Source organism: Hylobates moloch, unplaced genomic scaffold (assembly GCF_009828535.3).
Source record: "Hylobates moloch isolate HMO894 unplaced genomic scaffold, HMol_V3 SCAFFOLD_21, whole genome shotgun sequence".
Classification (NCBI taxonomy): Eukaryota; Metazoa; Chordata; class Mammalia; order Primates; family Hylobatidae; genus Hylobates; species Hylobates moloch.
The window spans coordinates 30934649-31006256 of record NW_026652296.1 but is presented as its reverse complement, the minus strand read 5'-3'; the positions used below and the strand labels follow the sequence as shown (position 1 = coordinate 31006256).

The 71608-nt window shown below is 44.2% G+C and overlaps 2 protein-coding genes across 2 annotated transcripts; both read left to right on the top strand.

Annotated features, from left to right (window-relative positions):
* The first annotated feature begins 22068 nt into the window (after window positions 1-22068).
* On the top strand, window positions 22069-38848 carry SIRPB2 (signal regulatory protein beta 2). Its single transcript, XM_032142705.2, has 5 exons — window positions 22069-22214; window positions 33350-33715; window positions 34811-35152; window positions 36035-36100; window positions 37103-38848. The coding sequence occupies exons 1-5, from the start codon at window positions 22130-22132 to the stop codon at window positions 37270-37272; spliced, it is 1029 nt and encodes a 342-aa protein (XP_031998596.1). The 5' UTR covers window positions 22069-22129; the 3' UTR covers window positions 37273-38848.
* Window positions 38849-46404: 7556 nt separating this feature from the next.
* NSFL1C (NSFL1 cofactor) lies at window positions 46405-69811 on the top strand. The gene is made up of 9 exons (XM_032142147.2): window positions 46405-46578; window positions 48860-48957; window positions 55028-55102; window positions 58171-58336; window positions 58998-59090; window positions 60149-60258; window positions 60660-60797; window positions 67485-67649; window positions 69408-69811. Exons 1-9 carry the CDS (start codon window positions 46474-46476, stop codon window positions 69568-69570), a joined length of 1113 nt encoding a protein of 370 aa, XP_031998038.1. The 5' UTR covers window positions 46405-46473; the 3' UTR covers window positions 69571-69811.
* Window positions 69812-71608: the final 1797 nt, after the last annotated feature.

Here is a 71608-nt window from a genome sequence, read left to right as displayed (position 1 = left end):
TTGTAGAAATGTGTCTTTGTAGGATTCTTTAGGCTTTTTCTTCAATTGTAAATATCTTATAACTGTGGGTCGTGACCAGCAAGGAATGTGCCTTGTTAGTTCCAAGACAGAGTTGAACTTACAGTAGCATTAGTCTGGCTCTCCTAGGCTCCTGCTTCCCTGACATTTCCACATAGGCTAGTAATATCTTGGTGGCTGTGTCCCAAAGGTGTGTCCCAAGAAAGAGCTAGGTAGAAGCAATACCAACTCTAATGACCTAGCCACAGAAGTCACACAGTGTTGTCCCTGCTACATCCTATTCATCAAAGCAGTCGCAAAGTCCAGGGGAGCAGAAATAGACTCCTCCTCTAATGCAGAGTAGCAAAGTTCTGGAAGAGCATGTGGGGTAAGCTGCCATAATTTTTGGAAAATGCAATCTGCCACATAGAGTTAACTCTTATTCGTCTTTCATATTCCCACTCAAAGATTTCCACACACAGGTTACTTCCTCTGGAGACCCTTTCCTAACCTGCCCTCCTGCAGACCAGGTCAATTACCCCTACTGTAGGCTCTTGGAACTCCTGTAGGAGTCATGTGACTGCTTTGTTTCCTTCCTGTCCTCCTCACCAGAGCAGGAGCTCCATAAGGCAAGGAACATGCCTGTCTTGGTCAATGCTGTATTCCAAGAACCCTGCACACTGCCTAGGAAGGTGTAGACACCCCTTGAGCATGCTTTGCATAAAGGAAGAAACTAACGAAGGCAGTGCTATTGTTTCAGTTGTGCCCACAATGAATATCTCAGCACACCACGTCCCAGGACTCCAGGCTGCCATTCTCACGTGCCATATGCAAAGATTTCACCCCAAAGGCACACAAATCGCCTGGTTAAAGAGAAATGAATACTTCAAGACCTGTGAGGCACTTGGCCCCACCAAGAACCCAGATGGCACATTCACCCAAAACAATCATATCCAGGTCAATACTTCAGAGTGGAAGGATAAAAAACAGTTCACCTGCCAAGTGTGGCAGAATAACTGGGCTCTGGTCCAGGCCAGCAGGCAGCTGAGCAGGCCCAAAGAAGAGCAAGTGAGTCTGGGAGAGTAGGACCGGAATAACCAAGCAGGTGAAGGCTCAGACCTAGAGACAGACAGGCCAGGTTCAAATGCAGGCTTTGCTGCTCTCACCATGTGTGACCTTGGAAAAGTCACTTCACCACTGCCTGAATCATCTATAAAATGGGACAGCAATTATGGCATTTTAGAGCATTATGTCTCCAGTACCAAATTACAGTAAGTGCTGCTTTCATCAGCTGAATCCTGACCACCCATTCATTTTACCAGATACTCCTTTGAATAACTAAGCTAATATGAAATATCTTTCCCCAGTTCCCACCCATCCTCCAAAAGCCATTCAGATTTAACAATTACTGAGTACCTATTAGGTACTTTGTTTGGGTGCTCCCATTTGATACAAAAATGTTCTGAAATGCATGTTATAATCCCCACTTTACAGATGAAAGAAATTGAGGCTTATATAGGTGAGGTGACTCTCCCCAAGACCAGTGTATAGTCTTGGGACCTGAGTCAGGGGTGGGGCTGAGCCTGCTTGAGGGTCTAGCAGAAACAGGATCCAGCCTCATCCTGACATTGTTCTGTCACCAGGTACCCCTGTGTGCAACTCCCTCCTGCTCTTTTGCTGGAACTTTCTGCCATCTATGTCTTTAGGACGAGCCTTTCTTCCAGGTAAGGGGGGACCCCAGATGGGATTAGGCTCCCAAGGGTGGGACTCCAGCTGACAGGGGCACTGTGAGAAGAAGGCTGTGGGGCCCTCCCATTTCTCTTGTACCTTGAATGGTTGTTGATCCAGAGGGTCCCTGAGAATTGCACCGATATCCCCTTGACCTTCCTGTGTCTCTCATTCAGCCTGAGGATGTACAAAAAGGCAGGTTCCCTGGTCAGGGCAGGAGAGGGGGCACTTAGGGACAGAACAGAGAGAGCTGGTATGAAGACAACACCCTTGAGGTAGACTCTAAGGAGAGGTGTGAGAAAATCATGGGCTGTGCCTCAGCCCCTCCTTCCTCTACAGGTCACAGACTCCGCAAAGGCAGTCCTCCACAGTGACATAGGACCCTCAGTCCTTCCTGTCTTATTCAGGAGGACTGGCCTCAGAGGATGACCTGCCGTGATGCCTGTAGCTGCTCCTCCAGCTTCTCTTGCCTCATCAGCCTTCTGAGACCTTAACAGCACTGGCCATCCCTCCCTGTCTCCTGCAGCTGCCAGAGGAAGGGAGCACCTAGACTGGAAAGGTCAACAGTGAGAGGCAGATTCTCATGCCCTACCCAGGAATGAATTTTCTGTGGAAACTCTGACCTCAGAGTCCATGACGCTGACCAGGAAACCCAGCAGAGGCAGGATAGGCTCCAACCCTGAGGAAAATAGATACCTGCATTTCTGATGGCTCCTTCCTGGCTCATCAAGGAAAGCCCATTGCTCTGCCATGAAACCTCTACAGCCCCATCATTAAAATTGAGTTAAATGAAACACTTATGGCCAATAAACATATGAAGAAATGGCCAACCTCATTAGTAATCAGGAAAAGCCGCAGCAAAACCACACTGAGATGTCATTTTGTCCCTGTTCAAATAGCAAAAGTAAAGAAGCCACTGGATCTTTTTTGCATTGCTAGTGGGCACATAAATGGACACAGCTGTTTTGGGAAACAGATTGGAAAATTTTGTTGTGTTAAACACTCACATACCCTATAACCTGGCACTTCCACTCTCGGGTTACACCCAAAAGAAACTTGCACATGTGCACCAGGAGATATGTACAAATATGTACATGAAGACATTGTTTAAAATTAGCAAAACCTGAGAACAATCCAAATGCCCATCTACAGTACGATGTGTGATAAACTTAGTACAGTCACAGAATGGGATATTCTATAGAAAGCAAAACTAATTAACTATAGGCACACACAGTAACATGGATAAATTTTAGTAATACAATATTGATGGGGGTAAATATGTCCCAGAGATTTCATGAAAAATGATAATCTTTTAATAAAGCTGAAAACAGCTAACATTAGTTTTTAGGAATACATAGAAATATAATGAAACCCATTTTTTTAAAAGGAACAATGAACACAGGATTACAAAGAGCAGTGACCTTGGATGTAGGGGGGCAGAAGGATGAGAATTTGGGGTACCTAAAGGTAGGTGGAAATTATCATGAAGGTTCTAGCTTCCATGATGGATGGTGGCTTCACAAATGTTTATATTAAGATTTTTTTAAATGGACAGATTAACAATATAAAATTGATATAGGTATGCAGGTAGATAGATAGATACATGATTGATTGGAAGGGAGAGAGGGAGTGAGGGAGGATGGATGGATGGATGGATGGATGGATGGATGGATGGATGAATGGATGGACAGATGGATGGATAGATGGATGGATGGGTAGACAGATGGGTGGACAAAATACCAAAGGGCAGCTATATAGATGAAGGGGTAGGTAAACAAATTAATAAAAAGGGCCATGCATTGTCAATAATTATAGTATCATGCAGCATGAATTATGATAGGTACAATTCTGTGTACTTAAGATTCAAAGGAAAAAAATAAATGGAGGGACATTATCTAGAGAACCCCAAGTTCCCTTCCTATTGTGACATTCTACAGTTCCATATAAGGAAGAAAAACAGTTACTGGGTGCCACCATGGGCCTGGGACTTCATGTGCAGTTGTATCTCATTTCATCCCCATACCAGTCTTACAAGGTGGGCACCATGCTCCATTTTGCAGATGAGGGGACCTGCCCAATGTCACTTAGATAACAAGTGGTAGAACCAAGAAATTCAGATTCAAACCCATCTCTTGTCACTGCTTTCCAAGGAGCCACATTGCCCAGCATTCTAGACACAGATGGGTGATCTTCACCCATCCTCAATCTATTGCTTCCTGGCCTGTCAGGCCAACTGTTCTACAGTAAAGCCCACTTGATGCCTATGGGTGGTGAGGGGAAGGGAAGAACACACGTGTGCCCTTTCCCAGGTTTGAAATGTGGCCCTGGAGTAGATCAAGCGTTCATCATAAGCACCAAAATTGCCCTGTGAAGACGGGAAGATGATGTAGTCCAGAAAAGCCTTTTATAGAAAAGGCTTTTTGTAAAAGGCTAAGTACGCCCAGAGGAGAAAAACATCCTACTCTATTTTTATTATCTAGTTTTATTGTGACTTTGAACCTTTGTAGTCACAGAAACAGAGATATTCCCCCTCAGATATGCATCTCCTTTTCAAAATTTTCTACTGACAATAGAGATGCTTCAGCTTCAATATTCCCATTCCTGGGCTCCAGTGTTGAGGACCTTGAGGATGTCTTGGCCTTCTTCAATGATGAGGGTAACAAGAATTATAATTTACCTCCCCCTTGAAGCAGGGTCAGGACTAGGATGAGGCAAAGTTCCTAGGAAACAAAAAGTAAGATACTCATTCTGAGGCCTGAGCAAGGGCAGTGTCAGCATGTATAACACCTTGTGATATGGTTTGGCTGTATGCCCACCCAAATCTCATCTTGAATTGTAGTTGCCATAATCCCCATGTATCATGGGAGGGACCTGGTGGGAGGTGATTGAATTGAATCATGGTTGTAGTTACCTCCATGCTATTCTCATGATAGTGAGTGAGTTCTCACGAGATCTGGTGGTTTTATAAGGGGTTCCCCCATCTTCACTCTGCACTTCTCCTTGCTGCTGTCATGTGAAGAAGGACATGTTTGCTTTCTCTTCTGCCATGACTGTAAGTTTCCTGAGGCCTTCCCAGCCATGCTGCACTGTAAGTCAATTAAACCTCTTTCCTTATAAATTACACAGTCTCGGGTTGTCTTTATTAGCAGCATAAGAATGGACTAATACATCTTGCCTCTACATTTTGTGCCCTAGGTGCCCTAAGTTTCCAAGTCTCATTAATCCTGCCCCCTCCTGTTCATCTGCATGGTCACCCAGACCCTTGTCAATACTTACCTGGGTCACTCCAACAGCCTCCTTCCAGGTCTTGCTCTGGAGCCTCCCATTCTTCCATTACATCAAAATGGTCTTTTAAAACATTTTCTTGGGGTTTCAGTGACTCACACATGTTACCCCAACACTTTGGGGATCCAAGGTGGGAAGACCACTTGAGAACAACAATTCAAGACCTGGGTATATATTGCGTGGGCAACGTAATGAGACTTGGTCTCTACAAAAAAAAAAAAAATTAAAATTAGCTGGGTGTGGTAACACACACCTGTTAAGTACTCAGGAGGCTGAAGTGTGAGAATCGCTTGAGCCCAAGAGGAAGAGGCTACAGTGGGCTGTGATGGTGCCATTGTACTCCAGCCTGGGGGACAGAGCAAGACCCTGTCTCAAAAATGTGTGTGTGTATGTGTGTGTGTGATATATATATATAACATTTTCCCAAAAACTTTAGCTAGTTCCTCATTTCCCAAATCACACTTCAAAAAGGACATAGAGGATATCCCCAAATCATACTTCAAGAAGGACATAGAGGATGTCCCAGGTGTTGCATACCTTGAAGCCAGAGGAAAAATGAAGCTGCCAGAAAAGTCACAGCTTGAACATAAATATTGCCTATCCTTTTAAGGAAACCACCCCTATCCTAAGCAAGCCCAGCCCAGAGTTTCCAGATGAATATTTGTTCATTGCAAAGAAGTCCATGCCTTTGTTTATTCCACACATATTCCTGAGCACACACTATATTTCAAGCACTGTGTGGACACTGAGCAAACATTAGTAACCATTGGTAAAAGTGGTCCTCACCCTTTTGGTGAGGGTACAGTCTGATGAGGACAGATAGAAAGGAAAGAAAGGTGGGAGTGATACAGGGGAGGGAGGGAGGGAGAAAGGAAGAAAGAATTTCAAATGTGATGTGTGCTCTGAAGAAAATAAAAGAGTGCACAAAATAATGGGGATTGCTATGATAGAGATCTTCACAGAGTTAATAATTAAGTGCTGCTGTCTAGACAGAATGGTAAGCTAGTAGCCTTTCTGAAATGGGAACATTTGAGCTGATATCTGGAAGTTTCAAAGAGCCTGGGAAATACCTTCCTGTTGAAGGGAACCTATTATGCCAAACTTTAAGGTATGAAGGAGCATGGAATGTTCAGGAAGTGGTAGGGAACCAGTGGAGCTGCAGAGTGTGAGCAATGGGACATGGGACAATGCTGGAGGTATGGGCAGGAAACAGATTACACAGGGATACTGGTCACAGTGGAGACTTTGGGATTTTATTTAAACAATGGGACGGCATTGCAGAGGTAGAGACTCTCAGATGTCTCACTTCCCAGATTGCAAATTACACCAAGCAAAGTACAAGATTTACATTTTAAGAAATCACCATGACTTCTGTGGAGCAAGTAGACAAGGGGAAAGCAAATAATCAGAAAATTCAGAAGTGAGGTTATTGCAGTAAATCCAGAGTCAATGGGGTAATCTGAGCTAGGTGGTGCCAGCAGAGATGGAGAGAAATTGACTAATGGGAGGTGAGCCTAAAATTGGAAGTGACAGGACTTGTTTGGGGACTGAATGTGAAAGGCAATGGAGAGGGAGGATTGGAGATGGCTTCATGACAAGGTTGAGCAATGGATGAGATGAGGAAGACAGGTGGAGGGATGGGTTTGGTGGTGGAATGGAACTGAATTAACAGTTCCATTTTAAACATGTTAAATATAATGTTGGTTCGTCATCAAAGTGGAGCTGTTAAGTAGGCACACGGACAGATGCATCTGAAGTTCAGGAGAGGGGTCAGAGCTGGAGAGTTATTTTTGGAGTCATTTGGTCTGTTGCCAGGGCAGCCAATCAGCAGAGCTAAAATATCCAGATTTTCCTTTTCTATCCCTCTGGTCTCCCAAAAGCCCTTTGATACAATGCAGTCTCCATGCTCCAGTGCAAAACAAGTATTAATACTTACGCAGGCATGGACTGGAAGAGAAAGCAGAAAGACAGAATGCTTTCATTTGTCAAGATGGCATGATTATAGATATATTTTTCCTTTCTATTTTCGTATCTACTGAGAGTTGTTGGCATATTTCTTCAACAAATCACTTTAAAAATAATAAAATATGGTCTGAACTAGTGGTAAAAAGGATCTGATATCTGCAGGGGCTGGAAATGCCCCCTTGTTCCCTGTCACCCTGGTCTGTCTCGGTGATCTTCAGTAGCCTCAATGGAAACTGGGAGAAGGTCCTGCAAAGAGAGTAACAGAGACAGAAAGCATTCAAGGTGAGCAATGAGACATCTAAGAGCCACTGCACCTTTAGCATCATAGCCAATCTGAGCTAGTAAAGCTTTTGGCACCACTTTGTACAATCTCTTCTCCCTAGTACTAGTTCACAAATGTGCAAGTTGTGTCCTAAAGGTATTAGGTGATATGATCAAAATAAAATAACACAACTCTCAAGCCACAATTCCAGGTGTGCAAAAGTATTACTTTTTAAAACTTTTCCATAATCTTTTTTAAATTTTATTATTATTATACTTTAAGTTTTAGGGTACATGTGCACAACGTGCAGGTTTGTTACATAATTTATATTTTAAATACCCTACCCATGAGCTTAATCGTGGTCAATTTAGGATCTCTTCCATCAAAACGGGGTCCCCCAGCCTCCACATCCCCAGTGGTGTCTAAGGTGCCTTGGTGACATCAGTCCATGCAGGTATCTGCTAAGATGTCTGCCCCATGTGAAGCTCTTGGCAGTAGATCCACACAAAGGCTTCTAGCAATAACTTATTTCTGATCCCAGAGCTTCTCCACACCATTGGATTTCAGCTCCACCCATAATCTTCTTAAGCACACCGGAAAATGTGGCTACTCTGGCACCCCCAGAAGATTCTGCAATATGGTCTCAGGTCCTCTCCCACTAAGTTGAGCATAGATCCCGTTCTGCTTTTCTGCTGCCAGGCCAGGCTGGGAGCTGGAACTCCAGGAACCATGTCACCAGGAAGGAAGACACAAGTCCTCGTAACTCCCCAGTTCCTCCAAATTCGACCTGGGGTTTGCAGGATCAGGTTGTAGGACCCTTGTCAGGGGCCCACCACTGTTGGTTTTCTCAAGCACTCCTCCCCTCTCCCACAAACTGGGCAATGCCCCCTCAGGTAATCAAGATGGAGGTTGGGTCAGGGGTAAGTGGTGAGGAAGGGGCTGGCTCTGCAGAGCCCGTATTTTTCCAAACGTTTGCATCTTCCATCTGGATCTCAGCTTTTGAAACTTAAAGGTGCATTTGCTCTCTGTTTCTGTGGTTACAGCCTCCCATGAGGCAGATGCATCACATTTTTCTGCTGCCTAATTTGGCCACTGTCAAACATACGATACTGAAGGAACGGCATTGGTGAAAACTGCACTGCCGGAGCTCTGCAGTGACACCAGCAGGCATGTTTTATAACGATGCGTCAGAAGCCTCTACACGCTAAAGTTGAGTGAATCTCAACTCTGTGAATATACTCGAATCTTCAAACTATACATTTTATATGCATGAGTTATACCTCAGCAAAGCTAGAAAAGAAAAAAAAGATGTTTGCATTAACCACGCAAAACACACCAATTCCCTGTGTGCCTTATCCCTATAAATTTCTAATACTCTTCCATTAGTAAAATGTTGGAAAGAGAAAAGAATGAGTTTCATGAAAACCATTCAGAACCCTTATTTTTTTCCCAGAGTCCCTGATGGAAGTGATCTCAGGCTTGGCAAGAAAAAGCAAAAAAGTCAGATAGAAGGAAAGTTCAGACTTATTTATTATTTATTTACCTGGTTCTCAGAACCTAAAGCTCAAAATCCCCAAACTGTAGTTTCTGTGATGCTTTAATAAAGGTGATATTGGACTCATCCATATACAAAAGGTTTTCGTTTGTTTATTTGTGTGTTTGTCTATTTTACCATATTCATTCTCTGTGCACAGAGATAGTGAGCTACTCGAATTTTTTCCCCAGAAGCCTCCAGACAACTCCCCTTCACATCTCAACATGTGTCCCAGCCTCAGGGGACTGGCTGCCGTAACTAGCTTGGACCAATGATGATTCATCTCCTGGGGCTGGGGAAGGGCCTAGGTTTCCCTGAAACCATTGCTGGTGGAATAGCTATTCTGTTAGCAAGGCAGGAGGGACATTTGGCTGTGCTGAGGCCCAAACAAGGGTATCTTCCACAATGGATGGTGAATTCAGTGAGCTATGGAAAACTGCACCCTCCTAGGATGCAAAGCCCTAGACATTTCCAGGCCTGTGAGGTGCTGAATTCATGCCAGAGAAGATTTTGGCTTCAAGAACCAGAGCTTTGGGAGCTTCATCAAATATCCCCAAGGAAGAGCTTGTCGTAGAGAGACTGCAGCAGGTAGTAGAACCAGCCAACTTCAAATGGGACTTTGTCCAGTTAGGCCTGGACAAAGAGCAATGGCCATAGTGACCCATAAAGACTGAGAACCAGAATTCATCCCCTTTGTCTTGGAAGGCAACAGCCCCGGTGCCCTGATCCAATCCAAGAGTGGAGTGGGGAGCTATGGAAAATAGATGCTATTCACTTTCTCTCCAACCGTGGTAGGGGCACATGCTCAAACTGGATTTCATAGGATTGAGAAAAAAAATCTTAACATTACATGTTTATTACAAAGGAAAAAAGAATACAGTGGAAATGCCTGGAAGACATCATAATCAAAGTGAACATGACTAGTAATGGGACCGATTGTGTGCCTTCTGATTGGAAGCAATGAGAACACAGCATCACTTCCAGATATTCCTGCCAAAGGTGCCAAAACCTGACTCTCATCATGAGGAAGTGTTAGAAAAATACAAAATGAGGGGCATTCTACAGAATAACTGGCCTATACTTTTAAAAAGTGTCACAATCATGAAGTAAAGGAAAGGAGATTTTTTTTCTATATTAAAGAAAACTAGAGAGATATGGCAACTAAATGTAACTGGATACTTTCTCTATAAAAACATGTTATTGAAACAATTGGCAAAACTTGTAGGGAATCTAAAGATAAGATGGTAATAATGTACCTGTGTTAATTTCCTGATTTTGATGGTCTGGTGGTCATACAGGAAAATGTTCTTATTTGTAGGAAATATGCACTGAGATATTCAGGGGTGTCTTAGTCTGTTTGGGCTGCTATAACAAAATGCCATTAGCTGGGTAATTTATAAACAACAAAAGCTCTTTTCTCACATTTCTGGAGGCTAGGAAGTCCAGGATCAAGGCACCAGCAGGTTCACTGTCTGGTGAGGGTTTGCCCTCTCTTCCAAGATGCCACCTTGCTCCCTGTCCTCACATGGCATAGGGGAAAAACGCTGTGTCCTCACATGACCAAAGATGGCTAAGGAGCTCTCTTGAGCCTTTTTTCTAAGGGTACTAATCCCATTCATGAGGGTGGAGTCCTCATGACTTAATCACTTCCCAAAGGCCCTACCTCTTACTACCATCACATTGGATATTAGGTGCTAACGTATGGATTTGGGGAGATACAAACATTCAAGCCATAACAAGGGATGATAAGGCAATAGGCCAGCAATTTATTCACAGATGTTTCTGAAAAGAAGTTCTTTATCCCACACTTGTAACTTTTCTATCAGATGGAGATTGTTTCAAAAAAATTTTAATTAAGTAACATTCAGGTATCATGGAGCAATTCATATCTGTTGCAGAACAGACAGCTAACATACACTGAAAGCTTGCTGTGTGCCAGACTGTTCTGAGTACTTTCCATGTTATAAACTGCTTTACTCTCATAACAACCAGATGAGGTATAACCTATACTTACCTTAATTTTGCAAATGAGAAAAAATGAGACACAAAATCTTATTGACTTGTCCAAAGTTGCACAGCTCCGAAGTGCCTGGCTAGGGTTTGAACCCAGGCAGTCTGGTTCAAACTCCCTTGTTCCTAACTACCACATACTCTCTTCTGATACTTTTGTCCAGTCCAATGGCCTTATATACCATTGAAATATAGCTCAAGGACTCAAATTTGTTTCTCCATCTGGGACTTCCCCAATGAATTTCATGTCCATCTGTCTACCCAACAACTCCATTTGTCTGCCCAATAATATCTCAAAGGTTACATCCCCAAATCTGGCCTCCTGCTTATCCCCCAAAACTCTGCTCCACCCACAGACTCCCCCATTTTGGCTGATAAGAACTCCATCTCTCCAGCTGATAGAGCCAAAAACCTAGGAGGTATGCTTGATTCCTCTCCTCTCTTATCCCACACCCTTTATGTCAGGAAATTACGTTAGCTTTAAAACATATTCAGAATCTGACTAATTCTCACTATCCCCATTGCCAAAATTCACCCTTCATCCTCTCATTCTTGGATTGCTGCAATTAGCCCCTCACTGGTCTCCCTATAGCCAGCATAGGAATCCTTTCAAACAAAGGCCAGATCATGTCCCTCCTCTTCTCAAAACCTTGCTATAGCTGCTCATCTTGCTGCAAGTAAAAGCCGAAGTTCTTACCTTGGCCCCCACAGCCCCTCACCACCTGCTTACGCCAACCCCCTTTCCCTGCTATATATTTCTTTCCGTAGGCCTTATCACTTTCTAAGATGCTATATCATTTACTTATTTACTTTATTTATTATTGTGTATTGCCTGCCTCCCCAATTGGGATGTATACTTCAGTTAATAAGGACAATGAGTTTTGTCTGTCTTATTCACTGATGTATCCTAAGCACCAAGAATAGTTCTGGTACATAGTGCATGCTCAATATTTGTTGAATGAATGAACGACTACACCCTACAATCTCTCATACTGGGGTGAGAGAAGAAATGAAGAGGATGAATAGAGAGCAGGAGACAGAGGGGGAGAAAGAAGAGAGAGCCCCAAGGTCTAGGGCTGCAGAGAACATTCCTTAGTCCTGCCAGCTCTAATAGCTGGTCCCATGATCTGTGGCTAGAAGTTACCACAATATTTATGAAAATCATTCTTTGGGAAGGTAGCAATTAATACTGGATGGTAAGGAGGAGTTCGTGTGCTTGTTCTGGCCTCAAACCCAGGGCTGATCAATGTCTATCATTTCCCCGGCTCCTGAAAGATGCGTTCTCTGATGTGGGGCATTGTTATGTGTCATTACCCGGTTCCAGGGAGGGAAGGTGAAGAAAGAGCTGCCCTTTGCTTCACCTCTTCTGAGTAATAGGGTTGAAATTCTCTATCTTCTCTCTGGCTCCAAGCACTCTCCTGCCCTGCCCCTCCCTTCTTAGGATAAATCCAGTTATCAGAGCCTGAGGCCCCAGGAACCATGACTGGCCACATCCAGTCCACCCACATCAGTGGCCCCTGGCCACCTTTACTGCTGACCCTGCTCATGGGACCCTCCTGTGTGTAAGATAAAGCACACAGAACAAGGTGCTGGGAGGCTGAACCCAAAGGCTACTAACATGGCAGACCAAAACAAGAGGGAGAAAGGAAAAGCCTATACAAAATAACAACAACCTTCCCCAGTTTCTATCCAAGTCAAGTTTACCCAACCCTGTTGAACAGTCTCCCTTTGTGCTCCTGTCCCTGTAGCCAGTTTATTGAACATGCTGGACTCAGTAGGGTTCAAGCAGAAAGCTGCTTCATTCTTCTTCACCACTGCCCTTTCAAATCTGCCAAATTATTCCTCCTAAGAGGCAGTAATTGTACCTATTATTCAGGTAATAAAAATTGCAATCTCTCATTCAACATGAGTGATGGTGGGCTTCTTAGCCATTTTCCACCTTGCTCTTCCATTCTTCTTTTCTCTCACTGCCACCTCTGGAGCAGAGGAAAGGGGAAACTAAGGACTAAGGCTGGGGTGATTTATGACTTGCCCACATTCTTGCCACCTCATCAGGCCAAGGGCAGGATTTAAACCCAGATCCACCTGATCAGAAGCAGAGGTCTTTCTGCTCCACCACAGCTATAACACACTTATCTCTCTTTCCCTCTCTATAACACACACTTGCCATAACACACTTATCTCTCTCCCTGTCTCTCTCTCTCTCTCACACACACACACACACACACACACACACACACACACAGTGTGGGGAAGGCATTTAGGTCCTTCCTAGCTAGACATTCTGCTGCCAAAATAATGATGCCTGAATATTTGGTGAGAACAAAAGCGCTGCATACACAGACATGTCAAAAGGAAGCCTAAAAATATTTAACAGACACAAAAAAATAGTTGGAATCCAGGTGTTCAGGGTGCTTTAGGGAAGTGTTGCTTCCCAGGATGATGGGAGACTACCAGATCAATGCTCACGAAACAGCACAACTCAAATCAATTACATCACATAGAAAATTGGACAGAAGAGGACTTGCTTCCTTACTGATAAGAGACCTAAGACTGAGGCTGACATTGACCAGGGGATACAACCATGGTGACTGAAAGAAATCCAACTCCAAGAGGAGCCAGGCTACATAGGACCTGGGGTGGAAGATAGATCCAAGGAGCAAGACGGAGGAGGGATCTAGGTCCAATTTCTAAGTCCTGGACAAGGGAAATCTGTGTCACTGTGTTGTACACTGGAAACTGCTCAGCTACGTTGAGTAGTGAAGTAAAAAATGAAGTATTAGCTTAATGAAAGTACCCAGCGTGTCTCTGAGAAAGTGCACTATTTTATTGGGGAAAAAAACTACTTTGGTAAATATTATAAAGTGCTCAGTATCAGTAATAATCATGCAAATTGGGAAGACACCCCAACTCCTGACTTCTCTTTGGGAGGGGAAAGGAGTGGAACATTGATCCAATGTTTTGACTTTTTGGGGTGCTGCCCAAGGACTAGTTTCCATCATGCCTGAATTTAAATGCTGATGGCTTGGTCTAGCACCAAAATATGCAGTATCACAGATAAATAATAGGTGGAGCTATTGGTTTGGTCTAGCATCAGTCTGCAGTATCACAGACAGAAACTAGGTGGAACTTCAGTACCGTGGCTTACTGCAGCACAGGCCAGCCCACAGCATCATAGGCAGACACTAGAGGGAGCACTTGAATAGAAAAACGTCTTCAGTTAGGCGATTGTGCAGGTAAGCCCCAAAAGGGTGCATTCCCCAGAGAAGGCTTGACGGGTCTCCAGATTCTCTAGCCAGGCTGATTGGAGAAAGTCCTCCCTGTAGAAAACCAGACCACAAAGACTGCGAGGGGTAGCTGAGTTTTCAAATGCCAAAGTACCAAGAGAAGATAAGAAGACATATAAAGGAACAGGAAAATATGGCCTATTCAAAGAAACATATTACATCTCTAGAAACTGATTCCAAAGAAATATACGAATTATCTGACCAAAAAAATGCAAAATAATAGTCATAAGAATGTTCAATGAGTTAAAAGAGAGTACAGACAGACAACTAAATGAAATCAGGAAGACAATGGATGAACAAAAGGAAAGTATCAAAAAAAAGACAGAAAACTATGAAGAAGAACCACACAGAAATTCTGAAACTGCAGAATACAATAACTAAAATTAAAAATCCACTAGAGGGGCTTAGCAACAGATGTTACCAAGCAGAAGAAAGAATCAGCAAATTCAAAGACAGGACTTTTGAAATTACTAAGACAGAGGAGAAACAAAGAACTAAGAAAAGCAAAAGGAGCATAAGAAACTTATGGGACACTACGTAGAACATTATGGAACAACCTACACACTATGAGAATCTAAGAGAGATAAGAAAAAGAGAAGGCACCACAGAGCCTATTCAAAAAAAATAATGGCTGGAAATTTTTCTAATCTGAGGGAAAAAGTAGACATAAAAATTCAAAAAGCTCAACAAACTCCAACTAGGACGAATCTAAAAGCATTTACACCAAGACACAATTAAACTGTCAAAAATAAAAAACAGGCTGAAGTGGGAGGATCACTTGAGCCCAGGAATTTGTGGTTACAGCAAGATGTGATCACGCCACTGCACTCCAGCCTGGGTGACAGAGAGAAACTTTGTTTCAAAAAAAAAAAGACAAAGAGAGAATCTTGAAAGCAGCAAGAGAAAAGCAACCTGTCACATAGAAAGGAGTTGCTATTAAATCATCAACTAAAGTCTCAACAGAACCCTGGTAGGCTAGAAGGAGTGGGATGTGATGAGAGAAAAAATAGCTGCCAACAAAGAATACTACATAGGACTAAACTGCCTTCAAAATGAAGGAGAAATGAAGACTTTCTTGGATAAACAAAGCTGAGGGAATTCATCACCATTAGACCTGCCCTGAAAGAAATGCTGAAAGGAATCCTTCAAGTTGAAGTGAAAAGATGATGAACAGCAACACAAAGCCATGCAAAAGTATAAATCTACCAGATAAACGTAAACATAGAGACAAATATAAAATCTGGAAGTATTGTAACATAGGTGTATAAATCACTTTTGAATTTGGTATAGAATTTTAAAAGCAAAAGCATATGAAGTAACTAAAAGTCTATGTTGATGAATACACAATATAAAAAGAGATAATTTGTTTTATTACAGTAACATAAGGGGGCAGAGATGTAAAGAAGTAGAGTTTTTATATGCGATTTAAGTTAAGTTGTTATCGGTTTAAAATATCTTGCTATAACTTTAAGTCTCTTTGTGTAGTTGCAATGGCGACGACAAATAAAATATGTGTAGAATACCAATGCTCTTCAACTTATGATGGGGTAACATACCAATAAACCCATCAGAAGTCAAAAATATTGTAAGTCAAAATTGCATTTAATGCCAGCAACACAGCATACTGTCCCTGACTTACATTCAACTTACAAATTTTCAACTCTATAATTATGCAAAAGTAATATACATTCAGTAGAAACCATAACCCCATTGTAAGTCATAGGAACTTTTTATCTTATGCTGGGTTTGCATTCAGGTACTGTCTGTATACACAAGCAGAATTGAAAAGAGAATCAAAATATGTCAGTACAAAAACATAAACACAAAAGAAGTCAGCAAAGGAGAAAAGGAGCAAAAACCACTGGACAAGACATATTAAAATATATTTAATATCTTGTCCACATATATGGACAATTAACAAAATGAAAATAGTAAGTCCTTCCATGTCAGTAATTACTTTAAAGGCAAATAAATACCTCAATTAAAAGAGATAAATGAGAAAACATAAAAACAGCAGAGCAAGATGATAGAATAGAAGGCCTCACCAATCATCTCCCCCCTAGCTCCAGGAAGGACACTAATTTAACAACTATCTACCCACGAATAAAAGAGCCCTCACAAGAAATAAAAATCAAATGAGCAGTTACAATACCTGGTTTTACTTCATATCACTGAAAGAGGCACTGAAGAGGTAGAAAAAAAATAGTCTTGAATGGCCAACACCACCCCTCTCCTAACCCCTGACAGTGGCAGCATGGTGTGGAGAGCATTTCTGTGCACTGGGGAAAGGGAGATCACAGCAGTTGTGAAGCATTGAACTCAGTGCTGCCCTATTATAAAAGGATACAAAATAGGACCAAACTCAGCTGACACCCACCCACAGAGGGAGCATTTAAACAGCCTTAGGCAGAGGGGAATTGCTAATCCAATCTCAGTGATCTGAACTGCAGTTCCTGCAAGCCTTACCACTGTGGGCTAAAGTACTCTGGGGCTCTAAATAGCTGAAAGGCAGTCTAGGCTCCAAGAGCTGCAACTCCTAGGCAAGTTCTAGTGCTGAACTGGGCCCAGAGACGGTGGACTGGGGGAACATGCAACCTACTGAGACACCAGCGAGGGCAGCTAAGAGGGTGCTGGCATCACCCTTCCCCTAACCCCAGGCTGCACAGCTCATGAAAGAGACCTCTTCCCTCCACTTGAGGAGAGGAGAGGGAAGAAAGAGGAGGACTTTGTCTTGCATCTTGGATGTTGGGAATAATGCTCAAAATCCTAAGGAAACTGAACACTCACACAAGGATTCTTAGCAAAGCAATTTTACTTCTGCACAGAGGGGTGCTTCTCCTTGGCCAGTCGCCATGAGAGCACACTTGAACAAACGGTCACAAGAGCCTTTATTCCTGACTCAAGTCCTGCCCCTGTACCCTTTCCCCATTGGCAATGGTCGGGCAGTACAATCTAAATTAATCCTGGTTGGCTAAACATTTGAACTTTTTTTCAGATGAGGAGGGTATGTAAGGAAGAGAGGCGAAAGGGGAAGGGGTGTCTGCAATGAGCTAGAGAGCAAGTCTTCTTTCCAAATAAGGAAAGGAATGTGAGCTGGTACTGATAACGCCTGGTACTGTGTCGTGTCTGAGCATGTAAGAAAGGAAGAAAGGAAGAAAAAAGAGAAAAGTGAAAAAGGGATGGGGGTACTATGAATTAAAGAATAAAGGATTAATCAGGCTATTTGAAGAGAAACCTCATCGTATCCCACATGGATATCAGCTCAACCACAGCAGGATAGGGCACCGTGAGGCCCCTTTTCAGGTCCTAGCTCCAGGATGATATTTCTTGACACACTCTGGGCCACAAGGGAACCCACTGCCTTGAAGGGAAGAACCCAGTCCTGGCAGCATTCATCACCTGCTAACTAAAGAGACATTGTGCCCCGAATAACCAGCAGCAATACCCAGGTACTATGTTGAGAGACTTGGGTGAGACTTTCTGGCTTCAGGTGAGACTCAGCACATTCCCAGTTGTGGTGGCTACGAGGCAAGGCTCCTTCCACTTGAGAAAAACAGAGGGAAAAAATATGAGGGACTTTGTCTTGCACGTTAGGTACCAGCACAGCCACAGTGGGGTAGAGCACTAAGTGGTTTTTTGGGGTCCCCAATTCCAGGACTTCACTGGTGAATAGCATTTCTAGACCTGTCCTGGGCTAGAGGGAAGCCCACTGCCCTGAAGGGTGAGTTCCAGGCCTGGCAGCATTCACCACAAGCTGACTGAAGAGCTCTTGGGCCTTAAAGGAACATTGGTGGTAGTCTGGCAATACTCCCTATAGGCTTGTGGTGGTGTTGGTCATGGGGCGAGACTCCTCTGCATTTGGAAAAGAGAAAAGAGTGGGAAGAACTGGATCTTGTACTTTGAGTGCCAGCTCAGCCACAGTACAATAGAACACCAGATAGATTTCTAAGGTTTTTGACTCTAGTTCTTGGCTCCCAGATGGCACTTCTGGACATGCCCAGAGCCTGAGGGGAACTTGCCATCCTTAAAGAAAGAACACAGGTCTGGCTGGCTTTGCCACCTTCTGATTATAGAGCCCCAAGGCATTGAGTGAACATAGGCCACAGCTAGGGAGTGGTTACAGCAGGCCTTGGGACTCAGTACTGTTCCGGCTTCAAGTCTGACCCAGCACAGTCCTAGTGGTGGTGGACACAGGCTGCTGTGTCACTCCACTCCCAGCTCCTGGAAAAACCTAAAGACTCCAAGAACAAGCAAAACCAATCTATTGTGATAGAAATCAGAGGTAGTTGCCTCTGAGGCCAGAGATTGAATGCAGTGAAACAAGAAGGAACTTTCTACCTCTTGGGTTGGTTATTATACAGATGTATATGGATGCAAAAGTCTAACAATTCACTGAACTGCACATTTAAATGTTTGTGCCTTTTTCTGTATGTAAGTCAGACCTCAGTAAAAATTTAAAACAAAAACACCAAAAAGCAAGCCATGGGATTTGACATGAAATAGGAAAAGGGAGCAAGAAAGGCAAACCAAGCCACAAGGCAGGACCAATTGCCAATAGCAGAAAATCAAGTTCAAGGACCTTAGAGGCTTTAGTATTGAGACACAAAATGCTTCCTCCTAAATGAAAAGAAGGTAAGAAATGAGGCTGGATGACTTTCATGTTAGGTCATAAAAAGCCATGCTTTGTTCTCATGGGACTTGTGGCATTTGGTGCTTACAGACCATTGGAAATCCTCACTGCTTTATCTCCCAGGTTCACTGGTAGCTCTTGGAAAATCAGGAATCTGAGAGACTCACAGAAACGGCCACTAATGATGCCAGCTGCTTGTGCTTTAGAGGTGATTTATAGAAGACAGGCAGCACTGCAAAACCTCATATTTGCATAAATTAAATCCACCAATTCTCACATATCTGCCCCCTCTTCATGGCTAGAGAAGCAAGCATGCCTCTCCATTTACCTTCCAAATCTAAGCAAGAACCTCTCCTTGGTAGAACCTCTAGAATAACGATGGTAAGGAGTTACAGAAAATGTAGTTCTCAGGCTTCTAGAACCTCCAAAAAAAGAGGAGAGCGGAGATACAGGCTGATTGCAAAGACACCAGTGTTGCTCTTTTTAAGATTGCTATTTACTTGATTCCTGCTAAGGTTGAACGCTTTCCCTGTGCTTGCTTAGTATGTTTTCCATTTAATGGTAAACAATGAAAAAACTGTTGTTTTAACAAAGTTCCATTTTTGTAGTGGAAGGAAAAAAAGCTTTATGGGTAGACTTGTGTTCTATATATACCTCGGGTGCTCTTGTTGAGGATAACTTAACTCAGACTAGTAATAGACACTATAGTTCGTGTGATACCCAAGCACACTGACCAGGAGGAATGCCACTGTTCCTAGTTACTGAGCAATTACTGCAAGCCAGTGCTTCATGTGCAACCGCATTTCATGTGTTTTATAGATGATGTGACAGATATAACATTTTTAACTATTTCCTTTTGCATTTTTCCACCTCCCAGTAGTTTAATTCCTTCCCTGGAAGCTCTTTTTTCCTATTCTAAAGCTGGAGTGTGAGACTTGCTGTCTTGAGGAAGGGGCAGGAGGGATTCCATCTAGAACAAAGAAGGCCAGCTGTTAGGAAGAGGACTGAGATTAGGAAAGTCCCTACCAGAAGGAAAAGAATGGGAACTCCTCCCCTTACGACTTGGTGAGGTAGTAAGAAAAAGAGGGAGAAGACGGGGGTTGAGAGGCTAGAGTCCTGCCAACCCCACAGTCCTGAGGTCCAAATGCTGGGGTGGGGCGGGAATGGAGTTTAGGGGTTCCTACAGCATAAGGGATCATGGCCTGTCTTCCCAAGGTGTTCATAGTCCATGACATCACAAAGAAACCATATTCAACCTGGCTTCTGAGCATTAGATCAGAAACAGTAGAGGAATGGAATGTCTTCAAAAACTGGTGACTGTGGTTAACCCTAAGGAAAGTAATGTCTGGGAGCCCTATAAATGAGGCACTGAGACCTCTAAATTTTGTACTCTGTAGATCCCCGTGGCAGATAAATCACAGAAATGTCCACAATTCTATACCCCCTCTTTGTATCCACACCTTTTGCCATTAGGCTTTGCAATTCCTCCTAACAAGAGGCAAAGTCTATTTTCCATTCCTCAAATCTTGTCTGGTCTTGTAACTTGCTCTGGCCAAAAGAATATGGCAGAAGTTTCCTTGTACCTTGCACTGTCTCTCAAACTGCCCCCTTCATGTGAACAAGACTAAGTTAGTGTCCTGGAGGATGAGAGACCACATAGAGGACAGCTGAGGTACCTGGGTTAACAGTCAACCGCAGTAACAAAGCCACCTAGCCAACCTGAAGCTGACCTCAAGTGCATGAACATTCCCAGCCAAAATCCGCTGAGATGAGAAGACCCAACCACCAAACTGAGCCCAGACTGAATTGTCAACCCACAAAATCGTAAATTAACTAAACAGTTAGTTTTTAAGCTTCTAAATTTTGGGGTGGTTTGTTACGCAGCAATAGCTAACCAATACAATGCCTTGCCTATTAAAATAAATAAAATTATTTGTAAGTAAAACTTTAGAAAAAAACAAATAGCTGAGAAAGAAATCTGCATAGATGAGCAGGTGATTCAGAAGTTCCCGTCTAAGAATGACATGGAGGTACTGAGGGTCTGGTGGAATCATCTAGGCTTGTGGCCCTTTCAAAGAAGTTTCACTATATAGGTCTCATTGACAGGAGAACAAGTAGAGGGAGTAATGGAATTGAGCAGGGATATCAATGCAAGGCCTCAAAAGTCTAGAAAAGACCAGTCACAGACCCAATGCAAAGTCCTTGGGGACCAGGCCAGACTAAACTTCTCGTAGTAGACACCAGACCCCTGGGACTCATGGGGCATACTCAGATCCAAGGCCTGCCACCCTGTTGCTGGAGAATCTTCAGCTTCCTCTGCACCCAGAACCTTCTGAAGCATGAGGGAGGAAGTGAAATAATGAAAGGCTGAGTTGTTCTTTTATTTTTCCCTGAGTTAACTAAAAGACTGAGTTAACCTAAAAGACAATGGTGAAAGCCTATGGAGTGCTTACTCTATCCCACACATGCTGCCATATTTTTATTCCTGTTTTACAGATGAGGAAACTGAGGCACAAAGTGGTCAAATGATTGTCCTAAGGTCACACAGCCAGACTAGGTAAAGCCAAGATTTGAACCCAGACAGTGTGGCTAAAGAGACTGCTTGGATTGCATGAATTGGCAAGGTTAAGCTTTTCCTTCTTGATAGCCAGCACCAGGAGGCTCCTGAGGAAGTTCAGATCACTTACAGGAAACAAAGATGCCACAAACGCAAATGTTTGCACAATCTGAGTATGTTTCACTTGGACCCCAGGAAACAGAGGCTGAGAGAGTTACACATGATTATACTTTTAGGAATTAGGCCTGTACCCTCCCTGCAGGGCTAAAAGGAGGCCCCCAGGGGGCTTGCTTTATAATAAATCCTTCTTCTTAAGCAATGTCACCTCCTCTATTTTCTGCACATCATGAATAATAATGGTTAATAGGTTTAGCATTTACATTGTTCTGTGCCCTTACACACATTATTTCTCATAATCTCACCAAAACTTTTCTGAGGAGGGGATTGCTGTTGTTCCTATGCTGCAAATGAAGAAACAAAAGGCTCAGAAATGGCAAGTGACTTTGAAATCTTGCACAGCCAAGAAGAGGGAGATCCAATGTTTGCTCCAAAGTCCACCTGATTCTGGAGTGCATCCTATGACCTCAGTGCCCACCTCCCTCCCGGGCACCTAGGATGGAGCCTATGGCAAGGGGTCATCAAGGTGTTAGCACAGTGACTATAGGAATCATAGCCCAGACACAAAAGCAGGAAACCCTTTGACCAGGCTCCTTCCTATTGCACCAACAGCCTTGTGTTGCTGCAATGAAAACACTTCCCCAAACAGCTGTGGCCAAGAGACGCAGAAACTGCCTTGTCCACGGGCCACACCTCAGACTCCAACTCTCACAAGAGAGCAGAGGAGCCCCAAATCTTGGGGACCTCAGAAGATGCCATGTGCTCCACGATGTCCGCCCCCACCTGCCTGGCCCGCTTGCCTCCCTGCTTCCTGCTGCTGGCACTGGTCCTTGTCCCCTCAGGTAAGTGGGATCTAGGACAGAACAGGGTCCACCCCCGGCTGGTCAGTTCCTAGAGGGGCACTAAGTGCTCTGGCATGCCTGGAGAGGCTTGACCCCATGAAGATAGAGTAAAGAGGGGTACACTGAAAATTTGCCTGACTCCGGCAGAGAGCACACCCAGTGTCCCAAGAAGCAGCGTAGTGAAGTGATAAGCTCCCAGGCTCTGCGCTCACACCCACTGGCTTCTAGCTCAATTGCTCCTATGCCCACGTCAGATGCTGCAGCTCTTTTAGCCCCAGGAGCCTCTTCTACAAAACAGGAACGCTCATGGGACCTTTCTCTAGGGCTACTGTGAGTATTAAATAGAAAAGTGGTGAGGCTCAGCCCTGGGCCAGCTGCATAGTTTATGAGACCCATTGCAAAATGAAAACTGGGGTCTTTTGTTCAAAAAGTATTGAGCAACACAGCAGAGCATTAAACCAAGCATGGGATCCTTCTAAGCACAGGGCCCTGTGCAACTATATAGATGGCACAGCCATGAACCAGCCCTGGCTCAGCTTAAGACTCAGTAGGCTCAAACCTCACCACTAACCAGTTTAAGTTATTTCTTTCTGACCCTCAGTTTTTCCAACTGTAAAATGGAGCTAAAAATAGGACCCACCTTGTGACTTTCTTAGGAGAATTTAACAAGACAATACCCATAAGTGCCTGGCATAACAAAGATTTGATAACTGTTGGTGATTATTATTATCATTCCCATGTTTCCTCTAACTCAGGGGCAGGCCGGGTTAGCTCCAGAGTCTTGAGACCCCTGAATATATAGCTCAGCCTCTGAGTCCAGAACTCTCTGATCTACCAGGCAGGAATACTTGGCTCTCAGTGGACTCATTCCATCTTCTGCCCATCTGGGCCTCTGCTCCAGGCTCTACTGAGATTTAGATTCTGTCCGTGACATCTTTGGTCCTCCGTGGTGGCCATCCCCAGGAGAGAAACTGGCAGAACCCAGGTGTGGGGTCGGACCTAGGTGCTCCCTTACTCATTGGCCATATGACTCAAGACACCACTTCATTTCTCTGAGCTGATTTCCTCAATTCTAAGATGTGAATCATAATTCCTAGGTCTCATTCCACAAGTACTTTTGAGTGTCTGCTATGTTTTAGGCACCAGACTAGGAAATCAGAAATCTAAACTACCCAGAATAAAAAATATTCCCAATGACTGTTGCAATAGAATAGATGGAAAATAAGAGAAGTTGCTTAAACCAGTCAGTTGGAAGGTTTGATTCCAGCTGTGTCTCAAGCTGAGTCAGGGCTGGTTCATGGGTGTGCCCTCTATATAGTGGCACAGAGCCCCCTGCTTAGAAGGGCCCCATGCTTGGTTTAATGCTCTGCTGTGTTGCTCAATAGTTTTTGAACAAGGGACCTGCATTCCCATTTTGCACTTGGCCTCACAAATTACATAGCTGGCCCAGGATTGAACCTCACCACTTTTCTATTTAATACTCACAGCAGCCCCAGAGAAAGGTTCTATGAGTGCCCCTATTTTGTAGTAGAGGAGACTGGGGCTAACACATTTTCTATAAGGCTTTTAAAGGGAGCCCCATGCAGGAACCATGAAAGGCAGAGGATGCAGATGGAAAATAGATGAGAAGGTCCAGCTCCACTGACAAGGCAGAGGCAAACCTCCTAGGACACCTCCTAAAGCCCAAGTGACAATACGAAAGGGAACTCAGAAGGGGAGAGGGAGGGAAGGGGTGTGGGCACCAGGACTGAGTCCAGGCTCCAGCTTCTTCTCTGGTGTTCACTTCCCCAGACTCACCCCTAGCTGAGATAAGACTTTCTGAGGCCTTCCTTCTTCCTGTCCTCCATTGCTTCTTTCTCCTCACACATGCAGGCTTCATCTTTACAAATAATTTATTTTTAACAGCTCTATTGAAGTGTAATTGACATACATTAAACCGTACATATGTAAAGTACACAATTAGATAAGTTTTGTTTGTGAGTGCTGGGTGTATTTCACACTTGTGAAATCATCACCAAAATCAGCATCATGAACGTATCCAGCACCCAAAAGTTTCGTTGTGATTCGTCCTTGCCACTCCTTCTTGTCTCCAAAACAACCATGGATCTGTATTCTGTCACTACAGTTTGCATTTTTTAGAATTTTATATAACAAGGATCACACAGTTGTACTCCTTTTTGGTTGGCTTCTTTTACTCAGCATAATTATTTTGAGATTCGTTCATGTTGTTGCATATGTCAATAGTTCATTTCTTCTCATGTCTATCCATTGTATGGATAAACCCTTTCCCATTCACCTGTAGACAGACATTTGGGTTGTTCGCACTTTAGGGCTATTGTAAATAAAGCATCTGTGAATATTCATGTACAAGTCTTTGTGTGTATATATACTTTCATTTCTCTTAGGGAAATATCTGAGGATAAAATGGATCATATGGTTGCCGTACATTTAACTTTTTCAGACACTGCCAAACTGTTTTTCAAAGGAGTTGTACCATTTTACATTCTCATCAGCAATGTAGGAGGTTGGCAGTTCCTACACCTCCTCACCAACACTTATTATGGTCAATCTTTTTCATTTTAGTCATTCTAATGGGTACATAGTAATATCTTACTGTGATTTATTTTTTTGAGACAGGGTCTCACTCTGTTGCCCAGGCTGGAGTGCAATGGCTTGATCTCAGCTCACTGCAACCTCCATCTCCCTGGCTCAAGCGATCCTCCCACCTTAGCCTACCAAATGACTGTGACTACAAGCACACATCACTACACCCAGCTAATTTTTGTGGTTGTCTGATTGGTTGGTTAGTTTTTTTGTTTTGGTAGAGACAAAGTTTCACCATATTGCCCAGGCTGGTCTTGAACTCCTGGGATCCAGTGATCCACCTGCCTCAGCCTCCCGAAGTCCTAGGATTACCAAACTCTCACTATGATTTTAACTCCCTAATATGTAATGATGCTGAACATTTTTTACATCATGCATCCTTTTTGGTGAAGTGTCTATTCGACTCTCATTTTTAAGTGTGTTTCTTATTATTGAGTTTTGAGAGTTCATTATATATTATGGATACAAATATTTTGCCAGATATATGCTTTGCAAAGATTTTTCTCCTACTCTGTGACTTGTCTTTTTTTTCTTTTACAAGTGTTTTCTGAACAGCAGGAGTTCTTAATTTTTATGAAGTCCAATTCATCAATTTGTCTTTAATGGATCATGATTTTGGTGTCACATCCAAGAAATCTTTGCCTTACCCAAAGTTACAAAGTTTTTTTCCATGTTTGCAGCTGGAAGTTGTATAGTTTAACATTTTATGTTTAGTTATATGATCTATTTTGAGTTAATTTTTATATAGTTTGAGGTATAAACCAAAGTTCATTTGTTTGCACATGTATTTCCAATGGTTCTTGCACCATTGTTGAAAAAACTCCCCATTCTCCATTGAATTGTCTTTGCACCTTTGTCAAATATCAAATAATTATAGTTAGGAGCCATGGCATGCACCTGTACTCCTAGCTACTCAGGAGGATTGCTTGAGACTAGCAGTTTGAGGCTGCAGTGTGCTATGACGATCACACCCAAAATAGCACTGTACTCCAGCCTGGAAAACATAGCGAGACCTCATCTCTTTTTAAAAAATCAGTTGCCTCTATTTGCATGGACTATTTCTAGACTCTCTATTCAGTTCCACTGATATGTTTATCTATCTTTGTGCCATACCATATTGTCTTGATTACTGTAACATTATCTAAGTCTTGAAAGCAGGTGGTATTAGTTTGCTAACTTTATTCTTTTTCAAGTTGTTTTGGCTCTTCTATAAATTTTAGATTTCATTTATCAATTCTAAAGTGAAGCCTGCTAGGATTTGAATGGGAATGGCATTGAGTTTATATATCAACTTGAGAAGAATTGACATCTAAGCAATACTGAATCTTCTAACATGCGAATAGTGTGTACCTCTGTCTTTATTTAGGCTTGATTTTTTTTATCTTAGCAATGTCTTGTAAGTTTTTAGTTTGCAGTTCCTTTACATTTTTGGCTAAATATTTTCTATTTTTATAATATTGGTGACTGAAAATTTTTAAATTCCAATTTCAAGTGGTTTATTGCTAGTAGATAGTAATACATATAATTTTGTACATTGATCTTTATCGTCAACCTTGCTAAACTCATTTATTAGGTCTAGTAGCCTTTTTAAGAAATTTTCATTTAAATTTTAATTATGTCATCTGCACATAGTTTTCTTTTTTCTTCCAACTCCAGATGTCTTTTATTTCCTACTACCTTTTTGCGTGGTTAGTACCGATCCTACAATATTGAATAGAAATAGTAAAAATAGGCATCCTTGTCTAGTTCCTGATCCGCAGGGAAAACATTCATTTTTGCACCACTAAGGTTGATAGAGTTGTTGTAGGGTTTTCACAGGTGCCGCTTATCAACTTGAAAAACCTTCCTTGTCTTCCTAGTTTGCTGAGAGTTATTATTAGTAATGCATGTTCAATTTTGAAAACTGCTTTTTCTGCATCCGTTGAGATGATTATATGCGTGCATGTATATGCGTGTGTGTGTGTGTGTTAGTTTAGTAATATGGTAAATTACATTGATGGATTTTTGTATGTTAAACCAACTTTATATTCCAGGGACAAGCTCAACTTGATTATAATGTATTATACTTTCTAAATATTGCTGATTGCTGAATTTGGTTTACTAAAATTTTGTTTAAAATTTTTTATCTATGTTCATGAGAGATATTGGTTTTCTTTTCTCGTAAGGAAAAGGCTTCGGTTTCAAGATAACACTGGGACTCATAGAATAATTAGAAAAGTATGCTCCTTTTTTCAATTTTCTAAAAGTATTTGTGTAAAATTGGTATTATTTCTTTCTCAAAGATATGGAAAATTTGGCTGGGCATGGTGACTCATGCCTGTAATCCCAGCACTTTGGGAGGCTGAGGCAGGCGGATCACTTGAGGCCAGGAGTTCAAGACCAGCCTGGCTAACATGACGAAACTCTGCCTCTACCAAAAATATAAAAATTAGCCGGGCATGGTGGTGCATGCCTGTAATCTCAGCTACTCAGGAGGCTGAGGCAGGAGAATCTCTTGAACCTGGGAGGCAGAGGTTGGAGTGAGCCAAGATCTCGCCACCGTATTCCAGCCTGGGTGACAGAGTGAGGCCCTGTCTCAAAAAAAAAAAAGAAAAGAAAAAAGATATGGAAAATTCACGAATGAAACTTTCTAGGATTGGAGCTTTACTTCTGGGAAGATTTTTAATAACATATTGAACTTTTTAATAGATAATAGGGCTAACCAGGTTATCTTTTTCTTCTTGACAAAGCTTTGGCAGTCTATGTTTTTCAAGGAATTTGTTCATGTCACTTAATTTGTCAAATATATATAACTTGAAGTTTTCCATAATATTCTTTTAGTATTCTATTAATAAGAGTAAAATCTGTAGTAGTATCACCAGTCTTATTCCTTATTTTAATAATTTAGGTTCTTTCTGTGTGTGTCCCCTCTGTTCAATCTGACTAGAGATTTATCAGTTTTAGTGATCTTCTCAAAGATTTTCTTCTTCTCATTGATTTTTTCTGTGTGTGTGTGTGTGTGTGTGTGTGTGTTGTGTGTGTGTGTGTTCTACTGTACTAAGTTTCATTTAGAGCTCGATGATTTCCTTTCTTTCACTACTTTGGGTTTCGTTTATTGGCCTTTTTTTCTAGTTTCTTAAGGTGGAAAGTGGGTAATTTATTTGAGTTCTTTCTTCTTTCCAAATGTAGGCATGTAATACTACAAATTTCCCCTTGCTTTAACGGGATCCCGCAAATTTTTATATTATGTTTTCATTTTCATTCAGTTCAAAATATTTTCTAATTTCTCTTTTTTTAATCCATACATAACATTTGTACATATTTATGGAGTTCATGTAATACTTTGTTACATGCATAGGATATGTAATAAATGAGTCAAGGTATTTAGGATATCCATTACCTCATGTATTTTTCGTTTATCTGTGTTAGGAACATTTTAAGTCCTCTCTTCAAGCTATTTTGAAATGTACAAAATGTTGTTAACCACAGTTACCATACTCTGATATCAAATGGCAGGATCTTATTCCTTCTATCTAACTGTATGTTTGTACCCATTAACAAATTTCTCTCATCCCCTCTCCCTACACTCACTTTTCCCCACGTCTGGTATCATTATACCCTCTACTTTCATGAGATCAATTTTTTTAGCTCCCACATATGAGTGAAAACATGTGATGTTTGTCTTTCTGCACCTGGCTTATTTCACTTAACATAATGAACTCCACCTTCATTCATGTTGCTACAAATGACAGAATTTCATTTGTTTTTATAGCCAAATAATATTCCAAACATACTGGCCATCCAGTAGTGGTATTGCTGGGTGATATGGCAGTTCTATTTTTAGTTTTTTGAGAAATCTCCATACTGTTTTTCATAGTGACTCTACTAATTTACATTCCCACCAACAATGTATAAAGTTTCCTTTTCTTTGCTACCTTGCCAGCATATATTTCTGGTGGTTTGTTTATTTTTTTTATTGTTGCCTTTTTAATAGTCACTCCAACTGGGGTAAGATGATATCTCATTGTGGTTTTGATTTGCATTTCCCTGATGATTAGTGATGTTGAGCATTTTTTCATGTGCCTGTTGGCCATTTGTATGTCTGCTTTTGAAAAATGTTGATTCATGTCCCTTGCCCACTTTTTAAAGAGTTTTTTTAACTGTTGAGTTGTTTGAGTGTCCTGTATATTTTGGATATTAGATTAGTCCCATCAGGTGAGTACTTTGCAAATATTTTCTCTCATTCAAGAGTTTGTCTCTTTACTCTGTTGATAGTTTCTTTTATTATGAAGAAGCTTTTTAGTTTAATATAGTCCCATTTGTCTATTTTTGTCTTAGTTGCCTGACCCTTTTGAGGTCTTAGTCATAAAATCTTTACCTATACCAGTGTCCTGGAGTGCCTTCCCTGTTTTCTTCTAGTAGTTTTTATAGTTTTAGGTCCTACAGTTAGATCTTTAATTCATCTTTAGTTGATTTTGGTATACGGTGAGAAAGAGCAGTCTACTTTTATTCTTCTGTATGTGGATATCCAGTTTTTCCAGCACCATTTACTGAATGTATATTCTTGATACCTTTGCCAAAAATCAATTGGCTGTAAATACGTGGATTTATTTCTGTGTTTTCTATTCTATACCATTGGTCTATGTATTCTATGCCATTTGTCTATTATACCAATACACATCCCAATCAAGAAGAAATTTACAAAATCCCAGAAAAAGAACACAAAATATTGATACTAGGTAAGCTCAGTAAGATACAAGATAATTCTGAAAAACAATACAAAGAAATCAGAAAACACTCCAAGACATTGCTCTAGGCAAATGTTTTGTGGCTAAGACTTCGAAAGACAGACAACAAAGGCAAAGAAAAGACAAATGGGACTATATTAAACCAAAAAGCTTTTGCACTGCAGAAAAATAATCAAAAGAGTGAAGAGATGACCTCCTGAATGAGAGATAATATTCACAAAGTACTCATTTTACAAGGGACTAATATCTGGAATATACAAGGAACTCAAACAATTCAACAGTTAAAAAAACTCTTTAAAAAGTGGGCAAGGGACATGAATCAACATTTCCCAAAGAAGATATACAAATGGCCTAGAAGTATCTGAAAAAAATGCTCAACATCACTCATCAGGGAAATGTAAATAAAAATCATAATGAGATATCGTCTTATCCCAGTTAGAATGGCTATTGTTAAAAAGACAGAAAAAAAGGCCAGGTGCTGTGGCTCGTGCCTGTAATCCTAGCACTTTGGGAGGCTGAGGCGGGCGGATCACCTGAGGTCAGGGGTTCGAGACCAGCCTGACCAACATGGTGAAACCTTGTCCCTACTAAAAATACAAAAATTAGCCGAGTGTAGTGGCACATGCCTGTAATCCCAGCTACTCAGGAGGCTGAGGCAGGAGAATCACTTGACCCCAGGAGGCAGAGGTTGCAGTGAGCCGAGATGGTGCCGCTGCACTCCAGCCTGGGTGACAGAGCAAGGCTCCCTCTCAAAAAAAAAAAGAAAAAAAAAAGATGAGGATGAGGAGAAAAGGGAACTCTTATACCCTATTGGTGGGAATGTAAATTAGTACAGCCACTATGGAAAACAGTATGGAGATTTCTCAAAAATCTAAAAATAGAACTGCCATATGATCCAGCAATCCTAGAATGGGTATTTATCTACAGGAAAAAAAATCAATATATCAAAGGAGTGCATGCATTTCTACATTTATTGCAGCAATATTCACAATTGCAAATGTATGGAAGCAATCTAAGCGTCAATCAATGGATGAATTGATAAAAATATATATATACATATATATGGTGTCCCCAAGCACACCCACAATGGAATACTATTCAACCATAAAAAAATAGTAATAATGAAATCATGTAGTCATTCACAGCAACACGGATGAAACTGGAGATTATTATGCTAAGTGAAGTAAGCCCTACTCAGGAGGCTGAGGCGGGAGAACTGCTTGAACCTGGTAGGCGGAGGTTGCAGTGAGCTGAGATCGTGCCATCGCACTCCAGAAAAAGAAGGAGGGAGGGAAGGAAGGAAGGAAAGAAGGAAGGAAGGAAGGAAGGAAGGAAGGAAGGAAGGAAGGAAGGAAGGAAGGAAGGAAGGAAGGAAGGAGCCAGACACAGAAAGACAACTATGCAGGTGCTAAAAATGATCTCACGGAAGTAGAGAGTGTCATGACAGATATCAAAGACTAGGAAAGGTGATGGGTCTCAGGGAGAGGGATTAAGAGTGAGGTTGGTGAATGGATACAAACACACAGTTAGATAAAAGGAATAAATTCTAAAGTTTGATAGCAGAGTAGGGTGACTATAATTCATGACAATGTATTATGTTTTTCAGAACAACTAGAAAAGAGGACCTGAAATGTACCCAACACATAGAAATAATAAATGCTCAAGTGGTGGATACCAAAAAAAAAAAAGAAACTTACAGTAATAAACTCACGTTTCTCCACTCCCAGTCTTTATTCTATTGATGTCATAACTTCTACTTATACATGTGTTAGAAGCCTCACAATAGAATGTCATTTTTTTAAAATCAGTTTGGGGCCTTGCTTTTAAGATTTGTTGGGTGGACCAGAACACTTCTTTCTGGGCTGCATCTCTCTTCTGTGGAGTTTCCCCAGTGCCCTGACAATCATGGGTTTTACCAGTTTGGCTGGTGGGAACAGGCACCATTCTTAGCCCTGTGCTGAGTGATGGGCACAGTTCTGTACGTGTGTGTGAGGAAATTCCCTGAGGCCAGGGAAAAAAACAGGAAGGATTAGTGGTAACAGATCTGACTGGCTCAAACAATGTTTGAAAGTGGATGTTGCTGAATTTCTTGGAACTAAGGACATCAAGGACAAAAGCAATCCCTAGGATTCAACATGTGGTTATTACTTGGTCACAATTGTGAGAAAGTTATTCTTGGTGGTTAACAGCACATGCCTAGCTGAAGATAGGTAGAAATAGAATTTAGAATTCCTTAAGTCTTTCCTAGACCCTCTTAGAAGGGAATGTTTGCTTCACCTTCTTACTCTCCTTGCCCCATTCACAACTGAGAAACACCATGACATACTGCAAACAAATGTGTGGAGTGAGACTGAGCTATTCACAAAGACTGATGGGAATATAGACAAAAAGGAAACTCGGGGTACAAAGCTGCTGACCTTGAGTTGAGCAGAATCTTAAGTCACCTGATCTGAGTTCAAATCCTGGACACAGTATCTACTGAATGCATGGTTCACCTCATGTTTCTTTACCACCGTGAGCATTCGTTTTCTTTCTCATCTCAAAAATGGAGATTATAGGCTGGGCATGGTGGCTCACACCTGTAATCCCAGCACTTTGGGAAGCCAAGGGGAAGGAATCACTTGAGCACAGGAGTTTGAGACCAGCCTGGGCACCATAGTGAGACCCCATCACTACAAAAAAAATTTAAAAATAAATAAATAATAAATGGAGAAGTTTTTAAAATTGAGAATGTAACAGCATCTACCTCACAGAATTCTTAGAAGGAGTACATATGATGATGTTTGTAACCAAGAACATCCATGGGAGGCCTCAGCCCTCTTTCTCTGTATCCACTTTGAGGATAAACTCAACAGTTCAACCTATCTTCAAAATAGACTCACTTCACAACACATTAACATGAACTGCAGTCTGCTGATAATTCACATGAGGCAGAAACGGTATTTACACTGAACCCCGCAACACACAAACCTATGTCTCTGAAGGGTGGCGTTTGAAGATTAATAGCCAGAGCTCCAGAAACAGGCTGAGAGGGCTTGAATCAAGCCTGTCACTCTCTTGCTGAGTGATGTATGAGTGGGCCAGAGCTTCCATAACAAAGTAGCATGGCCTGAGTGGCTTGAACAATATAAATGTAATTTCTCACAATTCTGGAGGCTGGAAACTGAGATCAAGATGTCTGTTTCTGGTTTGTCTGAGGCCTCTCTCCTCAGCCTGTAGATGGCCGCCTTCTCCCTGTATCTTCACATGGTCTTCCCCCTGCATGTGTGTGTCTAAATTTCCTCTCCTTATAAGGACACTAGTTGGATGAGATTAAGGCCCAACCCCAATGTCCTCATTTTAACTGAATTACCTCCTTAAAGACCCTATCTCCAAATAAGTCACATTCTGAGGTACTGGAGGTTAGGACATCAACATGTGCATTTGGGAGACACAATCCTAGCCGATGATCCTGGGACAGCTGCCTAACCTTTCTGGACCCTCAGTTTCCTCTGTCAAAAATGGGAATAATGCCATTTACCTTACAGGAGCATTGTGAAGAATAAGTGACATAATGCATGCAGGGCCCAGCACATGGTGAGCACTTCAGTGTTATTTATTATTTGTAGGTTTGCCATTGCATAGCTCAGTTCTCTCTCTGCAGCCAGCCATCTCATCCCCTCTTTCCCTTCCCTCTCTAATGACACTCCTGTCTTGTCCTGGGCCATTGTTCTTGGCCAGATAATGGTTTGGTTGTTTTAAGCTTGTCATTTAGGGCTCCAAGTCCTTCCTGCCCAATGCAAGGTCTTTCTTCCTCTCTTGTAGATGCCTCTGGGCAGAGCAGCAGGAATGACTGGCAGGTGCTACAGCCCGAGGGCCCCATGCTGGTGGCAGAAGGTGAGACACTTTTACTGAGGTGTATGGCGGTAGGCTCCTGCACTGATGGTATGATAAAATGGGTCAAGGTGAGGACTCAGGACCAACAGGAAATTTATAACTTTAAACATGGCTCCTTCCCTGGGGTAATGCCCATGATCCAACGGACATCAGAACCACTGAATTGCGATTATTCCATCTATATCCACAACGTCACCAGGGAGCACACTGGAACCTACCACTGTGTGAGGTTTGATGATTTGAGTGAACACTCAGAAATGAAATCGGATGAAGGTACCTCAGTGCTTGTGAAGGGTGAGTATCAGGCCCTGCAGACCACACATTTGCTCCAGTCTGTTTCCCTGCACAGTCACCTTTATCCACTGTATCATGCTGTATCACACAAAATTTCAGTGGCATACAACAATACATACTTTTATCTCTACATGCACATTTACATGTGGCTGGGTGGTTCCACTCCTCATGTCTCATGCCAGAGCCCAGGCTGGAGAGGTAGCAGCTATGTGGGGCATGTTTTTCTCATAAAGATGGCAGAAGCAGAAGCTCAGTCCCAACTCTTCAAGTACACCTCAAGCATCTACTCACATTATGTCTGCTAACAGCCCACTGGCTAAAGTAAGTCACATGGCTCAGCTCCAAGTCAAGGGACAAGGAAGAATAGTCTTCCACCGTGCACCCAAGGTAAGAGCATGGATGTACCCTATTACAAGCACAGAGTCAAAACCTGAGGTTGATCATGTCATCTACCACACTCCCCAAGTAATCAATCATGGCATCTGTAAGTCCACCTGTGATGACCTGAATACCCAAATCCTGGGCCTGTCATTGAATAGCAGTTCCTTCTTAAGTCAGTTACCCTGGCTCTACATGCCTCAAGTGCTTTGCTTGAAAAACAGGCAAAACAATTTGCACTTCAAGGGTCATTCGGGTGATTAAATAGAATGGATCCTTGTGGAAACACCTCATAAACTGGTGACATGGAGAGTATCTGTATGTAGGAGTTCATTTTAACTTGATGCCAGATTCAGGAAGGCTTCGCTGGCTTCTCCCAAGCTATGATGGTGCCTCCTCTGTAGTCCTGCCATCTTCTGGGTTTCCACCTCTTGGCAATTTTTTGACCATCTCCACTGGAAGACAGAGAATGGCTTCAGGGCCGGGCACTTGTGTGTCTTCCTGAGTTTCATGTTCCCCAATCCTACCATTGGTATGTAGTAGGTACTCAGAGCGTTTTTACTGAATGAGTCAACTGGTGAGTAATAAAGAAAGCAGGAGGGAGTAGCTGAGTGAAGAAATCTGGAAAGAAGGAAGGGAGGGAAAACACTAGGGAGGAAATGAGTGAACGATGGAAGAGGAGACGGAATTCAACAAGGACCTCCTCTTTGGCTTCAGGAGCTGGGGACCCTGAACCAGACCTGTGGATCATCCAGCCCCAGGAATTGGTGTTAGGGACCACTGGAGACACTGTCTTTCTGAACTGCACAGTGCTTGGAGACGGTCCCCCCGGACCCATCAGGTGGTTCCAGGGAGCTGGTCTGAGCCGGGAGGCCATTTACAACTTTGGAGGCAACTCCCACCCCAGGGCGACAGCGGTGCGGGCCTCCAACAGTGACTTCAGCATTCTTCTACAGAACGTCTCCAGTGAGGATGCAGGCACCTATTACTGCGTAAAGTTTCAGAGGAAACCCAACAGGCAATACCTGTCTGGACAGGGCACCAGGCTGAAAGTGAAAGGTGAGACAGTTGGTTTTGGAGTTGTCGGGAGAGGGGAGCAGGTATTCATCAGGAATTTTTCTACATGTCCCGAACAAGCCAGTTCTTCCCAGCCTCCATGTCTTTACGTAAGTTTTTCCCTCTACCTGAAATGCTTTCTCCTTTTCCCTGAAAACTCCTACTCATCCTTCAAGGCCCAGCACAAATAGCCCTTCCTCTGTAAAACCTTCTCCTCTTCTCAAGCAGAGTTAATTTCTCCCCATTCTGGTTTCCACAGAACTCTGTATAGATCATTAATAATTCAACAAACATTGGCCAGGCACCGTAGCGCACTCCTGTAATCCCAGCACTTTGGGAGGCCAAGGCAGGTGGATCACCTGAGTCAGGAGTTCGAGACCAGCCTGACCAACACGGTGAAACCCCATCTCTAATAAAAATACAAAATTAGTCAGGCGTGGTGGTGCATGCCTGTAATCCCAGATACTTGGAAGGCTGAGGCAGGAGAATCGCTTGAACCTGGGAGGCGGAGGTTGCAGTGAGCCACGATCGCACCATTGTACTCCAGCCTGGGCAACAAGAGCAAAACTCCATCTCAAAAAATAATAGTAACAATAGTAATTCAACAAACATCTACTACATGCCTGTTGAGTGTCCTACATGCCTGTTGAGTGTCCTGCACTATGCAAAGTACTGGAGACACTGCAATGAATTAGACATGTCCATACCCTAAACGTGCTCCAGTAGAAAGTCTAACTTTGTCCTTCATAGCTGCAGGATTTGACTTCTAGCCCGCACCCAGGTAGAAACTGGCAGACTAATCCCAGAGATCCCAGCTCCTGGGACTTAGGAAGTGGTGGGAGATAAAGATAAAGGGAAGTGTGAGAAAGCCTCTCTCCCTTGCAGCAAAATCTACCTCTTCCCAAGAGGCAGAATTCACCAGTGAACATGCAACTGAGATGTCTCCAACAGGTGAGTGTACCCACCTCAGTGGAGTCAATGAGTCCCCAACAGGCAAGGGGGCCATGAATGGCTTGGTCATGGGAAGGGGGCTGTCCTAGACTCCTGGGGGCTAATCTGCCACCAAGAAAGCTCCTAGGACTTCATCTCAACTGCAGAACTGGGACCCCAGAGAACCATGTTATAACAGCTCAGTTATAATGAACTTTCTCATAGCCAGGGCCATGTAATGGTTTAGTGGGAAATTTTGCTTGAGAGGTGGTGAGCTCCCTGTGATTCTGAGTGTGGGGACACACTGTGAGGCTATGCACAGCGACACTGGAGAACATGGCTTTGTAGCTAAGCCTCCTGGATGGAGCCCCTTCCTAGTGTAATGGGCAGGTTCTTGCCCCTTGAATCTGGTATCTGACTCTATGAACTAGGGGGGAGGGGACAAGAATCAGACACCCTACTTCATGGGGTTGTGTGTGTACTCTAGGAGATCACACATGCCAAGTGTCCAGAACTGTGCCTAGCACATCTCATGTTAACATTCGAGGGCTCTCAGTATCTGGTGGGAGCTTGTGATAGATGTGGTCTGATTTGCCTTCTGGATGCTCGGCCCTGCTTCTGCCATTCATGGGGGCCAGACTGCCTGGGTCCCGTGACTTCTTTAACACATGTGGCCCTGAGAAAATCATTTCCCCACTCTGGGTCCGTCTCCTTATCTATAAAAATTGGATCACTATCCTACACTGTAGGATTACCTTGAGGATTGCATTAGACAATTAGGAAGAGCAGAGGTTAGGGATGTGACTGAGATGATTACAGATGCAGGTAGAATATTGGGCAACCCTTCTCTGGGCCCAGGGCAGAGAGAAGGGTGGTCTTTAATCTCCTCTCTCAATGTAGAAAGGATACATCTCCAGAGGTTATTCAGCAGCAGGATGTGACCTTGCCCATGGGCAGCACTGAGGTGTGGGCTGTGGGGCCCTCACCACGGGTCCCCCCTGAGCTCTCTCCTGTGCCTCCCAGGCCTCCTGGTTGTGTTCGCACCTGTGGCCCTGGGGCTGAAGGCAATTACCTTGGCTGCACTCCTACTGGCCCTGGCTACCTCTCGGAGGAGCCCTGGGCAAGAAGATGTCAAGACCACAGGCCCAGCAGGAGCCATGAACACCTTAGCATGGAGCAAGGGTCAAGAGTGAGGGGTCAGCCCCAGAGTGGGGATCCTCTGAGTTGGAGAGGAGCCAGGGCTCCTCAACCATTTCCCTACCTCCAGTCCCAGCCTCCTCCAGGTGCCCCCAGGCCTCATGACAAACTCCTAGATCCCTGCATCTGGTTTTGGTCCACCTAGTGAAATTTCCTTCTTTGCACCGGGCTTCCCTCTAAAATGTCTCCCTTTCTCTTTTTGGCCTGTTCAAGACCTCCGTGCTTTTCAGTCCCTGGCTCAGTCTCTCCTCAACACCCCTGCCCCTACTGCAGCCCTTTCTGGTGTGTCCTGCCCCTTTCCCCACCTTACTACATCCTTCTTGGCCTCCAACATCCAACTCAGGGGCTTCTTCCCAGGAGATGTCCCTAAGCATCTCTGAGCTCAACTAGCCAGACCATCTGTGCCCCTCCATCCACACCTTTCTCCCCACCCCTTCCTGCCTTACTTCCATCCCCCTCGTAGCAGGCTTGGGCAGCTGTAATATTAGATGCAGGTTCAGCAACTATAACAAAGCTCTTAAATAACAGTGGCTTAAACCAGTGGAAATCAACCAGAAAGTTGACCATCAGCAGGCCGAGCAATACAGAGACTCCCTGGTATTGAGACCCAGGATTCATTGATCTCATTGCTACCAAGTCCACCTTCTAGGCAGCCAGACTGGAGAAGAAGGCAGGGAAGGGGAGCAGGACCCTCCCCTTTAAGGGCACAGTCAGGAACTTGGCCACCTCACTTATCTCTACTTGGCTGGAATGTGGTCACATGGTCACACCTAGCAGCAAGAAAGGCTGGGAAATGCAGTCTTTATTTCTGGCAGCAATGCGCCCAGCTGCAAGTTTTCACTAAAGAAACTGGATGGTAGATATCAGGGGATAACCAGTTATCTCCACCACAGCAGCATACAGACAGCCTCTCACCTGCCCTGTGGGACACCTGAGTTCAATGCCCAGCTAGCTAGCCAGCACTTCTTCCCACCATCACCTCCCCTGCGGCAGCATGATGTGGGGCAGTAGTTCCCAAGACGAGTGATTTTGCCCCCATTGGACTTTTGGCAATGTCTAGAGATATTTTTGGTTGGCACAACCTGGGGGGTGCTACCACCATCCAGTGGACTGAGAAGCCCTGACATGGGGAAGAGTGTGCATGCCCAGGTGTCAGACACACCTGCCTTTAACCCTGAGGCCTCTGCCCCCTCCCTGTGCGCCCTCAGTGACTAATCAGAGTCCCTTCACATCACAGAACATCCAGGATACTAATGTGGACTTCTCTGCATTGTGTAAGAACCAATTCAAGACCAGGCACGTGGCTTATGCATGTAATCCCAGCACTTTGGGAGGCCGAGGTGAGTGGATCACCTGAGTTCAGGCGTTTGAGATCAGCCTGGCTAACATGGTGAAACCTCGTCTCTACTAAAAATACAAAAAATTAGCCAGGCATGGTGGTGTGTGCCTGTAATCCCAGCTACTTGGGAGGATGGGGCAGGAGAACCGCTTGAACTGAGAGGTGGAGGCTGCAGTGAGCTGAGATCGCGCCATTGCACTCCAGCCTGGGCAACAAGAGCAAAACTCTGTCTCTAAAAAAAAAAAAAAAGAAAGAACCAATTCAATTCTGCATTTACTGAGGGCCTACTATGTGCTGTGTGCACTGCGTGCACTCGATACATGTAAATTCCCTGTTCTCTTTCCAGGCAAACATTTATTAGCACTCACTATAGCAGGGAGTAGATGAGTCTAGATGTTTTTCATTACCACAAACAGAAAAACAGCTTGAACTAAGCCAGAGAGAACAGTAATTTAGTCTGAGAATGGAACAAAAATTGAATTACCAGACATTAGAGAGGGTAGGGAAGGTAGGCTGAATACTAATCCCCACCCCAAAGATATCCATGTCCTAATCTCTGGAACCTGTGACTGTTACCTTGTATGGCAAAAAAAAAAACCAAAAAAAACAAAAAAAAACACACACACACACACACACACAAAGAAAAAAGAAAAAAAGACTATGCAGGTGTGATTAAATTAAGAATCTTGAGATGGGGGTGGGGGTTTCTCCTGGATGATCTAAGTGAGCCCTAAAAGAGATGTTAAGTATCCTTACAAGAAAGAGACAGAAGGGTCTTCGATGTAGAAGAGAAAGCAATGTGACCACAGAGGCAGAGTTTGGAGTGATGTGACCACAGGTTAAGGAACGCCAGCAGCCACCAGAAGCTGGAAGAATCAAGGAAGAAATTCTCCCCCTGGAGCCTCCGGAGGAAGCATGGCCCTGCCAATACCTTGATTTCAGACTTTGGGACTTCAGAAATATGAGAAAATAAATGTCTGTTGTTTTAAATTATCAGGTTTGCAGTGATCTGTTACAGCACCCACGGGAAGCTAAAACAGCAGGAAAGCATGGAGCTGGTTCTCCACTAACTGGAGGTGGGTCCCACCTGCCCCTGAAAGCCCCCTCACCCTCTAGGGCCCTGCATGAGCTGGTCCCTGCCGCCCCCTCTGACCTCATCTCCCCAGATCCCGTAAGCTGACTCTGCTCCAGCACCCCTTTGGGCTTTGACCACACAAAGCTCCCTGATTCATTCAAGTCTCTGCTTAACTCTTACCTTCAAGAGGCCTCTCTGGACCACTCTATCCAAAAAAGCACCTCCATCACTCTCATTCCCACTTGCCACTTAAGTTTTCTTGATAGTACTTACTGCTACCTGAAAACGTGTGTGTGTGTCTGTGTGTGTGCGTGTGTGTGTGCGTGTGTGTGTGCGTGTGTGCATGTGTGCATGTCTGTGTGTGCATGTGTGTTTGTGTGTCTGCTTCCTTGATGGTTGTTAGTTGTCCTCACTAGAATTTGAGCTCCCTGGGGACAGGAACCTGACGGTCCACTATTGTAGCCACCCTCATTCAATCCTGAAACATAGTTGAAAGCTGACTCTGTGCCAAGCCCTAATCAGTGTGCTGAGAATGAAACAGAAGTCTGCTCTCTCAGAGCTTACCTCCTCCTGAAAGAAGACAGACAATGAGCAGGTAACCCTACGTGAGTAACAGGCCACACTATACTGAGTGCTGAGGGCCTTCACAATGCAGGAGGAGGGGGAAGGAAGTTGCCAGAGCAAAGGGGAAGTGACACTATTTTATGCAGGGTGGACAGAAGAGGCCTCCTGATAAAGTGACATTTGAGCTGACACCTGAAGGAGGTGAGGAAGGGAGCCCAGCAGATACCCAGGGGAAGGGCTGAAAATTACAAGGAACAGCGAATGCAAAGGTCCTGAGGCAGGAGCGTGCTTGACTTGGCACAAGAACAGCGAACACCGAGCAGAATGCCTGGCCTGTATTAGACCCCATAAACACCTGAACTACGTGCACGGCGGAGATGAAGTACGCAATCTCGGAAATCTGGCTGTGCAGGTTCAAATTCCAGTTCTCCTACTTATCTCTTGGGTGAGTTTTTTTCTCTCAGTTTCCTTGTCTATAAACTGATAATAACATGTGTGTCTCCCTTATTAGGTAGTTTTGAGGCTAAAATGCATTGGTATATGTGCAGCACCTGACACATAACAAGTCCTAAATAATTATTATAGTTACATTATTTCATTAGGCAATTGTTATGCAATTCTAACTATAAACTGTAGTCACTATCCTCCCCATGACGAGGAGCACGGCAGCCTATCGGGCAACTTTAGATGCCAGATGGCCCTGCTCACCACAGACTCAGTTGGAAAATCCTATAGAAAGTTGGCCCTGCTTGGGTCTAGGGACTTATAGGGACATGGCAGGCGAGCAAGGTGGAGGCAAGTCCACTAAAGAAGACAAATATAACAAAAGATGAATAATTTAAGGCCCTTCGTGGGGACTCTGGGAAACCTGCTGACCACAGATAGATAGGGTGGGGAATGGATGGGAGACAGAACTCCTCAGCCCAGCCCTTCTGCTGCTTTGGGGCCCCAGGCATTGCACAGGTGAGATGACCCACCAAAGACAGAGCAGGGGGCATGCCATAGCCCCCACTGAGGGCCAACAGGTCACTGTTACATGTCCTGCCTGGGCCTTCAGATCTGATGCCTGGATGTCAGTGGCTACACTCCAAGATCCCTGAATCAGGGCATCTGTTTCTCTCCCTACCCTTCTGTTTTCTCCTTCCTGCAGCTCTTCTTTAGCTCTTTCCTTCCCTTCCCATAGTTCTTGTCCCATGCTCCTTCTGCCCCAAGGAACCCCCATCAAGGCTGCCAAAGTCCCAGCCTTTGTGACAGCTCCCTGTGAGAGATGGGTCTATTCACACCACTCTCCTCGGGCCTCGAGGACCCTCCATTTCCCCCTGCAGGTAAGACCTAGAGCTGGAGGAACAAAAGGAGCAAACACTGTTTGACAGGGGCTTCCTATATCCTGACAACCCAAGGATGGCAGCCCTGCTGCAGTACTGAGGCGGCGGTATCGGGGTGGGGTGAGAGGAGGTGCCAGCCTGGTCAAGAATAGTCCATCCTCTCCACAAGACACACTGCCCAGAGTGCAGCTACATGTCATTGGGCTGAGAAAGTGGGGAATGCCAGGCCTAGTCAAGCACATTTCTAAATTCTATCTAAATGGCACTAATTAATGGCACTTTGCTACACAGATCATTCTCAACCTTGCTTTTTGACTCAACATTTGAGTTATATCCAGATTGGTTACCTGTAACTCTAATTCATTCATCTTCAGAACTGTATAGTATTCCATTGTATCAACATGTTACATTTGTGATTTCTGTTGATGGATGGAGACCTTAGTTGTTCCAGTTTCTCACTATCCGAAACAGAGACAGTTTCATTGTGTCTCCTGATGCATGCACAAGTGCACACACCCACAAGTAGAACTGGAGGGTTATACAGGTTCTGTGCTTCTTCAACTCCACTAGATTGGCCAAATCATGCCCCAATGCCATTAAGCCAACATATACTGCTGCCAGACACAGGAAAATTCCTGTTGTTTCATGCTTATGCCAATATTTCCTACGGTCACATTACAGGGAAGTGTGGGAATCTTCAGTTCTTGTCTGCTTGGAAGAAAGATTTCAGCCGAGAGACACACAGCAAAGGTTAAGTAGCAGAGTTTATTGAAGAAAGATAAAGTACGTTCCTAGAAAGGAGTGGGCTGACCTGGCTGGAAAACAGCATCAGGCGAAAAACAGCAGTAGCAGTGTTTATTTAAAGAGACAGTACACTCTGAAAGAACGAGCCAGCAGCAGCTGGTGCTGGGGGACCCTCTTTATGAGAATCTTACATGATTATTCGTGAAGGGGCATGAGGGAGTGTCACTTACAATCATGTTTTAGGTGGTCCCCTTGGCCACGAACGTTCTGTGGCTGTACACGCTAGTAAACACATTGCATGTCTCATTAGCATTTAAAATCTCCACTCAGGGGTGTGTTTTGTTATTATTATTGTTATCATTTTTTGAGACAGAGTCTCGCTGTGTCACCTAGGCTGGAGCGCAGTGGCGTGATCACGGTTCACTGCAATCTCTGCCTCCCGGGTTCCAGCGATTCTCCTGCCTCAGCTTCCTGAGTAGCTGGGACTACAGGCACGCACCACTACGCCTGGCTAATTTTTGTATTTTTTTAATGGAGACGGGGTTTCACCATATTGACCAGGCTGGTCTCCAACTCCTGACCTCGTCATCCGCCCACCTCAGCCACTCAAAGTGCTGGGATTATAGGCATAGGCGTGAGCCACTGTGCCCGGCTTGTTATTATAATGAGCAAAAGGCTACTGTAGGGCGAGTTACTAGAGGAGTGCACATGCTGGTCAGTGGGAAAGTCCCTACCATGGTTATCTCTGGGTAAGGCCTCATAAGTCCCCTTTACGGACAGAGGAGCCCAACCACAAGGCCAGAAGTTGCCAGTGTAGCCATTGTCTTTTTGCTGGCTGCCAGTGGGTGGCGCTGACTATCAGTGAACGGAGTCTCCAGGACTTCTTTTCCCAAAAGCTCCCTTGCCTGCTCATTTCTGGCCATCTGCCTACTCTAACAGTCAGACTTGTAAATGTTTTACCAATTGAATAAGGCAAAAGGGAATCTCATTGCAGTTTTCATTGGTTCTCACTGCTGACTAATGCAACCAAGCATTTTTCCATACACTGGCTGGCAGTACTGTTATTTTATTATTATTGTCATTAGTTGAAGATGTTGTGAAAAGAGAGACAAATAGTCCCAACTTTGCTGAGGCAGTGGTAGTAGAGAAGGGTGAGTGGTACCGGCAGCTTCCATGTATAGGGGCCTCTGGAAGGTCTGAATGTCAGTTGAGAAATCAATCATTTGCTCCACATAGCAGCTCCCCTGGGCCACTAAGCTATAGAGGGTCTAGCGCTTAGGGGACTGGAGTAGAGGGTCAGAGGAGACACCAGTCCTGGGTACACACAGCTCTTGCCCAAAGTGAAGTCACCACCAGTGACGACACAGCAGAGGGGGTGCCAAAGGAAGGCTGGGGTGGGGCGGGAGGTGGTGAAAGATAGGATTAAAGGGAGAGGCTGGGGTGAGGCTGGAGTGGGAAGCAAGATGGAGATGAGCCTGGAGGGGGCTGGGGGTGAAATGGAGTGAAAGTGGGCTTTGGAGGGTGGGGTGCATTTAGTACTGAGGGTGGAATTAGAAGGGAAAGTGGGGCTGGGTGGGTCAGGTGCTGGCGTTGGATCTGTGAGGTAGAAGTGAGGCTGGAGGTAGTAGTGGTGGTAGAATTTGGGGATAGGGCTGGAGGTGGGGGGTGGTGTGGTTGGACATAGGAGTGTGGAGTTAAAGCTGAGCCTTCAGCACTTCCTTCTCTAGTTTTGTTAAGGACACTTAGATAAGTGTTATGTAAATGTAGTTTCAAGTTCATGCCCTCACATCCCCTGCCTTAAACTCCAGTTGGGTCATCTGGAGCTGCCTCCAGAAACCAGCCATAGGAAGTGACCAGCACAGTCCTGCAGTCTAAGGAGAGACAGTGTGGTGTAGCAGTTAGAAGCAGACTCAGGAGCTGTGCAATACCTGGATTCAAAACTCTTTAGAAGTCGAGGTTTCCACACCTGCAAAATGGAAACGATAACAATAGAACTCACTTCATAGGGTGCATGAGTTAGTGTATCTAAGGCTCTTTGTAGAGTGTCTGGGGGCATAGTAAGTGCTCAATAAACACTAGCTACCAGGTAGTGTTATGGGAAAGGATGCCCTCAAGGCCTCTAGAAGAGGGATCAGGGACCCTCTGGCCAAACAAAGAGCTTTCCCTGATGGCACAAAAATGAAGAGGGGAGTGACAATGAGTTTCAATGACTCCAATACCAGCCAGGGAACTGGACCTTGAGGAGCTGATCACCTGCAGATATTTAAGCTAGAGTTAGTCTTTGTCAGTTTCCAGGGTAGAAAGACCTTGCTGGTTGCCAATCATGAGGTCCAGAGTGAGCCTCTAGCTTCTTGGACTTCCTGGAAAGTTGGGGTGCATTTCGGGTTGACACAATGATGAAAGCGGTAAGGCCTAGGGACCAGGGCTGGTGCTGGGTGGTCTTGCAATAGAAAGGAGAGTCTCACACCACAAAGAAAGGATCCTCCTCCCATGCCTCCTGCCAGGGCCTATTGTGGCTGCAACCATGCTCCTAATAACCTAACCCAACCCCTAACTCGTTTGTCACATAAACTTAAAGGATTTCTTGCATAGCGTTAATAAGACACCAAATTTTCCAGGAAAGCAACTACTGTGTCAATTGAGGGAAGACTGAACTTTGTGCTGTTCATAACCTGATTAAGAGGGGTTTTGACTAAGCCTGGGGACCTTCTCAAGGTCTCCTTGAGAAAGGGACACCTGAACTGAGAGCTGAAGAATCAGCAGGGGCCGACAGAGGAAGAGGAAGGGAAGAGTGTCCCACGGTGGTGTTGGAAATTAAAGCTCGAAGTCGCAAGGAAAACCAGAACTCAAATAAAAGATTTTTCAGCAAAGCCAATTTACTTCTGCAGAAGGGTGCCACTCGCACATCTGGTCTCCAGGAAAGCACACCGAACAAAAGAGAGAAGGGGTTTTTATCCCTAATGCGGTTAGTCCCTGCTTCTGTGTCCTGTTCCCATTGGCTGGGGCTGGACTGCACAGTCTAAGCTAATCCCGATTGGCTAGTTCAAATGGAGCAGAAATGTGGGCTACAGTGGTAGGGCACGAAGAGTTTCCACGGGAATGGCAATTGTAGCGAGGGCATCCAAGGGAACAGATGTGGGTTATAGATTAGGACCCGCGGGAAGGTTGTTTACCCTAACTAGGGGTAAGGAGGTACAAAGAACGAGGAAGTTAGGCTTTGAAAATAGAGAACAAAGAACAAGTAAGCTGAACAAGTAAGTTCCTCTTCGGAGAGGAACTTACTGTACCTCTTGCAAGAGGCAAGAGGGCAAAGAAGCTGAGGACCCAGAAGACAGGATTGTGCTTAAGAAGGTGGCCTTGGAGCAGAGGCCCAAAGAAAGCGGAGAGAGCGCCTTGCCCATCAGTAAGGGAAAGATGATCCAGGCACAGAAGCAGCTAATGCAACGGCCCTGAAGCAAATGCATCATAACGGGCAAGTTCCAGGAACAGCCAGGAGGGCAAGGTGCGTGGAGCAGAGGAAGCTGGCGGATCCCTAGATGAGATGGAGGAAATGGCCCATCTCTCATGGGTCCTGCAGGCAGGCCATGAGACTGTCTTTTATGCGGGGCGAGATAGCGAGGCATGGACGTGTTGTGAGCGGAGGCCTAGCCTGTTCAAGGTCTGAATTTCTACCCCCAGAATGTGAGAAGCATGGGAGCAGGGACTTTGTTTTGCTCCCTGCCATATCCACAGCCCTAGAAAAACATCGAGCCATTGATAGCTCTCAGTAAATGCTTGACAAGTAAGTGAATGAACGAATGCACTATTTAATGAAATGAGAGCTGCGCCAATGAATGACCGGGAATCTGACTCCTGCAGGGATCCTTCAGCCCACAGGTGTATTTAAGACCCGCCCCGGCTCTCATCCTTCGTGCTCCCACCCCCGCCGTTAGGCTGCGGTTCGCGCCGCAGTCGCCAGAGGGCGCGGAGCGGCGGGGTTTCCCGCACGGAGGGCTTTGCGTGAGGCACCGCGTGGGGCGGGGCTGCGGGCGGGCTCCCATCGACTAGGCCCTCATCGGCTGGGCCTTGTCGACCGGCAAGCGGAACGCGGCAGCGGGGTTGGGACTGTGCGGCAGCCGCCGGAGCGCTTTGGGCGGCGCACGGGGCGAAGATGGCGGCGGAGCGACAGGAGGCGCTGAGGGAGTTCGTGGCGGTGACGGGCGCCGAGGAGGACCGGGCCCGCTTCTTTCTCGAGTCTGCCGGCTGGGACTTGCAGGTAGCGCCGCGAGGCGGGCTGTGTCGGGTGGGCCGGGGACTGCTGGGAGCGGGCGCCTGGTGCCTTAAGCCCGCGGCGGCCGAAGCGCACAGTCATCCCCGCTCTACCGCAGCCCGACCCAGGCCTCATGGTCCCGGGACCGCTTGTCACGCGTCGCCTGCTCGGCTTGGGAGTGGGGGAACGCGGGCCAGCCCCAGCCAGTTCTGCCGTGCCCGTTTCACTCTGCCTCGCCCGCTTGCGGCGTCAGCGAGACTTCGGGCACTGCAGCAGCCGGCGAGGAGAGGGAGCGCTTGGGGGCGTGGCTGCCGCGCCGAATGTCTGCTGGAGGCCAGGCTGGTCCGAGTGAGCAGCTCTTGGGTGAAGCCCCACTCGGGACTAGGTGGCCGCTCATTTCCACTTCCGAAGTCCAGCCCGGGAGTTGACCCCCGCCCAGCCTTCCTAATTGCTGGGAGAATACCTCTGGGGTGGTGGCGCAAGGTTGGAGCTTCTTCACCTTTCGTAGTTATCTGTAAAATGGGAGTCTCGTGGAAATTGCTGTGTAGTTCATTGGCACGTACTAAATATTCACTAAATACTTGCTAAGAAGACTTAAGCTTCACGAGGCAGGGATTTTTGTACACTGATGAATTCCCAGTGCCTACAACAATGCCTGGCACGTAATAAGCACTCGGTAATTAACTGTAGAAAGAATTGCATAAATATTATTGGCTAGCCTCGTCTTAGGTAGATGATGACGGTGATGACTAATATTTATTGAGTACCTACCATAAGCCAAGCGCTGTTCTAACTGCTTTACATGCCTTTTGTTATTTAACCTTCGCATTTTGCAGCTGAGATTAAAGAGGTTAAGTAACTTGCTCAAGGCCTCACTAGCTACCAGGCAGAAGAGGTAGAAGTGGAACTCAGTTCTATCTGATTCCAAGCAGACGGAGCCCAAGCTTTAAACCACCATGTGCCAAGCACTTTACATAATATGATTCGTTTAATCCTAGCTACACTATGTGGTAAAGACGACCCATTTTATGGATGAGGAATTGGAAGCACAGAGGGCAAAGAATTTGCTCAAGGTCACATAGCCAGTAAGTAGTGGGGTTGGAATTTGAACTGGGTCTGCTGCCAAACGTAAATTGCTCCCCAAACATAAGAATTAGGTAAAGCATCACACCTAGATCACACCTAGACAATGGGAAGCCCCTATGCTGTGCAGAAATAAAAAGTTTCTACCTGAAAGACCTAAAAGCACACAATGTTGTGACCAACAGATCTTCTGTCTCATTTCCCTCACATTGTAGTGGGGAAACAGGCTCATGCATGTGACTTGCCTGGCAGGAACAGGACTTGAATGTAGGCTCCCTGAGAATGCCAGTTCACTACATGTCCTGAGACAGTACACTGCCTCCCAGCAGATTACTTTTATCCCGTGACAGCTCACTGTCTCCTGTGAAGTTGGTGACCCTGAGGACAGAGGCCATGTCTATTTCATCTCTGTGACCTCAATGCTTTCTTGTGTTTGTGCAAAGCAAGTGATTAGTAAATGCCTGTCCGTTGAGTTGGTGACAGAGATGTCACAAATGACCAAAGGATTCCCATATTCCTTCTGTATGTATAGACCTAAGATGCGAGTATGCATAAATCTTAATGGATTATCTCATCCAGTGTGCAGGTTGGTGAGACAGGTACCCCCATTTCACAGATTAGTAAACAACTTGAAAGAAAGGAAAAGTAGCAACCTGGACTGACTCCACAGTTCCTGACTCCGGGCTGTACTGGAAGTGCTTAAGAGTAAGGGCCTGAGCACACTAGCAGGGAAGGAACCTGGCTCCACTCTTTACCAGTTGTGTGAACTTGAACAAATTTTTTTTAATTATCAGTGCTTCTGTATCAACTATAAAATGAGATGATAAGAGTACTAATAGCATAGAGTTCTTGAGGATTAAACAAATTAACATATGTAGAATGCTCAGAACAACCTGGCATATAAATGCTCACTAAATGTGTGCTACTTTTACTAGATCACGTTTCTTCGTAAAATGAGAATGAAGAGTGTCTTCCACCCCAGCCATTCTTACTGCCTTCTTTTCACCTTAGTGGGTGTAATTTGTTTCAGTTGACACGAAGACTAACAGCTGAGCTGTTAACCTTCTGGTCTAATTTTCTTTGGCCCATGGATGCGAGCTACCTTGTAAGTGTTGGCCATGTCTGTATTCCTTTGTGCTCAAAGGAGATATGTGTTAGGCGAAGGCCTGTTTAAGGGTCCCAAGGTACTACCTCTCTGTTTCAGATCGCGCTAGCGAGCTTTTATGAGGACGGAGGGGATGAAGACATTGTGACCATTTCGCAGGCAACCCCCAGTTCAGTGTCCAGAGGCACAGCCCCCAGGTAAGGGCCAGCTTCAATTATTGCTACATGCGTGTTTCCAGCAGTGAAGAGGAGCTATTTTCTGACCAGAGGGTTCAGGCCTGGGTGTGTGGACCAGGTCTGAATGAGAAGGTTAGACTGGATCAATGGGTAGTACTTCCTAGCAGGCCTCAGTCATTTCCTATACAGAGATGCATGACTTTTAACTGGGTGTGGTTTATGGTCCAATCCTGGGGGAAACCACAAACCTACTTTTAAGACTTTTGCTTATGTAGTATGAGGAATGACCACTGCAAGTCTAAAGTTTTTAAGTAAAAGCCAAAAACCTTCCTTTCAGGGGTGCTATAGATGTGAAAGATTAGGCGAAATGACTTTAGGAAAGCTGTTTTGATATTTTAGGATGCCCGTTACCTTATTAAGAAGTCTTGTACAAAATAAACCTGTGTAACCCACCCTTTGCCAAGTTGATTAGGGAGACCTTGTCTTACTAGGTAAAACAGTGTTAACCTTTGCAATCCCATTTGCATCCCCTGTCACCGCCTCCCTGGCACCCACAGCAGATTACTCCTGTGCTCTGCAGAGTGAGACAATGCTGGTCTTCCAGGAGACAGGCAGGGGTGCTTCCTGTAAAGGTGTCTGAACCTTTACAGAGAGTGTGTAAGCAGAGGTGTCTCCCCTCTCTGCTTTCGCCTTATTGCTTCTACTCTCTAGTGTATGTTTTACCCAGGGAATTTTATTTGGGTTTGAATTCAACCCCAGAATATAACCAATAGTGTTTCTTTGCCATGAAGTGGTAAATTATGTTTCTCTCTAAAGGCAACTGAGGTTTAAAATATATTTCCTCCCTTCAAATAAGGAGCACTAACCCCAGATCTCATTGCTTTCTTCTTTCTCTAACTCCCATCCAGAGAAAAGAGGTAGGAGGAAAGTGATCTTGTAACTGTTTGCACATGCTAACCTATGAGATGTTGGTGATGGCACATCTGGGTATTACTGCTTGGGACATATTGTTAGGGTAAGTGCTGTTCTTGTAGCTGCTAGTAGAGATGGCTGATTTTCTGGGGTATGAGTCTTTGACAGCCACCTTAGGGTATTGTTGGGACTTTGGCATGTCAGAATTATAGAGGGAGAGAGATTTAAACTTAGTCTCTAACGCCAGTTACATGTTTACTCCTCTCTTTTCTCCAGTAATCCCAAAGTTCTATTAAGGCAGTGGTTTATTAGCTTGGGCCCAGGAGCCTGACTGCCTTGGTTCAAATCCCAGCTCTGCCACTTAAGTAAAAGTTTTGTGACCTTGGGCAGGTTACTTAATGTTTCAGTTCCTCATTTTCCTCACCTGTCAAATGGTAATGATAGTGCCTCCCACATGAGAGATTGAATGAGTTAATACTTACAAAGCAAATAGAACACAGTTTATGTTGTTATTATAATTTTAGTATTATCATTTTTAGCATTCATTCTCAATTTACCTGTTTTGTTTACTCTATCTATTCCCCAACAAGTATGTACATTTAAGAATAGGCATAAAAGTGGCCGGGCGCAGTGGCTCACACCTGTAATCCCAGTACTTTGGGAGGCTGAGACTGGTGGATCACGAGGTCAGGAGATCAAGACCATCCTGGCTAACATGGTGAAACCCCGTCTCTACTAAAAATACAAAAAATTAGCCGGGTGTGGTGGCAGGAGCCTGTAATCCCGGCTACTTGGGAGGCTGAGGAAGGAGAATGGCGTGAACCTGGGGGGCGGAGCTTGCAGTGAGTCGAGATTGTGCCACCACACTCCAGCCTGGGTGACAGAGCGAGACTCTGTCTCAAAAAAAAAAAGAATAGGCATAAAAGTAAAAGAATCAAGGAGATAGAGTTTAACATTAGAACTGAAGTGAGTAAAAAGACTGGACACCCATTCGGTCCAAGAGGCATGGCTTTATTGCTCTGGTTAAGGCTCAGACTTGGTAGTAGGCTTAGAAAAGAACCGGAGACAAGAAAAAGGGAGGGAGGAGGGCGCAGTGTGTTGCATGGTTGTCCTTGTTGAGGAGGAAAGCAAATGCTAGGACTACATTCTCAGGAAAAGCCAAATTTGTGCTAGCACCTCAGAGGAATTCTGTGTGGGGCCTGCCTCTGCTTCGACCTAGTGGTTGCAGGACACTTAGCCAGCTGCTGCCCTCTCCCCATACCCCACTTTCGACTTCTCACATACCCTTTTATGTTGTCACTGCTGCCTCAGAGCAACACCCAACTCTAGAATAGGGATTCTTAATATGGAGCCCGAGAACCCTAGGAGGAATCTATGGAATGGACGTGAGAAGGTCTCTAAATTATTAATACCTAAAATTACAGGCAAAAGTTTGTGTACACGTTAGCAGGTATCTTTTGTGGCAATAGAGTCCATGGCTTTTATGAGATTCTCAAAGGCCTGACAGACATAAAAATGTTAACCATTGCTATAGGAGACAGTTTAAACTCAATAATAACAGCTGCCATTTGTTGAGTATTTAGGAGTCAGGCTCTGGGTTAAGCTTTTACATGAACATCTTTTTAGTCCTCACAGCAACCCTGTGAGGTTAGTACTGTTGTTAGTAGTATTAGCACTGAGGTTAGTACTATTCCTGTTTTACAGATGAGGACACTGAAGTTGGGGATCTTTCCAAGATCACAGAGCTAGTAAAACAAGGATTTAAATGTAGGGCTGTTTCTACGTTCAGCATTTCAGCTTTTAGCCCCAACAATGTTCTGCCTCTTCTTGTGGACATTCAAAGTCCTCCAGAGTTTACCCTTGGACCCACCTTCCTAATCTGATTCCCTTTTCCTCATTTCTTAAATCCTTTGTTCCAATCAAACTGATTTCTTTGGTGTTCTAGTTCTTCCTTATTTTTGGTTCTCCTGTTTTTGTTTGAGCCTCTCACCTGATCAGGTGTGCTCGCTCTCTTGCTTTCTGCCTATACAAATCCCATGCATCCTTCCATGTTCACCTCCATCCCCACTCTGTTGAGCGTGTTATTCCTAACCCCATGACCAGGCGGCACGCCATAATTCTATTCCACAGAACTCTAGTCACAGCTATCACTCCTTCAGTTCTTTGACTATATCCACATACTACTGGGTGGCATCTCTCCCACATTGCCCTGAACTCTTTTCCTGATATTTAACTTAATTTTTCTCCCCAAGTAAATTGTAAATTCCTGGAAGTGGGAGAGCTAGTATTTCAGGAGCAGTCACCAAAGCTCTGCCATGTTTCTCACCTGCGTTCTCTTCTGATACTGTTCAACAGCTTTGAAATAGGTAAGGTGCTCACCATTTCGCTGGTCAGGATGCTAATTCTTAGAAACGTCAAGTAACTTACAGCTGCTGTTATCACAGATTCAAGGCCAAGTATGCCTAAGTCCAAAGCTGCTTCTACTGCCACATGCTACCTCCCTGCCAGCACCTCCCAACCCCTGTATGCAGGGTCAAGCAAGAGGTAACAGTTTCTTCCTTTTTTCTTCCTCTTTCATCCAGCAAAAGTTGTACTTTAAACTTTCAGGGACTACCATTGTCTGAGTCTCTAAAATTACACTATCCAATAAGGTAGCCACTAGCTATTTAAATTAATTAGAATTAAACATTGTTACTCATTTGCTCTAACCACATTTCAGATGCTTAATAGCCAGATGTGGCTAGTGGCTTCTGTGTTGGACAGTGCAGATAGAGCATTTCCATCATCACAGAGAGGCAGAGCTAGGGTAACCAGATTAAAAGAAAATGTCATTTGATGAAAGAGTTTTGTGCCACTTCAGTATGCCAGAGTAGCCTGGGAGATAGTTCTAATATTGAAAAATTGACCTTTCTGAGATATTTAGCCAATTTGTAGAGACCGTAGGACAAAAGTATTCTGCAATTGGTAATATCCCTAGGACATCCATGCCATAAGGTAACTGAAAGCAGTACTCCAGACAGTGGTTCTGAACTTGAATATATGTCGGAGTTACCTCAGGGGCTCCTTAAGGCTAGATTGCTGGATACCCCTTCCAGAGGCTCTGATTCAGGAGAATTAAGAGGGGGCCTGGGGATTTGCATTTCTGACAGGTTCACTGTAATGCTCATGCTCCTGGTCCATGACCACACTTTGAGAACTGCTACTCAAGAGTAGTACTTAAATGTGCCACACCATGCAGAAGACTTTCCGTGCATCAGTACCCAACCTGCACACAGAAAGGCCATAGGTTGCTGCTGTGATTATCTTATTTACATGTGAGAAAATGAAGGCTTTGAGAATTTAAACAGCAAGTCCAAGATCCCAAGGATAGGAGGCAGAATTAGGATTGGAACCTGGTACATGGACACCAGAATCAATGTCAGATACCATCAGAGTCTGGGTGTATGAGTTTTGGGGGAAAGAAACAAAGCCATAGCCAGAGCAAGTGATTTGCCCAAGCAAGTGTACACACATATATTTGAAAGTTTAACAACAGGGAAATAGAAAATATTTTTTTCATAGATGCTCATCCTAGCCTAGTCATTGGAAGAAACTTTAGGCTAAGCATGTATGGAAAATTCCCTTTGGGAAGATGAATGAGTGGAACTAGTACTCTCAGGGTACTAGTACAGATCTCATCACCCGGATCCTTTTGAACCATGTCATATCAAGCATCAAGGAATGCCCAGCAGACTGTTCTCAGGAGCCAACTCATGCAGGGAGCTTGTTTGCTCCATTGATTGGTTTTTGCCTTCTCACTTCTAGTTGATGGAACCTCAAAACTCTTCTGTCCCCTGATTGTCTCCTTGAAATAAATCTTCAAGACTGAACTGGAGCTTTCTTCCTAGTAAACAGCTCATTAAAGCCTCACTAAACCTGTATTACTCTCTGTGTTAGTCTTTTCTCACACTGCTATAAAGAACTACCTGAGACTATGTAATTTATGAAGAAAAGAGATTTAATTGACTCACAGTTCCACAGCTGTACAGGAAGCATAGCTGGAAGGCCTTAGGAAACTTACAATCATGGTAGAAGGCGAAGGGGGGAAGCAAGCACATCTTCACATGGTGGCAGGAGAGAGCATGTGTGAAGGGGGAGGTGCCACACGTTTTAAAAACGATCAGATCTTGTGAGAGCTCACTCACTATCATGAGAACAGCATGGGGGAAATCCACCTGCATGATCCAGGTCCCTCCTCCAACATTGGGAATTACAATTCAACATGAGATTTGGGTGGCGACACAGAGCCAAACCATATCACCCTCTTTCTCCCATATTATGTGGAAGCTGCTTTTTTCCCTTAAGAAATGCAGAATTTTTTTTTTTTTTTTGATAAAACTTGTCTTATGATCCTTGAAAAACTTAAGCTTGTTCCTTGAGGACAGATCTAAACTAGGTGGAAAGTGGCAGTGGAAGATAATGTCAGAAAGAACCCTTCTCACGCTCATTTTTAGTGGTGCCCATCCCATACAACACTGCTTTTTTTTCTAAAAATAAGTGCTACTTCTTGACTAACCTTCAGCAGAAGTAGACTGGGGCTTGCTTTTCCTCCAGTGCTGTCACCCTCATATTCATTCATTCCTACTTCTTGGCTGTGTGTCCTTCCTTCAACTCTTTCTGGTCTCTGTGCACTGTGTATGCTGCTTTCCTATAATGCTACACCAACCCCTTTTCCCCAGCAGCCCCATCACCATGACTGTCCACTAGTTCTTCGGCAGCTGGTCCAAATATTTCATTTTTCTGGGAAGCCTTTCTTAGTGTCCCTATTATTCCCCGCTGTCTGTACTACTTAAGCCTTGTACTCATTTTTAGTTGTGTCCACCCCACACAACACTGCTTTTTTTCCTAAACATTAATCAATACTTTCTAGTTTTTATTAAAGCCAGGACAGCTTAAATTGGGATTCCTTTTTACCTCACGATAGGACTTTCTAATTTATACTCGATCTGTGTGATCTTGAAAAAATAAATGCCACATTATATTATGTGTAATCTTAGGGGATTAACCTTTCTCCACATAATGTCCTCCTCTCGCCTACCAAAAATTTAACCTCAGTGTCTTCACCTCCTTAGCAGCTGGTGATGAGGGTTACCTTTCTTAATGCTCCCTGAGATCATTTTGCTCCTTTCTGTGTCTCCAGTGATAATAGAGTGACATCCTTCAGAGACCTCATTCATGACCAAGATGAAGATGAGGAGGAGGAGGAAGGCCAGAGGTGAGTCTTCTAGAGGGGGTCAGGGGGACAGTTCACAGGGAAGTCCAGGGTAATGTGTGAATCACCTAGAACAAGACCTGGTAAGCATGTTTGGTTATTGTTAGCCATTACTACTGTGGGCTGGTCTGTGTGGGTTATATCCTAGGAAGTCTCTTCTACTCCTTGTAGCTTAGAAGTGACCCCTGTTCTGTTACTTAATGTATTTATTGAGGAATATTAGGGGAGGGAAACAAGGAAAAGATCTAGCAGTCTCACTTTTTGGTATTGACTAAAAAGATTTGAAATCAATTTGTAAAGAGGTGTCTACGTTCCCATGCTCATTGCGGTGCTCTTCGCAGTAGCGAAGTTATGGATCAGCATAAGTGTCTTACCAGCAGATGAATGGATAAAGCAAATGTGGTGTATATACACAGTAGGAATACTACTCAATCTTTAAAAAGAAGGAAATTGTCATTTTCAATAACATGGATAGAGAACATTATGCTAACTAAAATAAGCCAGGCACAGAAACACAAATACGGCATGCTCTCATGTGTGGAATATAGAGCAATTCCAATCTAGAACAGTCGGCAGAGTGTGGTTACAGAGGCAGAAGTGAGGGTATAATGGGGAGATGATGGTCAAAGGGTATAAAATCTTAGACAGGAGGAATATGGTTTGGGGCTTTTTCTTTTTTAGATCTCTTACACAGCATGATAAGTATAATTAATAAAAGAGCATTGTACATTTCAAAATTGCCAAGTGTTAATTTCAAGTGTTCTTACCACAAAAATTTTGAGTATTTGAGGTGATGAATATGCTAACTAGCTTGATTTAATCCACTTCATATTGTTAAAGCATAACATCACTTTGTACACCATAAGTATATAACAAATATAAATTGCCAATTTACAATTTTAAAAAATAAGGAAAAGAAGGAAAAAGTTATTCATTATATTACAGTCCATACGTAACCAGGTATCCATTTTTTGGTATATTTCTTTCCAGCTTTTTCTTTTTAATTTAAAAAACATCATGTAAAAAACAGAATAATAGGCTTATAAGTGTATATTTCCCCCAGTAGACATGCACACATCAACTATTTGTTTTTAACCTTTAGAACATTATAATAAAAATATCCATTATGGAAAATACAGACTAGTATAATGAAAAAGTCTTAAACTCATCTACCCTTTGGTACCTTGGTTGATGTTTTGGCATATTTCCATCCAGTCTTTGTATGTAAATATGGTTTTGTTGGATCAATGCTACATCTCAAATGCTTCCCCACGTCATTAAAATCCTTCATATGCCTTTTCATATGCTGTAATAATAATGTGTTACATAGGATGCCTGACATTTAGGTTATTTTCAATGTTTTCCTACTGTAAATATCAGTGCTGTGAACATTTTTGTGGATTAATTAACCACATTTCAGATTATTTTTTAGGATAGTTTTTAAAAATGGAAATACCAGGTCAAGGGCATGCATATTTTTAAGGCTCTTGATTACAGGCTTCTAGTTCTGAAACCAGGGCTTTGAGATCCCTTAATAAAGACTTTATAGTCCATTTAGCAGAACTTCATCTACCTGGAATGAACAAGAATGAACTGGCTACAGCCTCATTTCATGGGTTTTGATTCTTTACAGGGTCTGCCTCGGTCTGTCAGACATTCCTAAGGAAAATTGTATAATAACTATTTCGGGAATGCAGTTATCTCATCATGGTCAGTCTTTGGGGAAGTGGGCTGAGAAATTACATGTGTTCTGTTCTCTATTTTCATTCCTATTGTGACCTTCACACTGCCTCAAAACCTTCCTTTTAGATACTCCTGGATATAAGAATATATGTTAATTTTAGGGTTTCACACTCCTGAGTGAAAGGCAGTGTCATCAAGTACATGAATGCCTAGCTCCTAAATGACTTTCTCATTCTCCTCCCACCCAGTCACGTCCTCCAGGCAGTGACCTTCCTTTATTTCACATTCCGCTTACTTCCTTGACCCCTCAGTATTTCAGACCTGAAAGAACACTGGTACTGTTGACCTTGTCAGGGCCTGTGGCTTTGCCTCTCATTCCCTGGTGAATGTCAGGAAATAGAGGGCTGAGACTAATTTTTATAGGTTCTCAATTTTTCCCGCTTGGGGACAAGCTGTTGACTTAGCTCTGAATAGGAGTAATAAGGAGGCAGTGGGCCAGGCTGCATGACAACTGGTTTTCAGGCCCATATAAAAAAGTACTAACTTTATTATCTCAAGCCATGCCTGGCCTATTGCAAAGCCCAGTGTGGGTGTCTTGGGGCTTGTATTTGAGATTGGAGCTTCTCTGACCTCCGGTACCCTTTCCTCAGGGGCCACAGTGTGTGTCACATGAATGGCAAGGTGAGGTGAGGCTTGGGGGAGCTCCTGGTGCTGTGTCACACCACCTTACCTGTGTGCATTACTCTGTGCTTGTTCTTTTGCATACATCTGCTGATTTGAACCTCACGGCTCTGACTTAAGGAGCAGGTAGGTAGGGCATGTGGTCCTTCCCTCCCATTTCAAAGACAAAGAAAGTGAGTTACAGAGTAGTGCACTGGCTTACCCAGGACATACAGTGGCAGAGCCAAGACTGGAGCCTAGCTGCTTGTACTAACCATGCCAGTGCCACCATTAACCCCAAGTCACTAGTGGTAGCTACTTCTGACTATGACTGCAGTCACTGTCTCCTAGAGAGGAGCCTGGCCACCAGATTGATATTCCCAGCTGAGACTCTCTCCTGAGCTGATAAGCTGTTTTGCATGCTTGGAATGCCTTTCCCCAATTTGTTCACCTGATAAACTCATCCTTATCCTCAAGACTCGGCCCGGAAGACGCCCTTAAAGGAAGCCTTGGCTGTCCTTCCCACCCAGTGTTCCCTTACTGACTTCTGTTGCTGCTCACACTGCATTGTACCTGCTTGCCTCCTTCCATGTGTTCCCAGCTAGCCAGTAAATTCTTTAAAGACAAGCATTGTACCGTTTACCTCAGTGTGCCCAGCACCAACCTGGCACATGCGCTATTCATGTTTTCCATGAGTGTTTCATGTTAGAGGTGTATTTTGTACACAGGTTTTATGCTGGGGGCTCAGAGAGAAGTGGACAGCAGATTGTTGGCCCTCCCAGGAAGAAAAGTCCCAACGAGCTGGTGGATGATCTCTTTAAAGGTGCCAAAGAGCATGGAGCTGTAGCTGTGGAGCGAGTGACCAAGAGCCCTGGAGAGACCAGTAAACCGAGAGTGAGTATAAGGGTCATTGTCTGTGCCCACAGGACTGAGATTCCAGAACTGGGAATGCCACCTTCTTCACCCTGGTAGTAACTGATTTTTTTCTTTTTTTCATTTGCTTACTTGGTCTTCTGTGCAGAACGTGAGTGTAGTTTATCTCACCCTTTAACGTGAAACCAAGATTTGGGGCAGAGTTTTCAAACCTACAGCCTATGGTCTAGATTGGATTCTGCATACATGTTTTGTTTGGCCTGTCGAATTTGACTTACTTGGTGTTTTATTTTGTTTTACTTGAATTAATAGTCATCTGTTTTATATAAAATCGGGATTTCTGTCTCCTTTGGGAAAATCAAAAAGTCTTTGATATTATCTTGTACCCAAATTCCTACATGGTCACGGTTAATGAGAGTTTAGTAGCATCTGTTTCCTTTAGCCAGGCACTGCCCCTTCCAGCTCTTAACCCCAATTCTGGCCACCTAATTCATTTACCATACTGCCTGGCCGTGTATCCACTGAGTCTCATATCAGAGAAAGTGCATCTAGTAGCTAACAAGCTTGATCAGGAACCCTGTCCTCTTTCTTCCTCTTACTTAAGATATATATATCATTGTATCTGAGTAACGCTTGTACCATGGACCAACCCCTTAAATGTGTATGAACTTGTCCCTTATAGCCATTTGCAGGAGGTGGCTACCGCCTTGGGGCAGCACCAGAGGAAGAGTCTGCCTATGTGGCCGGAGAAAAGAGGCAGCATTCCAGCCAAGATGTGAGTGCATCCACCTTCCCATGAGGGAATCTTGTGGACTGTTCTGCCATTTTTCTGAAGGGATTGGTTACATATTGTGCATGAACCAGCAGCCTCTGAAAGGGAAGCTAACAGAGACAGTGCCCTTGCTGTGGTTCACGAACAAAGACGCTTACTGGAAAATCAAAGGAGCTTTCATGGGTGCTGGGTGAGAGCTGGTGAGAACAGGTGGGGAAAGGGGATGGGCAAATAAAGGAGTTTTTTGAGCAGCCCATGGATCTCAGGCAGAGGTACAGTGTATCTGGGGTTCTCTAGTGATGCGAGTATAGCTGAAGAACTTGGTCTTCAGACCACCAGAGAAGACTTAACACCAATTTTTTTTTTTAAGTTTTCCTCATTGTCCACTACTTTTTAGCCCTGTGCATAGGGTCCCCCTCCCCACAAGTGTAATCATAGACACAATTTTGAGTCTTTTTTATTCAATATTATACCACAAACATTTTCTTGTAGTCTTGTGATCATTAATTTCTATAATATGTTTTAAATCATTTTGGGTTTTATTCCAAAATAAAGTCAAGCAAGAAGAAAATAAAAATTTTATCCTCCGAGGCAGCTGCTAATGCATTGGTTTTTAGCCTTCTGGACCCTTTGCTGTGAATGTGTGTGGGAGTTGTTGTGAACAGTACTTGTAGATAACATTTTTAATGACTGTGGAATAGTCCATGAGCAAGATTTGCCGTGGTAGTTTAGTCAGACACTCACAGCATACCAAGCACAAGCAAAGTGTCGATTGAGTCACCTGCCCAGAGCCATATAGCTAGTGAGTGGCACAGTCAAGATGCAACCTCAGGTGTCCTAAAACAAAACCCCTGCTCTTAGTCTGTGCTAGGCCACCTTCCTATTCTAGGTTAATTTAGTTTGCTTGTTGAGTTGCTCGTGCACACATGTATATGTGTGTGTCTGTCTATGTGTGTTTTAATAGTAGCAACATTGAGAAATAGTAAAAACCTGCTAATTTGCGATTTCAAATTGGTATGCTTGCCAGATCCCTGGTAACTGTTTACTCCCTGTCATCACAGGTCCATGTAGTATTGAAACTCTGGAAGAGTGGATTCAGCCTGGATAATGGAGAACTCAGAAGCTACCAAGACCCATCCAATGCCCAATTTCTGGAGTCTATCCGCAGAGGGTGAGTGAAAAAGCCATCCTCTAGGTCCCAAATCAGTGAGTGGATAGCAGTTGGGAAAGGAGGAGGCAGAATGTTTATTATTTGAGAAGTAAATTGTTTGAAGCAGATTCAGCATAGTTGAGATACGGATTCATAGATCTGTTCCAAAAACCTTGTGTGTCCATTTTTCCCCTTTGGGCCTGAGGCAGACCTAAGTGGCCAAATAAGAGATAGGTGTCAGCCATGGCTAAACAAACAAGAGAAAAGGTGGAGGCAGACAGGTAGCCACCAGAGTAGCCTGCTCCCTGTGGAGGCCCAGCGATTTTTCACCATGGGACTGAGAGGTTTCTTCTCCCCTTTTCCCCATCACTGTCATTTCCATCTTCTCTCTGTGGACCCCAGCATGGCCTTTTCTCCCACAGGGAGGTGCCAGCAGAGCTTCGGAGGCTAGCTCATGGTGGACAGGTGAACTTGGATATGGAGGACCATCGGGACGAGGACTTTGTGAAGCCGAAAGGAGCCTTCAAAGCCTTCACTGGCGAGGGTCAGAAACTGGGCAGGTAAGGAGCAGCACAGGTGAGAGCCAGACTGTTGTCAGTCACACCTGCCAAGCCCAGCAGACCCTGTGTATCACTCACTTTGGTTATTAGCTCTTTACTGTTTACAAAATACTTCAAATTTTATTTGTATGGGAGGAAGAGTGTGGAGAACATGGACTTTGGAGTTAACAGACCTGAGTTTATATCTCTGCTTCTTCACTTTCTAGCAGTGTGACCTTGGACTGTATAGCCTCAGTTTCCTCAACTATAGATTGGTATTAATAAGAGTCCATACCTCCTAGGATTATTGTTGCAAGGAATAAGTGAGCTGATGCATGTAGAACACTGTTCCATAGTGAGCAGTCAATGTAAGCAGAAAGTGTAACGTAATTGCTGCTGTGGCTCAGTAATCTAGGGTGTTCAGGGAAGGTGTCATCTCCTTGATGGCTTAAGGCTGAAATGGGATTCCAAGGGGAATAAGGAATTACAGACTTTCGCCTAGCCAGGCCTCACAGTGTGTTGCTCAGGATGCAGGGACGCTCAAGAACCTTGCTGCCCCTTTGCAGGCTGGTGTGCCACCATTATGGCAGCTCAGCAGCTCTTATTTCTACTTATTTGGCCCTTCCTGACACTCACTCTGCCACTTGTTGTGACTTTTTCTGCATTGTGTCCTCTGCTACTGCCTTCTCACTCCTATACCCTCTACTAACAGACATTCTCTATCTTCCATTCAAACCCTCTGATGATATCTGATTGGTTAATAGTCACTGGTATCCCTCATACAGTTCTCCCACCAGACCCTTGGCCAGCCCATAGGTAGGCTGCCTTCTCTCAGGATCCACTTAGCTTTGGCCATGGCCATGGGGTCACCTGATTAGTGTTCTTCAGAGGGAACTGTGCACATGATAGGCATTCAGAGCATAGTGACCCTCCTTGCCAATATGATCCTTATTTTATAGACAGAAAGCTGAGGCTCTTGGATATTAGGGGCCTGTCCTTGGGCACATGGCTGGTGTGTGTTAGAGCCAAGACCCCAGGCCTTCTGACTGGCATTCCTTCCTGCACTCCTGCACAATGAGACATCCTTTCTAACCTAGATCTGGCAGTTCTCAAAATAGCTACTACCCTTGCTCACCTCACTATCTTCAGAGATCAAAGCTTGGTCTTCCAACAACCATGCCCTCTGAGCTTCTGGCTGGCCCTTTCCTAGAATCCCTTACCTGCCTGTTGACCATTCATGCCTCATCAGGAGCAAGGGTCAGAGTTCAGGGTATTAGATTTACCAGGCCCAAAGTAGTTAAGTCATCCCTGTTCTCATGATTTCATCTACTGCATCAAGGGCTGTGGACTAGCCCAGGACAGCTATTCTCACAGAGAGTGTCCCTGTCAGTTGTGATGAGCTTTATAGGGCACCTAATTTTTTTTTTCTTTGATTATTAAAGTAATACATGTTCATCTTAATAGAAAGTGCAGGTAAAGAATAAAAGCTGTCCTAAACCTAACGTCCAGAAATAGCTGGCAAGTGTATCTTTCTTCTCTTACTCATTTGCATGTGTTTGTAAACATGCTATTGTATCACCTGCTTTTTGCTTTATCAGTGAAGTATGGCTATCATCCTTTATCAGTAAGTTTATTTCTACACTTTTAATTATAATGCTTACATAATTTTCTAGCCCATAAATGTGCTATGATTTAACCAGTCCTTGCTGTTAAACATTTAGGCAGCTACCAGAATTACAACATTGCAGTGAATATCTCTGTGATTAAATCTTTGTATACTCTTTAATCTTGGGCTAGACATATGATTATTGTTTCGAAAGGGCTTCATATTTTTAAGATGTCAAATTGCCCTTCAAAAAGGTTATATTTTTTATGCCCACCACCAGTTACAAGGGAGGGCTCAGAACTTCAGAACACCATGCACTTTGGGTATGATTTTATAGTACTAACAGGAAATGCTTCTACTATTGGAAAGTCTAACCATATTATGTGTGTGAAACTCTGCATCTCAGAAAATTAAAATATCTTTAAAGTCTATTTTAGTATGATAGGAATAAATATTAATGTGGAGAATGAGCACAAGATAGAACTTGATATCACCATGATGTTTATCAACAAAGTAAGTGTTCACTGCCAGTTCCACTTGCATTTTATTTCAGTTCTGGCTTTTTATGAAAACTTAGCTTAAAAAAAAAAACAGCCACAGTTTTATATAGCTAAGTGAGATGGGACTTTAGCTTTTCAGTATAAATCAGGACAGCTGCTTTAGTTTTTCCCATAAATTTTACTACATTTTTCATTGTCTTGTGAACCAAAATGTTCAGAAGCCAAAAGTCTTGAACTTTTCTTGAAAATTTCCCTGAAAATTTTCTCAGATTTGCTTCAAAAATCAGTCAGTACTGGGCTTTTTCAAAATCTTAATTATCTGGGAAAATACTTCAAGTGAATGAATAAGTTGTCTCAGTTTAAATATTTTGAGAAAATTCAGTTGTATTAAATTTTTTTGTCGTTTTAGTAAAAGGCAAAAGATGTATACAATCTGAAGAGAAACCAGAGAATTTTGTTGTTTTTTTTAGGTTTTACATTAGTTTGTTTGGGTTGGGAGCTGATGGGAAGGTTCGAATTGCAAACAGCAAGAGTGCACTTGGGAGATGGGGTCACTGCTGCTGGAAGTGAGCTTTAGCTGCTCCCGTGCCTTCTCTGGTGGTTATTTTTGTGGAGAAGATGGCTGGTCTCAGGATTTGTATCTGTGGCAAGAAAGTACCTAGTGCCAGTTTATTCCCCCTGTAAAGATAGGAGGAGTTGGGTGGTTTGGGCTCTTGAATTGTGACTCATTTTCCGCATAACTTACGGATGTTTGCAGGGAGACACCAAAAAACACTATTTATAGACATCTGCTCTAACCTTTCCTGCCTGTGAATCAAGCACCCTCACAGCTGCAGATGGCCAGCCGCTCACTGGGAGCAGTAGCCCAGCTGTTGGCAGTTCTCAGGAAGAGCTGACAGGCCGGCTCCTTTGAACAGATGCATGTGGCTGCCCTGCGGGGTGATTAGAGCACTATGGAACTAATGTTCTTTGAATGATGTGCTCTTATTATTTGAAAAATCAGAAAGCCTGGTCTTCAGGTTTCTCCTCCTCTCCATCCTCCTTGAGAGCAGTACAGACTGGGAATGCCTGTCAGGTGACCTTCCACTTACAGCCCATGGCAGCTGATAGCATTTCCAATTGATTTTGGTCCAGAATTGAGGCAAATATAAGTGGGGCAGGACCTTCAAGAATGATAGTAATTAGTCTAGTGTTTTATGTTGTTAGCTAAGCACTATGCTAAGTATTTCACATATTTTATCTTCTTTAATCCTGTTTTGATCCCCATTCTACAAAGAAGGACCCTGAGACTTGGTGAGATCCATATTGCTGGCCAGTGCAGAGCTGGGGTCCCTCCAGTCTCTGCCCTTACCTGCCAACCTGCATAGCATCCTGGATATTCTTGCAAAGCCACATAGACATTTGTGCTTTTAGTATGTGCTGGGTACAGTGCATGTTTTTAGCTATTTTCTCAACTATCTGGGAAGTTTTAACTGTTTTATTGATGAGGAAACTGGGTCTTGAAATCCAGGCCTATACCTGTCTGACTGTAAGGCCCAACAGGAGAGTGGGACAGTGTGAAGAGCACAGGATGGAGAGCTAGACAGCTCGGATTGTATACTGCCTCTACCGTGAACCAACACTGGGATTTTGGGCAAGTTGTTTAACCCTGCTGTGCCTCAGTTTCTTCATCTGTAATGAATCCCTACCTCATAGGCTGGGGGTTAAGCCTGTGGGTTAAGTAAGTTAATACATGTGAAGTACTCAGCACAGGACCTGGCTTAGGAATGGGTCCCTCATAAATAGTCACCATGTTTATCAGGCCACCCTGCCTCACCTAATTTTTAGGGAGTGTGTAAGAGAAACAGCCAGTCAGAAGCAACACAGCCAAGTCCAGGCATCAGGCTTTCCTCATCTCTTCCAGTGATGAGCCACCAGCAGTCTGCAACAGGACGTGCTGGGAAGCAAACCCAAACAGCAGCTGCTTCCTTGTATGGAGGATTTCCTAAATATCAGGCCTTGCGTGCACATTATCTCGTCTCATCCTCACAACAGAATAGCTCCTCATTTTACACACGAAGACACTGAAGCCCTGGGAAGTTGTGACTTGCTTAAGGCCACACTGTTTGTTTAGTTTAGAGGCAGAGCGGAAGCCAAATGGTAGGTGGCACAGCTCCAAAGCTTGTGCCATTTCTCTAGTATCACACCAACTCTCCTTGATAATAGGGACAGTAGAGACTGCTTCCCCTAAAAGGCATGGAGGTGTGATAAGGAGAGTATCTCCATTTTATAGAAAAGGAAATTGAGGTGCCAAGATGCTCAGTAACTTGCTGAGGGTCATCAGCTCATAAGTGAGGAATGAAACTCAAGGAGAAGTTTGAGAAAGCATTTTCAATGTAAATATTTTTCTAAAATAAACCATCCTAATTGTAAAGCTTGACAAAATCCTGGCTGGTGGGAATACACAGAATACATACTGAAAGCTTGTTTATTGCATGAGTTTTTAAAAATGATCCATAGTATGTGTGTGTGTTTTCTCATCTATAAAATGGAGATACACCCATCTCAAAGGATGGTTGTGGTGATTCAGTGAGGTCGTGGCTGTGAAAGCCCCTTTAGACAATACCTGCACGAAGTGGGTGTAAATGTCACTCCTGTTTTTTCTACTCCCCACCCTCTTGCCTGAATAGATATCAGCTATTTTGGCTTAACAGCTTCTTTCTCATTTTAGGCCTGACTGAAAATGTTACAGTTCCCTTTCTGTCAGGCGGTGGTTTCAATGAGTACATGTACTTTGAATTATTATAAATAGTTGAGGGACAGGCTGCCCAAAGTCTAATTGGAGAGTTGATCTAATGTCTGTGAAACTAATGAACAAAACGAGATAGTGTAGATCAGGAATGTCCAGTCTTTTGGCTTCCGTGGGCCACTTTGGAAGAATTGCTTTGGGCCACACATAAAATACACTAATACTAATGATAGCTGATGAGCTAACAACAACAAAAAGCAAAAAAAAAAAAAAAAAAAAAAAAACTCATAACGTTTTAAGAAAGTTTACAAATTTGTGTTGGGCTGCATTCAAAGCTGTCCTGGGCAGCATATGGCCTATGAGCCATGGGTGGTTGGACAAGCTTGGTGCAGAGCTTAGGCATTTACAGGTATATGAGATTTACCTATTCACTATTTCCAAGCAACTCTTGTGGCCTATGGTAGCGTCATTTAAACTGTGTGTCCCAGCCCACACTTTTTGAGTCCCACATGCTTTGAGGCTGATGCATAGAAGCAGCTTCTCTAGTGCTAGTAATGTGGGTGACATTCTCCTCTGAGCTCTACTTTGTAATTCTGTAAGTCCATATTTTTCACATTCACAGAAAAGAATAAGTTCACTTTTCAGTCATTCTTTAATTATATGCTTCAGGGCAATATTTAACTATGCAGTCTCTCAAAACCTTTAATGTGCCAATGGCCTCTGAAGCTTCTGGTGTAATATGTGGCGTTTCCTACACCTTCCTATGGAACACACTTTGGAAAGCGCTTTCAGTTGGATTTGCTCTCAGTACCATTTTTGGGGCTGTGAAGGGGGAAGAGTAAGGTACAAGAACTGATCTAATTAGAGGCTTTGAGGGGAAGCAAACACTCATCTAATGGCCTTTCTTCTTTGCAAAGGTCTAGGTCAGGTCATCTGCTAAGAGAAAGACTGGGCGTGAAGTGGACAGGTAGTTTGGAGGAGAGAAGGCGGCTCCATACAGTTGTGGAGAATTGGGAGTCCTATGTGCATTTTGTGTTTGTCAGCCATCCTGAGTGCATTATGCAATTTTCCCCTTTAATCCTCACAAAAACTGAGCAAGGCCTATAGCCTTAACCCTTTAAAAATCTAATTACTACCTTTGTTGAAACTAAGGATGCTTGAGTAATTCAAACCCTGGTCCATGTGATTCTGAGATACAAAATCTAACACTGTGGCAGACACCGTGTCCTGTTCATTGTATGATGAATCCCAGCAGTACTCAGCACTTGATTGGCTTTTCAGTGCCCTTTAGAACTCTCTCCCCTGCCCTCAATAGTAGATATATGAGTACAGATACACATGTGAGTGAGGTGCACTAGGTAATGCAGGCCTGAAAATTCCATCACAGAAGAAGAATCTGGATTGCTTCGCCTGCATCCTGCCACTCACCTGCCAGGCTGTGCCAAGGCTGTCTCAGCTGCAGACTTGGAACACGCCCCTCCACCACTCCATTGAGGCTAAAACTGACCCTGTTCTATTATGTCTTCCAGCCTTATGAGCCTGTCTCTCCCACCCTAGGCTGTCCTGCTTTCCTCCCTTCAAGCCCTTGTTCAGTTGAAGACACCAAGGAGGAAAAAGGCCGAGTAACTTGCCCACATTACTCAGGAGCGAGGGAGCTAGCAATAACGTATGAAACATGACTCAGGGTTTGAGGTAAATTCTGCTGGACCTGTAAGTTCCATAAGGGCACAATTTTCCTTGTCTGGGTCAATAGATCAGCAGCACCAAACAATGCCAGGCGCACAGCAAATGCTCAGTAACAGTCCAAGAAAGGATTCCCTTCTTGCCAGGGGCCTTGTTTCTGCTTGTGTTCTGATGCCATCCTCTCTCCTCAGCACTGCCCCCCAGGTGTTGAGTACCAGCTCTCCAGCCCAACAGGCAGAAAATGAAGCCAAAGCCAGCTCTTCCATCTTAATCGACGAATCAGAGCCTACCACAAACATCCAAATTCGGCTTGCAGACGGCGGGAGGCTGGTGCAGAAATTTAACCACAGTCACAGGTACCTTGCATTGTGTGGCCTAGCTTATTCTAGGAGTGTCCTCTGGGCCTCACGCAAATGTGTGGGAAGCAGAGAGCCGGTCTTCCTCCTAAATACCAGCAGGCACTCCATGCTTTCCCCAAAGCAGACACGAGGGTGGTAAGGACTACAAGTCTGAAGCCTTAGGTTCTGGTCCCCACTCTTCCATTAGTGTGGCCAGTGACTGTTCACTTCCCCCTGTGTGTCTCATTCTTCATCTGTAAAATTAGAGTATTGGATTTCTCAGGGCTTTTTTTAAGCTACCAGACTTCAGAGGAAGTCTCATGCTAAAGTCCTATGAAGAGATCAAATTAGAACTGCTATGGTTGATGGAGGAGAAGGGGTTGCAGTGCCAGCGTCCCACTCACCTGGCTTCCTCCACCTCCTTCCCCACAAGGGGCCTGTGAAAACTACTGGGCGTGGAAGATCTCTTCTAGATCTGGCTGTCGAGAATTCTGGGAATGCCTGCTGTATATCTCAGACCATCTGGGCTGATCAGTGCCTTCTTCATTTTAAAGATGGGGAAACTGAGGCACAGCAAAGTGAAGAGACTAGTAGGAGAGGTGTTAGAGGACTGTTGCCAGTAAATATATTTGGTACCTCCTTTCTGTAGAACAGAAGTGTCTAAATTTTATTGGTCATGAGCCAACTAAGCCAGCACACACATGTGGGGTCAGTGAATTGTTTGTCAATCATTGAGTATTGACTGGGCTCGCCTGTGGGTAAAAGCGGGAGACAAGCCCCAGCTGTGAGCCAGGACCATCTAGAGCCTGTTCAGACCTCCTTCATCAGGAACCTTCATTACACTCAAGTGCCTGGTGGTTAAGGGAGTGACCCATCCCAGCGATGTGAGTTATTTGCCTCAGTTTCATTTCACTCATTAAGCTCAGCACACTGCTGCCCATTCCCAGGGTGGACAGCCCATGCAGAGGGCTTTGCTAGGTGAAAAAGCTTGATTTGCTAAAAGTCACAGGCAGAATCCTGCAGGTCCGTGCCCTTAGATGTGCCAAATTGTAAGTTGCATAGATTTTAGGGGTTTGGGGCAAAAAGGAAGCTTCTGTTTAAGTGCTCTAGGGAAGGAGGCATTGTTTCCAGGTGGTTTCATTCTCATATGATCTCCAGGTTCAGAAGACAGGCAGTGTCTGGAGAAACGATTCCTGGCCCTGAGAAGCTGACCATTAATTTCTGACAAATAGTTTTAAGTGCCTCCTGTGACATGCAAAAGACACATACACTGCCCTTGTGAAATTCATGAGCTGCAGGAGGAAACACTAATCAGATCATCCCAGAAATGTGGAAGGAGGGTCAGGGATGGAGACAAGGAGCTAAGGAAGGCTGTCCTGAGGAGGTGGCGTTTGATCCGAGGCCTGAGTTGTGATTAGGATTACAGGAAGGGGATCAGGCAGGGGAGCCTCTGGAAAGAAGGACCCAAATGTGGGAAGAGAGTACAGCCTGATGAACTAAAAGTGGGCAGAAGAGAACGAGGGGAAAGAGGGTGGCATAAAATTAGGTAGGCCTTGGGAACACAGTAGGGTTGTTGGTGTTTATCTCAAGGAAAATGGAGACAACAGTGAAGGACTCTTGGCAAGAAAGGGACTTGGTCCCACATGCCTGAGCGTAGCTTTCGCTGTTGTGTGGAGAAAGTCAGGAAAGGGAATTTGCAAGGTGTTTAGCTTTCCACAGGGCAGGGGTGTGGACGGCAGAGGATGGCACTGCTCACCACTTCCCCAACTCCTGCAGGATCAGCGACATCCGACTCTTCATCGTGGATGCCCGGCCAGCCATGGCTGCCACCAGCTTTATCCTCATGACTACTTTCCCGAACAAAGAGCTGGCTGATGAGAGCCAGACCCTGAAGGAAGCCAACCTGCTCAATGCTGTCATCGTGCAGCGGTTAACATAACCGCCCAGCCAGCAGCCTGGCCTCCCTGCTGTGTTTCCCATGGCCAGTGGCCATGCCCCATGGGGATCGCCCCTCCTGCCCCCTTGTGCACACCCAGCAGTCCAGTGCGACGTCTCCTCCATAGCTCTGGGTTCCTAGATCTTGGTTGGACATTTGTTTTCTCCTTAGTTGCATTTCCTGGGTTTTTGTGACGATCAATGGACTTTAATGAAAAAAAATAAAAACAACCAAAAAAATTGAAGGAATATCACCAGCATGTTGTACGGAAACTCTCCCACTGAAGCAGGCTTTAATTGCTTTAAAATTATATTTATCTTGGGGCCTGTGGGAGGAAACTTCCTTCCATCTTCTCTGCATAAAAACTTGTGGCACACAATGCTTATTCGCTAGTGTGTCCCACCCGCCAGCCCCACAGATGACTGGAGGAAGGAGAGGAAATGTGTAGAAAGAGGCTTTGCCACCACTTGTTCCCACAAGAGTATATCACTTGCCCAGATAAAACTGGGCTGCAGCCAGAGTCCCCTAAAGTGGGAAGTCAGAGCTACATGCACACAGTGTCTTCAGAAGGTGAAAATAAATACTTCCCTGTACTCCTTTTACTCAACCCCTGGGATATCCAGTCTTGCCAGGCCTTAGCCAGTTGAGATTCTGTTCTACCTGCCTGCCTGGCCCTTTCCTCCGTCACCATCCAGACTGCTCGCCTCCTGGGGACTTTCATGGTCTCCATTATGGCTTGATTTACTCCACGTGCAGAAGTCTTGAGTGGACCTAGGAGGTAGGTGGGATTTTTTTTTTTTCACTAGGATACAGCTCATGCCAACCCAACCCAAGTGAGTTCAGAATCAGGGTATCTTGCCCTAAAAGATAAACAGTCAAAATGCCACCGAGCTGTTCACTAGTGATGTGTGGCAAATCAAATCAACTGTTGAAGAAGGGGTGAGTTTCCTGTGCTACAAGCACCTGTCACTGTTGGTACTTGCAGGAGGCTTCTGCTGGGTATGTTTTGGAAGTGAGTGTCACTACTTGGCTTTGCTTAGCAGGTTCTGCTTCACACTTGTTCTTTGACCTGCTGACTTGTGACTTGCAGAAACATAGGCAGTAGTCCTAGCCTGGTAAAGACCCTCCACCACCCCTATAAGTCTGATTCCTATGCAGGTTTGGTAGAGGAGGCCCATTGGGCTCTTGGATGGAACCCTTTCCCCTATTAAACAAACCAGAGACAGAATCAGTGCTGACTCAGGATCTCCTGGTTTGGAATCGTAATGTGCCTCGATCCTCTTTCCAAGCAGGCCTCACCAGTCTCTTTCTCTTTCCTGCTTCACCCCTGCAATGAGCCAAGAACCAACACTACATCCACCTAGAACTGCAGAAGGGCTTGTGGTTTCAACCAAGACCCATCCTGAGCAAGGGACTTGGCTTGGTGCTTTTGATCCCAAAGTTCCCACACTGGCAGTGGCCTGCTGGGGCAATGGCATCTGTCACGGTGTTTTCTCCAGCAGGTGGAGATTATGGAACCTACATATGGGTCTGGAAAAACTGTACACTGTTGTCACCTTGACCATTAAAAACCAGAATGAGGACAATGGAGTTCTGTACTTTCTAATGGGTTGCTTTGACGGAAACTACAGCAGCCAGCAGAAGTACTTAAGTGCTTCACAAAGGTCCCACTTTACAGTGCAAAACCTTGAGCCCCAGTCACACCGCTAGTAAGTGATAAGGTACTGCCTCTTCCCATCCAGAGCCCACGTTCAGCCACCATGGAGCGCAGTATACACTCCATCCCTAACTGCCAGGCCCATATACATACACTTGACCTCCCCCTACCTCCTTCTCACAGTGTCTGCTTAATTAGTATATTGCAGAAGAGATTGTAAAAACACCCACTTAAAACCTGTATCATCTACGGTAGTTTGCAGAGGTCCCCCAGCACCTCTGGGAAGTAAGCGAGGCAGGTGATCAAACTCTTATCTATATTGTTGATGCAGCCACCACAGTTGAGAGACAGTCCCTCTGACCTTGGACCAGGGATCACACTGGT

Coding starts and splice junctions, on each gene's coding strand:
- SIRPB2 (XM_032142705.2), top strand. CDS start 22,130: ATGTGCTCCACGATGTCCGCCCCCACCTGCCTGGCCCGCTTGCCTCCC. Junction 33,716..34,810: donor TACCTCAGTGCTTGTGAAGG/GTGAGTATCAGG, acceptor CTTTGGCTTCAG/GAGCTGGGGACCCTGAACCA. Junction 36,101..37,102: donor AACTGAGATGTCTCCAACAG/GTGAGTGTACCC, acceptor TGTGCCTCCCAG/GCCTCCTGGTTGTGTTCGCA.
- NSFL1C (XM_032142147.2), top strand. CDS start 46,474: ATGGCGGCGGAGCGACAGGAGGCGCTGAGGGAGTTCGTGGCGGTGACG. Junction 60,259..60,659: donor CTGGAGTCTATCCGCAGAGG/GTGAGTGAAAAA, acceptor TTTCTCCCACAG/GGAGGTGCCAGCAGAGCTTC. Junction 67,650..69,407: donor AAATTTAACCACAGTCACAG/GTACCTTGCATT, acceptor CAACTCCTGCAG/GATCAGCGACATCCGACTCT.